Genomic DNA, 57,571 nt, shown 5'->3' on the forward strand with positions numbered 1-57,571 from the left:
TTTACATTGAACAAAGTAAATGCATTTAACAATTGAATTAATAATTAGCACTCATAAAAAAGTACAGTTTTCACCTTGTTACATTACACAAACAATACACTTCTCCTTCTCCCACATGCTTTGAAAATAAATTGTGCAATGTCAAAAACTCCCTTTCTGAAAAGAAAACAAACTTCACTTTCTATTTCGCAGAGGATCACAGAATACACAAACATGTTCCTCTTCAGGGATTCTGTTGAATCCACCTGTCTGTAGTCACAGGGAGGGGGGCAGATCTTAGCTGGACACAAAGTAACTTTTGAGCTTTTGTTACATTCAGATTTACATATAGTTCAGGGCTTTACTTCTCTTTGAGAAGAGTACACATTCTAAGTTGAGGATTAAACCAAATATCAGTTGGCAATTTTTCCTTGTGGATCAGAAAAAGCTTGTACCTGATTTGGTTAACACCACATGGTAATTTGTGGCGCAGCAGACTTAGGCACTGCATCTCAGTGCTAGAGGCGTCGTTATAGACACCCTGGTTCGAATCCAGGCTCTATCACAACCGGCTGTGATTGGGAGTCCAATAGGGCGGCGCACAATTGGCCCAGTGTCGTCCAGGTTTGGCTGGTGTAGACCGTCATTGTAAATAAGAATGTGTTCTTAACTGACTTGCCTAGTTAAATAAAGGTTTAAAAAAAAAATATGCTGCAAATCAGTTTCACAAAAACAGATTCTCTAGCCCACGGATAGTTATGAGTAAGGTCCCAGTCAAGCACTTTTTTGTGATTCTGTGTTCTGGTATATTTATCAGTCTATTCCATAGATGCACCTTGTGACACTTTTGCCTAACCACACACGGTTCCCAACCCATATCTCCACAGATAGCTAGGTTCAGAGTCAGTTTATGCACACCAAGAAAGCAGCTGATTGCTGTGATTTGAACATTGTTACAATTAGTACGTACTTTGGATCCCCATACCCCAGCAGCATAGTCCATCACTGGACACACACAGGATTTATACAGCTGAGAATAAGCACACTAACCAAGGTCATTACATACTTTAATGTTCTTTAACACTGACCCCAAGACTCTACCTGTAGAATCTTCTAGTGATCTAATGCCACCTTCAAAAGTCATGTGTTTATCCAGAGTGAAGCCAACGTATTTATAAAGCCCAGTGTAAAATAATAGGGTTGTACCAAAATAAAAGTTGTGTGTACTTTTCTACACACTCTTCTTTCTGAAATGAACAACCTGGGTCTTATCCTGATCTAATCCCCATTTAGTACACCATAAATAACAATATTTAAATTAACATACACTGAGTGTACAAAACAACTTTCCATGACATAGATTGACCAGGTGAATCACGGTGAAAGCTTTGATCCCTTATTGATGTTACCTGTTAAATCCACTTCAGTCTATGTAGATGAAAGGGAGGAGATAGGTTAAAGAAGGATTTTTAAACCTTGAGACAAGTGAGACATGGATTGTGTATGTGTGCCATTCTGAAGGTGAACGGGCAAGACAAAAGTTTTAAGTAAGCTTCAACAGGGTATGGTAGTAGGTGCCAGGAGCAGTTTGAGCGTGTTAAGAACTGCAACACTGCTGGGTTTTTTCATGCTCAACAGTTTTCCATGTGTATCAAGAATGGTCCACCACCCAAAGGACATCCAGCCAACTTGACACAACTGTGGGAACAATTGGAGTAAACATAAGCCAGCATCCCTGTAGAATGCTTTTGAAACCTTGTAGTTAATGCCCCGGATAATTGAGTGTGTTCTGAGGGCTAAAGGGGATGCAATTCAATATTAGGAAGGTGTTCCAAATGTTTTGTTCACTCAGTGTGTTTTGTAGGTCATCATATGTCTCAGCAAGGAGAACTATGTCATCAGATGCCCAACAAAATGCCAAGGAATATATCCTCAACTTCAACACCAAGTTTAGCATGTTTGATTTGTAGGGCTATATATGATTAACATATAGTGTAAATAAAGTGGGTGAGAGTATGCTCCCCTGCTTTACATAGTAAGGGGTTGGAAACCAGCCAGTCCTGAGGTCATTGACCTGAACACAGGTAACTGGAGCCCAATAAATAGCTTGATAGCATCATAGAATTTACCATCAATTCCCATTTGAATTAGTCTAAAAGCAAGGAGGTCTGTATTCACCCAATCGAAAGCCTTTTGAAAATCAATAAAATGGGCAAAAGTTGATTATCCCTCTTGAATTCTAGGCAGAACCACTGTAAAGACAGTATAGATGGGATATAACGCTATGGCTTTGCCTAATTCATCTGTACTATAAACAAATAATTTATACATGAAAAAGAGAATCACTCTTAAATGACCATATTTTCTGCATTTCAGAATGGGTTGCAATGTGAGGTCATCTACAAAATGGTATTTGTGACAATACCATATAATAAGTGGCTTCTAAACAGCTTCTACCCCCAAGCCATAAGACTCCTGAACAGCTAGTCAAATGGCTACCCAGACTATTTGCACCCCCCCCCCCCATCTATGCATAGCCACTTTAACAACCCTACCTGCATGTACATAATTATCTCAATTACCTCGACTCTGGTACCCCAGCACATTGATGACACATTGACTCTGTACCGGTCCCCCATGTATAAAGCCCTGCTATTGTTATTTACTCCTGCTCTTTAATTATTTGTTTTTCTTAACTCTTACTTTTTAAAAACTTTTTATTTTCTTAAAACTGCGTTGTTGCTTAAGGGCGTTTAAGTAAGTATTTCACCTGTTGTATTCGGCGCATGTGACAAATTTGATTCGCTTTGATTTGAATAACAATGCAATGCAAAAGTATTCATCAATAATCTCACAAGAATCATATCTGCTTTGACTCTGAAGAAATTGATGGAGTGCATATTCTGAGAACTGATAGCAGCAAGTTTCTTAACTAACTCTCGAACTGGAAATCGCTGAAATTGAAACTAACTCACTCAACCCTGTTCCAACGAAATCCTGCCTTTCCAGGACTTACTAAACACGTACAGAGATATTATTGCCATCTAGAGGACTTGAAGGTAAATTGTGTAGAAATATCTGAAACAAGGCCAATAGAAAGGGGTTACGCGTTGACTATATAATCAAGGTGATTGTATAAATGTGATCTTGGTTACTAACTACAGGATAAATCCCCCCAACACACACACACGCAGGCATGCACACACACACACACTTTCTGCTATCATTGGGCCTGACCTACAGCCTCTGGTGTGCTTTAACATACCACCAAGGGGCGTCTCTTCAATGGGCTATTTTAGCCATACCAGTTAGGATTTAATTCCCAAGCACTAAATCCATTTCACAGATCTTTAACAATGGGGCTTAACAAGAACTGGGACTGGGAGGTTTTCTAATCATTTTCATCTGGTTTCTTTCCGTATGCTTTCTGCGAGTGTGTGTATGTATGTGTACATGTGTCCAGGTGTTTATGCGTGTGGTGTATTTTTTTTTTTTTTTTACATTTGATTATGATCCCAATTAGCTGTTGCAAAAGCAGCAGCTACTCTTTCTGGGGTCCAACACAAAACATGAAACATAATACAGAATGACATACAGAATATCATTAGACAAGAACAGCTCAAAGACAGAACTACATACAAAATAAATGTATAGGAACACGTAGCCTACATATCATTGCAGACGCACAAACTATCTAGGTCAAATAGGGGAGAGGCGTTGTGCCACGAGGTGTTGCTTTATCTTTTTTTTGAAACCAGGTTTGCTGTTAATTTGAGCAATATGAGATGGAAGGAAGTTCCATGCAATTAGGGCTCTATATAATACTGTATGCTAGCCTGAATTTGTTATGGATTTGGGGATTGTGAAAAGACCCCTGGTGGCATGTCTGGTTGGATAAGAAGTGTGTCAGAGCTGTGTGTAAGTTGACTATGCAAACAATTTGGGATTTGTTTCTTATAAAAAGAAGAAGTGATGCTTTCACGATCGTCATAGTGAGGAAACCAAGGCGCAGCGTGATATGAATACATGTTCTGTATTTAATGAAGAAACAACACTGAAACAAACTTACAAAACGTGACACTATATAATCTAAATGTGCATACACATGCAACTAGACATAGACAATAACCCACAAAATACCCAAAGAAGATGGCTGCCTAAATATGGTTCCCAATCAGAGACAACAATAAACAGCTGCCTCTAATTGAGAACCAATCTAGGCAACCATAGACATACATAAACACCTAGATGGTAAACAACCCCAAAAACCTACAAAACCCCTAGACAGTACAAAACACATACATCACCCATGTCACACCCTGATCTAACCAAAATATATAAAGAAAACAAAGAATACTCGGGTCAGGGCGTGACAGATGCAGTCAGTCTCGCCGCAACTCTTAGACAAGAGAAACCGGCATGCATAGTATTTACATCAACCCTCTGATTACAATTAAGAGCTACATGTGCTGCTCTGTTCTGGGCCAGCTACAGCTTAACTATGTATTTCCTTGCATCCCTGGACCACAAGACTGGACAATAATCAAGATTAGACAAAACTAGAGCCTGCAGAACTCTCTTTTTGCAGTGTGGTGTCAAAAAAAGCAGAGCATCTCTTTATTATGGCCAGACCTCTCCCCATCTTTACAACCATTGAATCTATATGTTTTGACCATGACAGTTTACAATCTAAAGTAACGGCAAGTAATTTAATCTCCTCAAGTTGTTCAACAGCCACATCATTCATTACCAGATTCAGCTGAGGTCTAGAACTTAAGGAATGATTTGTACTAAATGCAATGCTCTTAGTTTTAGAGATGTTCAGGACCAGTTTATTACTGGCCACCTGTCACGCCTTGGTCATTGTATCTTGTGTTTTTGTTATATGTTTGGGTAGGCCAGGGTGTGACATGGGTTTATATGTTGTATTTCGTATTTGGGTTTGTATTAATTGGGAGTGTGTATTAGTAGGGGTGTGTCTAGTTAGGCTTGGCTGCCTGAGGCGATTCCTAATTGGAGTCAGCTGATTCTAGTTGTCTCGGATTGGGAACCGTATTTAGGTAGCTTGAGTGCGCGTTGTATTTCGTGGGCGATTGTACCTGTCTTAGTGTTAGTCACCAGATAGGCTGTATTTGTTTCACTCGTTTGTTGTTTTCGTATTTTCAGTTCTCATGTACCGCATTATTCTTCATTAAAAGTCATGAGTAACCTACACTCTGCATTTCGGTCTGACTCTCTACAAACAGCAGATGAACTTCAATACAGAATCACCCACCACCATTCACAGACCGAGCAGCGTGTGAACTGGCAGGAGCTAAAGGAGAACGATATGGACGGCAGAAGCAGGGATTATACGACGTGGGAAGAAATCGACAGGTGGGCGGCCGACCCAGAGCGAGTGCAGGAGCCCGCCTGGGATTCCCTACAACAATGCGAAGAGGGCTATACACGTATGGAATCAAGAAGGAAAGCATTGCTATACAGAGCGAAAACTGAAGGTAACAGGGGAAAGCGCAGAGAGAGAGTGGCTGAGTCAGGAACAGACCTGAGCCTACTCTCCCTGTTAATCGTGAAGAGCAGTTGCAATGGGAGAGAATGCATCATTTGGAGATTTGGACATGGGAGGAGGAATTAGACGGTCAAGGACCCTGGGAGCAGCCGGGAGAATATCGCCGTCCCAAGGAGGAAATAGAGGCAGCTAAAGCGGAGAGGCGCATGTATGAGGAGGCAGCACGGCGACGCGGTTGGAAACCGGAAAGTCACCCCCCAAAAAATATTGGGGGGGCTAAAAGGGAGAATAGTTATGCCAGGTAGGAAACCTGCGCATACTCCCTGTGCTCACCGTTGGGCTAGAGAGACCGGGCAGGCACCGTGTTATGCTATGGAGCGCACGGTGTTTCCAGTGCGGGTGCAGAGCCAGCTGCGACACATACCAGCCCTTCCTATTGGCCGGGCTAGAGTGGGCATCGAGCCAGGTAAGCTTGGGCAGGCTCGGTGCTCAAGAGCTCCAGTGCGCCTGCACGGTCCGGTCTATCCAGAGCCACCTCTACACACCAGTCCTCCGGTAGCAGCTCCCCGCACCAGGCTTCCTGTGCGTGTCCTCGCGCCAGTACCACCAGTTCCAGCACCACGCACCAGGCCTCCAGTGCGCCTCGCCTGTTCAGCACAGCCAGAACCTTTCTCCTCTCCTGCGCTGCCGGAGTCTCCTGTCTGCCCAGCTCCGCCAGTGCTCCCAGTCGGCCCAGTGCGTCCAGTGCGCCTCGCCTGTTCAGCGCAGCCAGAGCTTTTCTCCTCTCCTGCACTGTTGGAGTCTCCCGCCTGTTCAGCGCAGCCAGAGCCTTTCTCCTCTCCTGCGCTGTTGGAGTCTCCCGCCTGTTTAGCGCAGCCAGAGCCTTTCTCCTCTCCTGCACTGTTGGAGTCTCCCGCCTGTTCAGCGCAGCCAGAACCTTTCTCCTCTCCTGCGCTGCCGGAGTCTCCTGTCTGCCCAGCTCCGCCAGTGCTCCCAGTCGGCCCAGTGCGTCCAGTGCGCCTCGCCTGTTCAGCGCAGCCAGAGCTTTTCTCCTCTCCTGCACTGTTGGAGTCTCCCGCCTGTTCAGCGCAGCCAGAGCCTTTCTCCTCTCCTGCGCTGCCGGAGTCTCCTGTCTGCCCAGCGCCGCCAGTCGGCCCAGCGTCACCAGTCTGCCAGGATCCACCAGAAGTGCCAGTCTGCCAGGATCCGCCAGAAGTGCCAGTCTGCCAAGATCTTCTAGATCGGCCAGACAACCTTAATCATCCAGGTCCACCAGCCAGCCAGGATTTACCGGAGCCTACTACCTGCCTGAGCTTCCTCTCAGTACTGAGCTTCCTCTCAGTACTAGGCTCCCTCTCAGTACTGGGCTCCCTCTCAGTACCGGGCTTCCCCTCAGTACCGGGCTGCTTCGGTCCCGGGCTGCCCCTCTGTCCCGGGCTGCCCCTCTGTCCCGGGCTGCCCCTCTATCCCGGGCTGCCCCTCTATCCCGAGTTGCCCCTCTATCCCGAGTTGCCCCTCTGTCCCGAGCTGCCCCTCTATCCCGAGCTGCCCCTCTGTCCCGAGATGCCCCTCTGTCCCGAGCTGCCCCTCTGTCCCGAGCTGCTCCTCTGTCCCGAGCTGCTCCTCTGTCCCGAGCTGCCCCTCTGTCCCGAGCTGCCCCTCTGTCCCGAGCTGCCCCTCTGTCCCGAGCTGCCCCTCTGTCCCGAGCTGCCCCTCTGTCCCGAGCTGCCCCTCAGTTATGTGGGGATCAGGGTGAGGACTATTAGGCCATGGTCGGCGGGGAAGGTGGATTATCCTAGGACGCGAAGGGGAGGAACTAGGACATTTATGGAGTGGGGTCCACGTCCCGAGCCAGAACCGCCACCATGGACAGACGCCCACCCGGACCCTCCCTATGCTCTTGAGGTGTAGTCTGCACCTTAGGGGGGGTTCTGTCACGCCTTGGTCATTGTATCTTGTGTTTTTGTTATATGTTTGGGTAGGCCAGGGTGTGACATGGGTTTATATGTTGTATTTCGTATTTGGGTTTGTATTAATTGGGAGTGTGTATTAGTAGGGGTGTGTCTAGTTAGGCTTGGCTGCCTGAGGCGATTCCTAATTGGAGTCAGCTGATTCTAGTTGTCTCGGATTGGGAACCGTATTTAGGTAGCTTGAGTGCGCGTTGTATTTCGTGGCCGATTGTACCTGTCTTAGTGTTAGTCACCAGATAGGCTGTATTTGTTTCACTCGTTTGTTGTTTTCGTATTTTCAGTTCTCATGTACCGCATTATTCTTCATTAAAAGTCATGAGTAACCTACACGCTGCATTTCGGTCTGACTCTCTACAAACAACAGACGAAGTTCATTACACCACCCATTCCAAAACAGACTGCAACTCTTTGTTAAGGGTTTCAGTGACTTCCTTAGCTATGATTGTTGATGCGTATATGGTTGAATCATCAGCATACATGGACACACACACATGCTTTGTTTAGTGCCAGTGGCAGGTCATTGGTAAAAATAGAAAATAGTAGAGGGCCTAGAGAGCTGCCCTGCAGTTCACCACACTTTACATGTTTGATATTAGAGAAGCTTCCATTAAATAAAACCCTTTGACTTCTATTAGATAGATAGCTCTGAATCAACGATATGGCAGTGGTTGAAAAGCCAAAACACATACGTTTTTTCAATAACAGGTTATGGTCAATAATGTCCAAGACTGCACTGAAATCTAACAGTACAGCTCCCACAATCTTATTATTATCAATTTCTTTCAACCAATCATCAGTCATTTGTGTCAGTGCAGTACATGTCAAGTGCCCTTCTCTATAAGCATGCTGAAAGCCTGTTGTTAATTTGTTTACAGAGAAATAGCATTGTATTTGGTAAACACAACTGTCAGTGTGTGTATGTGTGTCTTAGTATGCTATCACAACAACTAAATGCAAACATTCTAAGCTAACCAAACTAGCTGTTAACCTTGTGCAGTATATTTCTTAACATCTCCTGTCCAAACATGTTACTATCTTTATTGTTTAAACTTATGTAATAATATTAAGCATCGAGGAATACTTGACACATGTCCTTGATCAGGCATTATTCAACATCATATGTACAATACAACCACGGAATGCCTTAGGAAAGCATAATGGCAATTCAAACATTATACTTTTTTTAAAATCTAATTTTTGCTGTCTATACCATTGTTATGTCGAGACTTTTCTTGTAACAATATCTTCATTATGTAGGCTACTCTGATTTCTTACCGAGAAATATGTTTCACATGTAAGACCCCATTGTTAATAACACTGTATCTTTCTCAGCCTTGTTACAACTCGTGTCTTCAAGTTTCCTATGTTTACACTTTCCATCACACTCTCTCCCACAAGTGTTTCTTAGTTATGAAGAACAGTATAATCTAACTAAGTGGTGTTTTAGTAGAGGCTCTTTGTATAGTATTTCAACATCAGCCTGCTCTGCTCATTGTGAAAGATCCATTCTGCTTATTATGTGATCAACCAATAATGGTTGGCGGTATTATACATACTTTAAATTGTGTGTATGTATGATCATACAAAACAGAAATGAGAAACCACGGTATTAGAGCGCAACTAACAATTACTGTGGGAAAAGGCTCTACTGTACATCCTGTATAGTCAATGTGAAGCCCAAGCCTGGGAATGTATTTTTTTTCAATATGTTGGGGCCGGGGGTTTGGTTCTCTCACACGAGTTATCCTTGTCACAAAGTTATTTCTCACGCCTCAAAAGAAAACATGCAAAGACCAAAATGGCACATCCCTATGATTTTCAACAACAATGCCATCAGCTTCACTAAAACCATAGAAAGGTACATTAATCTAATGATTAGTTTGGAAGTACTAATTAAAGATGCATTAATGTAATTATTTGATTATACTGTAAATTTTCTGGAAAATGTAAGACATTTTCAACGGTTAAATAACTCATGTGCTAATTCAATAAAAAAATGTTTTAAATGGTTAAGAGATGATTTCTAAAACTATTTTGTTTTATTGTGTTTTTACATCTAAAGGATGCCGTGCCAGCTAGTGTAATGAGGCAGTTGTACAGCCGGACTGTAAAAATAGAGAGACTCAAACCCCTATGATTGTGTAATGAAACCATGAAAGTAGTGCAGCTAATCTGAAAGCTGGTGTTTGGATGATGTTTGAATGTAAACCCAATGTAAGTGTTTTGGTACACAGAATGTGTTTAAAAACAGAATAGAAGTACTCTGAAACACCCAAAGTGGTACTTCAATCTGAATATTGGTGTTTAAAAAAAAAAATGTGATAACACTTTTTGGGGTTTCAGTGCATGTAAACGGCAGCATCAAAACACACACACAACATTTCTTTTTTGCAGACTGTCTCTCATACAATCAAATACCCATATTGTACAAATATATTCTGTGGTGAATTCAAATGGACAAAAAAAGAAAAATAACATATACTAAATTTAAATATTTGACTTTCACTGAGGTCATTTCAATGATTTGTTAATTTCATTTTACCAAACATTTAAGAATAAATCCAACTTAATATGTTACTCAAAAGTAAGTATACATGATTAGGATAACAAAAGAGAGAAAATTGAGTGACTTAACTTTTTAGAAGATTGTGGGTAATTCAACCTTTTTGACTTTATGATTCTTATACACAATGTTGTTTGCATGTTTGAAGAAAGAAAAGTAGTCTTCTATATTAGTATTAATCAGCTCGTTGTACCATGAGATGTAATGGGATCATGATGAACGGATATCAACACCGTCAGACAAAATTACGGTCAATGTTGAGAGGAAGCATTCCCACATCTAAACATGAGAAAGAAATACAGTATTCTACAATACTTACTGTAAAACATCTAATTATTGCTGGTGGATTGAGAGCTGTACTCAACATAGCCTGCCAAAATGGGTTAAACTGGCAAATTATTAGACAGATCAATGTTAAACATTAAAGTACTTCATAAGGGATCTAATTCCGCACTAGACAGAATTTTAAACACCAAAGTGTTGAACCATTTCCGGTAGTGTGCCCAGTCCCTGGCAAGGTTTTGCACAACACTTAAGTTTAGTTACAACACCATGTATTCTTTCAAAAACATCTCAGGATGATGTGTTTCAATACTCCAGCAAAGTTAAGGTTTCATCTCCTTCGCGTTGGTGGCACATCAGTTGCCACTAGTTTTGGTGTTACAAAGCACTTAATTTTAAGTGCAGAGTAGGGATCATTAACTACATTCAGCCGCGGGCCTTTTTTTCTTGAGTGGATGGTCGGGGGGCTGGAACGTAATTACATATTATTTGTAGACTGCAAATTGATCACAAGAAACCCAAACAGATACAGTGCCTTGCGAAAGTATTCGGCCCCCTTGAACTTTGCGACCTTTTGCCACATTTCAGGCTTCAAACATAAAGATATAAAACTGCATTTTTTTGTGAAGAATCAACAACAAGTGGGACACAATCATGAAGTGGAACGACATTAAGTTAATACTTTGTAGCGCCACCTTTTACAGCGCTTACAGCTGTAAGTCTGCGAGCGCCGGAGTGGGGGAGCGACACTAAAAAGTATGACTTGCTTTTACAAATGTAATCTCTTCTATCTTCCCACTGTAATCTCCCGTGTTTGATTATTCTTTACGTAAAAGGGGGTAAATAAATCCCTACATGCTTTTCCATTTCAGAAACATCACACAAAAGATGTCCAAGCTTCCCAAAACTGTCACACACTTGTTCACACTCTTGTCTCTGTAACTGAGTTAATAAGATGGTATCGTAAGCTCACTCCACAGCAAGCTTGAAATGTTGGGGATGGAGCTATCAAATCAAATTACATTAGATATAACTGTTGGAATGTTGTCAAGGATGGTAGTTACGTGTGTTGCTAAGCAGAGGATCACTGGTTTTAGCCCAGTATGGGGCAGTTGGACAGTGGAGGAAGCAGAAGTAGTAAGTGCACACTGACCCCATGTTGTCAGTGTATTCACAATTTGTTCATCACTTTAATTGAACATTTACAGTGCCTTCAGAAAGTATTCAGACCCATTGACTTTTTCCACATTTTGTTATGTTACAGCCTTATTCTAAAATGTATTAAGGCACACGCCTTTCCAAATATATAAGGTCCCACAGTTGACAGTGCATGTCAGAGGACTGAATGCTGGCCTGAATGCCAAGCTTCACGTCTGGAGGAAACCTGGCACCATCCTTACGGTGAAGCAATGGTGGTGCAAAAGTACAGAGAGCAAAGTACAGAGAGATCATTGATGAAAACCCACTCCAGAGTGCTCAGGACCTCAGACTGGGATGAAGGTTCACCTTCCAACAGGACAATGAACCGAAGCACACAGCCAAGACAACGCAGGAGTGGCTTCGGGGCAAGTCTCTGAATGTCCTTGAGTGGCCCAAAAAGAAATGAAAGAACTTATTCAAGAAAGATCCAGTGTAATATATTATAAAAATAAAGTGAACTGGATGGAATATGCACCAAATTATTTTTCAATCTTCAACATAGAAATGCTACCAAAAAAATGTATTGAAACTTGTTACAAATTATGGAGTCATGCATGATTCACCAAATTTTATTTTGAAAGAGGAAGTAAAGAACTTGTTTTCATTACAGTCCATCTCCACTAACCGAAGCTAATTGTATGGATTTTTTTCCAATTAATGATGTAAAATTAACATCTATACAGAAAGACTCATGTGCAGGCCAAATTACAGAGGAGGAACTTCTTGATGCAATTAAAGCCTTTAATGCCAGGAAGTATTCCAAGCTTTTTTTTTATAAACTCATAGGACCATTATTAGCATGTTTTAACCACTCCTATATAAATGGTAGATTATCGGACACGCAACAAGAAGGTCTGATTTCAATATTACTGAAACAGGATCCAAGTGGTATGTATAAAGATCCAGTCCATTAAAAAAATTGGAGGCCTCTTACACTACAGTGTTGTGATGCATCTAAATGCTTGGCGCATAGAATTAAAAAGGTATTGTTATTATTGATTCTAATCAGACAGGTTTTTTACATGGATGATACATTGGATGATACATTGGAGATAATATAAGACAAGTACTAGAAACAAGAGAATACTATGAAATATCAGGGACACCAGGCCTTGCTGATTCTGAAAAGTATTTTGATAAAGTATGACTGGAGTTTATTTATAAATGCCTAGAATATTTCGAGAATCTCTTATAAAATGGGTTAAATATATGTATAGTAACCCTAGGTGTAAAATAGTAAATAATGGCAACACCTCAGAAAGAATTAAACTGTCAAGAGGAGTAAAACAAGGTTGTCCACTATCGGCATATCTATTTATTATTGCCATCAAAATGTTAGCTGTTAAAATTAGATTAGGGATTAGAAATGCGTGGTTTTAAAATAAAGGTGTCATTGTACACTGATGATTCATGTTTTATTTTAAAATCACAATTAGAATCCCCCCACATCCTCATAGAGGATCTAGATACTTTTGCTGACCACTCTGGATTAAAACCAAATTATGACAAGTGTACTATATTTCGTATTGGATCACTAAAAAATTCAACTTTTACGTTACTTTTACATTACATTACATTACTGTGTAGTACCAATAAAATGATCTGACGGGGTACCATTCTCGGGATACAAATCCTGAAAGAAAGAAATTATCTCACTCCAATAGATTTTTATAGAAAGTTGGCAAAAATAGATCTTGCTACCATGGAAAGGAAAATAGCTGCCTATTTGTGGAAAAAATCTACTTCTTTGGGATCGATGTCCCTTCCACGGGACAGTTGAGCTAACATAGGGTAATGCGATTAGCATGAGTTGTAAATAACAGGAACATTTCCCAGCACATAGACATATCTGATATTGTCAGAAAGCTTAAATTCTTGTTAATCTAACTGCACTATACAATTTACAGTAGCTATTACAGTGAAAGAATAACATGCTATTGTTTGAACAGAAATGGAATGGTTCATTGGATCAGTCTAAATCTTTGCACATACACTGCTGCCATCTAGTGGTCCAAATCTAAATTGCACCTCGGCTGGAATAATACATTATGTCATGTATCTTGTAAAACAAAGATGATGGTACAAAAAAAGACAAAAGAACGGTTGTATTTTTCTTTGTATTATCTTTCACCAGATCTATTTTGTTATACTCTCCAACATTCCTTTCACATTTCCACAAACTTCAAAGTGTTTCCTTTCAAATGGTACCAAGAATATACATGTCCTTGCTTCAGGGCCTGAGCTACAAGCAGTTAGATTTGGGTATGTGATTTTAGGCAAAGATTTGGGTATGTGATTTTCGGTGAAAATTGAAAAAAGGGGCGGATCCTTATTAACTCTTTAGTCATATCACAGTTGACCTATTTGCTCATGGTTTCCCCTACACCTAGTTTAATATTATATGAACAAGACATATTACATTTTATTTGGATTGGTAAGCCAGATAAAATTAAAAGGGCCTATTTATATAACGAACATGAATTCGGAGGGCAGAAATGATTAAATTAAAGCATTAGACCTCTCACTAAAGGCATCAGTCATACAAAAGTTATACTTAAATCCGAAAAGGTTCTCTAGTAAATAGGTAGGAATGTCTCACCTCATGTTCAAGAACTGCTCACTTTCGGGTGTTTGAAAATGAAATCATCTCCAAAATATTGTTATTTAAAAAAAACCTGCCCTAGAAAGATGGGTTGCAATTTCAGTTTAATCCACCTGAAAAGATTGAACAAATAATACAAAAAATATTGTGGTTAAACTTAAATATACTAATTGATAAAAAAAAAAAAATCAATAATAAAAAAAAAAAAGTATAATTTTTGTAAATTATATCATAAATAGGACTGGTGGAGTTATGTCACACATGCAGCTAACACAGACATATGGAAATGTCTGCTCTACCCAAAATTACAACCAACTAGTTGCAGCATTACCACAAAAATGGAAGAGGCAAGTAGAAGGGGGAAAAAGAAAGGAACTTGTCTGTCGGCCCTGCATTAAAGAATGGTTAAAGAAAATTGTGATAAATAAAAACATATACCAATTTCATTTAAGGACCAAAAAATTGACAGCTGTGGCAGATTTTCGATGTACACAAAACTTCAAATGTTTTAATTTAAATTATTATACAAAATTCTTGCAACCAATGGAATGTTATATATATGGGGGATACAATCTTCCCAGGTCTGCAGATTTTGCTGTGACGAGGCAGAGTCAATCGATCATTTATTTTGGTACTGTCCAATATGTAGCTCGTTTTTGGTCACAGGTCCAGGAATGGCTGAAGAATTGCAACATTTGCCTAGAACTAACGCTGCAGACAGCAATACTGGGTGATTTGAAAGGTCATAGTCAATCAATCAATAATATAATAAGTATTTTAGCAAAACTGTTTTTCTTTCATTTACAATCTGTAGAAGCTATGAGAATAGAAAGGTTCAGTACTTTTGTGAAGCATCACAGCACAATTGAAAAATACATGGCAAATAGAAATCCAAAATAAATGGTGTTAAGAGATAGATGGGAGGGGTTGAATTGAGCTGATGGGTGGGACTAATAACAAGATAACCAATGTAAAACATACGGGGTCTGTAAAATGTATTTAGGTTCAGACATTCCGTGAAATAGCACAGTTACAAATACAAATCAAACTGGATGGACATCAGAAATAGAGGAAGGACTAAAAACAAACTAAATATAATTATTGTAAAATAGATTGTGTCCGTAAATGTGTATAATATGTATAAACTGAAGGTAGAAGCCTAAGTGTTATTGTTTATTAGTTTACTCCAATTGGGGGAGGGGTGGTTGGGTTTGCGGGGAATAATAAAGGTATATTCTAAAAAAAGTATGTATGTATGTATATATGTGTATATGTATGAATGTTTATGTATACATATAAAAGTACAGAGAGATCATTGATGAAAACCCACTCCAGAGCGCTCAGGACCTCAGACAGGGATGAAGGATCACCCTCCAACCGGGCAATGACCCTAAGCACACAGCCAAGACAACACAAGAGTGGCTTCGGGAAAAGTCTCTGAATGTCCTTGAGTGACCCAGGCAGAGCCCGGACTTGAACCTAATCAAACATCTTTGGAGAGACCTGAAATAATTGTGCAGCAATGCTCCCCATTCAATCTGACAGAGCTTGAGAGGTTCTGTAGAGAAGAATGGGAGAAACTCCCCAAATACAGGTGTGCCAAGCTTGTAGCATCATACCCAAGAAGACTTGAGGCTGTTATCTCTGTCTATGGTGCTTCAAAAAAGTACTAAGTAAATGGTCTGAATAGTTATGTAAATGTGATATTTCCATACATTTTTATAAATTAGCAAAAATGTATAACCAGTTTTTGCTTTGTTATTTTTAATTTACCTTTATTTAACTAGGCAAGTCAGTTAAGAACAAATTCTTATTTTCAATGACGGCCTAGGAACAGTGGGTTAACTGCCTTATTCAGGGGCAGAACGGCAGATTTTTACCTTGTCAGCTCGGGGATTCGATCTTGAACCTTTCGGTTGCAAGTCCAACGCTCTATTATGGGGTATTGTATGGAAATTGAGAGAGAGAAAAAAGGCTCTAACCTAACAAAATGTGGGAAAAGTTAGGGGTCTGAATACTTTACAAAGGCAATGTACTGTATGTGCAGTATCAATAGAAACATTACACGGCTATCAGGACTTCAGTTAGAGAATCATCAGCTATGTCTTCCTGGCACAAAAAGTTCCATCCGAGGGGCAAGCGGACCACATAAATGCTGACTAAAAGGTTTAGATCACATGCACTTCAACTACCACAGCTTTAACACTACAGAGTACCAAATAATTAGTGATGTTTAAAGGGAAGCCATCAGCAGTTTTGAGGGCAATGTTGCAATTCAAACCTGGGCAAATTCTGCTGACTGACATGGATGGGCCTGCAGATTTCCGATGTGAATTTCACAGAAAATGTGATTAATAGTTAATTGGAGGTTGACCTAAACCCTAGACTTTTAAAGTGATCGCATAGTGCTGATGTGCAGAGACACTACACTGAGTATACCAAACATTAGGAACACCTTCCTAATATTGCCCTCAGAAAAGACTCAATACATTGGGGCATGGACTCTACAAGGTGTCGAAAGCGTTCCACAGGGATGCTGGCCAATGCTTCGTACAGTTGTGTCAAGTTGGCTGGATGTCCTTTGTGTGGTGGACCATTCTTGATACACACGGGAAAATGTTGAATGAGAAAAACCCAGCAACATTGTATTTCTTGACACAAACCGGTGCGCCTGGCACCTTCTACCATATCCCATTCAAAGGCACTTAAATATTTTGCCTTGCCCATTTAACCATCAGAATGGCACATACACAATCCATGTCTCAAGGCTTAAAATCCTTCGTTAACCTCCAAAAGTCTAAGCCATACTATAGCCCATAGAAACACATTGAATAACACATTCATAAATGGCAAAAAAGACATTCAAATTATAAATAAGGAATAAGGCTTTGAAGTGTCTGTCCTATATCTAGGAGATATAGGACATATTTGAGTTGATTTGGACACATATTCAACATGTTATCTTTATTAGAAAAAAACTACCTCTATACTTCAATTCACATACTAAAATAAAAATCTCTTAATAGAAAATGACTCAAGTAAAAGTGAAAGTCACCCAGTAAAATACTACTTGAGTAAAAGTCTAAAAGTATTTGGTTTAAAATATACTTAACTATCATAAGTAAAGATAATTGCTCAAATAAATAAAAAAAAACAATATTTTTTATCCTTATATTTATCAAACCAGAGGGCACTATTTTCTTATTCTGTATTTATTTATGGATAGTCAGGGCACACTCCAACACTCAGACATAATTTACAAACAAGCATGTGTTTACTGTCCACCAGATCAGAGGCAGTAGGGATGACCAGGAATGTTCTCTTGATAACTATGTGAATTGGACAATGTTCCTGTCCTGCTAAGCAGTCAAAATGTAACGGGCACTTTTGGGTGTCAGGGAAAATGTATGGATTCAAAAGTACATTCTTTTCTTTAGGAATGTAGTGAAGTAAAGGTAGAAGTTGTCAAAAATAGAAATAGTAAAGTACAGACAGATACCTATAAAAACGACTTAAGTAGTACTTTAAATTATTTTTACTGAAGTACTTTACACCACTGTAGACACGTTCATTTTGATTAATTAACTCCAGGAGTATAGCCTAGCCTGTAAAATAAAAGTTTTTTTTTTGTTGTTGTAGAAAGCAACATGCATTGAAATTGGTTGATTTTGCTGCACTATTCATAAACACATGCGCATACACTGGAAGATGGGCCATGATATTTACTTTCTGCATCCCATGATTTGTAGTGCTCATGAGAGCAACGTCACTAAAAACGATGTAGAACATGATTTGAAACTCTGATTTGATTATCAAACAATTAAGTAAGAGGCCTAATTTAGATGATACACAACGCCTTGAAGAAAATGGTCTAGTTATCTGAACAAGGTGTGCCTTTTGCTAAAGGAGCTGCAATTAATGTTTCCTGTAAACAGGCTATTAAGCTTTGCCTCTGGCGGCTACGGTCTTATGATTAGAACTGAACGTGCGTGCGCATGAGCCGTTAGGCTACTCTCCACCCATTGCCGAACAAATATAAACCAACAAGCAATTTAACATATAACAACATTGGCAGCGCCACTTGATATAGACCTCTCCTCCGATGACTGTTTAGCCTACAAGTGGACAAGTGACAGGATACTGCAGATGCTTGCTTTCTAGACACACAGTCTTTTCAATATCAACTACTTATTGTAACAGGAACAGTGGCGCGCCAGCCTTCGGAGAGACACTTTTTTAACGACATTATTGGTGAGTTTTAAGCAACTTGTTCCTCTTATGGTTTTCAGAATTGGACAATTAAAAGGCTACTACTCTATGATGGTTTTATGTTCCACTTGTTTTAATTTCATAACTGGTTTTAGTATAAAGCACACGTGAAGCAGCCTAACCAGTCAGTTATTCATTGCAGGTTATGCAAGATACAGAACTTTCTGGTTGCCTAGTCGGCCTATTGCATAAGACCACTTTTACTGTGTTAGTCTATACTAACTTTATGTAGCATTCATGGATAAGGCCTCACTAAATCAAATAACACTGCTCTTGAAGTGCTTGAAATCTACTTTTGTGCTCATTTATTATATTATTATTATATGTATTATTATATATTATGTTACTTTTATGTTAGTGTATGATCAAAGACTACTTTTATACTGTATTCTTTCAGCGATTTAAATTAATTTTGAGCCATCATACATGATTTCTGAAGTACCATCTCTCAAATTACAGTACAAAACATAGACTCCTTCGGGTAATGATTCACACCATGGTTAACCCACCAATTCTTGGATGTGCTCTTAGTTCACAAATGAAAGGCTACTGTAAAAGAAGCCCAGACAGTTCACTAATGTTAAAGTCAATAGGTCAGCTTGACAGAGACTGCGCCAGTGAGCATGGTGGAGAGAATGGATTACTATCAAATGTCAAAAATGACAAAACAGTAGTTTTGTCTGCTTTTATTCCCACATATACAATGGTCATTAATTTGACCCCACCCAAGTTGTATCCATATTGACTTTGATCTGTCAGCAGACATGCTGTAACATTGTTGATCCATAGTGACTGTTTTGGTCCTGTCTGTTAACTCCTGGTCTAATAAGTTTATGTCACTTCGAGTATGTAATTAGTGTTCAATGCTGAAATGAAACAATGCTTTATATCTTCTGATTCAGTGTGGTGGATTAATCTTTTTGGTCGTTTTTTTGCAGAACATTGTATATCATCAACCACCTGCTGAGGCTACCACACAATGGATGTCCTTTGCATATCATCACAGTGTCTAAGAAAACTCTCACACCAGCTTTGTGTACTTAGATAACAAATATTGTTTTACCCTTCCCATCAGCCGCTTATTGAACAGAGCTCGGAAAGGTGTAAGAAAATAGCTATATTCTTTGATTTGAGGCTGGATACCTGAAACATTTATTTATTGAATCTCAAAGAAGCAATATACCTCGTTATTTATTAATCATATCGGAAAGCATTGTTAAGTAATTTTGAAACTATCCTAATATTTAGAATTTAGTTTTGAGATTCAAACACACACGTTTTTTGCAATGGAGTCTTCCACTAGAGCATCTCTCGCAGCAGCCACCACTTTAGCTACCGCGGCCTATTCAAGCGATATGTCAGGCTACCTGTGGCTACTGATCCTGGGCTTTGTCATTGCCTTCATCCTGGCCTTCTCTGTGGGGGCCAATGATGTGGCCAACTCATTTGGCACGGCGGTGGGCTCTGGCGTGGTCACCTTACGGCAGGCCTGCATCCTGGCCACTATCTTTGAGACCGTGGGCTCCATGCTGCTAGGGGCCAAAGTCAGCGAGACCATCCGCAAGGGCATCATCGATGTGAACATGTACAATGGCTCCGAACACGTCCTGATGGCAGGCTCCATCAGTGCCATGTTTGGTGAGTGCTTATATGATGGTCACTGTTAGGAGTGCGTGCTATGTTGATTTGAAAGGTCTCAATGGCATTTGTTGATATCCTTTTGAAAAGGGCAACAAATTAGGATTTTGTTCATCCTTGTGTTCTACAGGTTCTGCTGTGTGGCAACTGACCGCTTCATTTTTGAAGCTCCCTATATCTGGAACCCACTGTATTGTGGGTGCGACACTTGGTTTCTCCATGGTAGCCAAAGGTCATCACGGGGTCAAATGGATGGAGCTACTACGCATTGGTATTTAAATGACTGTGGAGATATTCTGCAATAGGGACTTGCTCAGAAATTATATTTGTGAGATGACAAGACTATTAAAAGGGTGCTTATGACAAGTCTTACAATGTGTTATATCTGTATCATAATGCATTATATATGTCTGTGTTAAGGAAAGTGTTGACGAATAGTGTTGATCAGAGACTCGTTGAAATATGCATTGAAAGGATTTTCTTTTAAAATACCCCTATTTTTTCTCTGTAGTGGCATCTTGGTTCCTCTCACCTCTGCTGTCAGGCATCATGTCAGCAATTCTCTTCTATTTTGTTCGTAAATTCATCCTGAATAAGGTAAGATAAACCTGTAATTCACTATTGTTTATAGTGTTTCAACTTTCCCTTGGGGAGTGAATGTAGAAGGAGGAAATTACTTTTTCAACACAACATGGGGAGTGTCTGAGGAATATATGAAATAACAATGATGTTTAAGAAGAGATCCTTAGCTATGTTCTCCAAGCCAGACCTTACCCATCCTGTCTTCCTCAGGAGGACCCTGTTCCCAACGGCCTGAGAGCTCTCCCTGTCTTCTATGCTATCACCATGGCCATCAACCTGTTCTCCATCATGTTCACTGGAGCCCCCTGTGAGTACAATACATACTATGTCACAATGCACACATACACACCACCTACTTCATCCTCCCAAAACGCTCTCTCACAGCACTAATGCAGGGACCATTGACACCCCTGGAGCACGCTTGATGCCTTATTAAAGTGTCACTGGAGGCACCAAGAAGTCTGCTTTGATGACATCTGTAAATATTTCACTCCTATGTTTTGTCATTCAGCATATTTAACTACCTGAATCTTAGAAAAACGAGCATGCCGCTGTCAGAACCTCTGCAATTACATTTCTTATACTGTGTTTTGGAAACAATTGTATTTTCAAGTTGAATGAGCCACTGAGAGAAATGTGGATATTAAATGGGACATTTCCACTCCTTTGTGTTTCACTTGCAGGGCTGAACTTTTCAAGAAGTCAACTGGCCTGGGCCCTTCACTGAAGGCTGCAGGCCGGTGTATGTCAAGGATTAATATACACCATAACCCCTGCACACAGCACACATTCAGCACACATAGACAGCAATATATAGGCTATTTTGTATGGTATTGCTCATTTAACAGGATAAACATTTTAATGCTTGCCCACATACTCTTTTCACATACACTTGCCCACTTTTTCTGTTTCTCAGACACTCACAGTATCACAGCTGATGCTGATAATCTCACTCACTCCAACAGACACGTAATCAGAACCACACAATTGCATGTAGTATCATTGAGAGCAGGGCTTTCCTACCCTGTTCCTGGAGAGCTACCGTCCTGTAGGCTTTCACTCCTACCTTAATCTAGCGCACCTTATAATTAGCTGGTTGATAAGCTGAATCGGGTTAGTTACAGCTGGGGTTGGAGGAAAACCTACAGGAGCGTAGCTCTCCAGGAACAGGGTTGGAGAACCCTGATTGAGAAGATAAGAAATGTTCTCTTGGGAGCCTCTTGCTGTATCTATGGCAGTAGGAGATTCAATGTCACTACATTACAGCATTTTCCATCCTGTATATTTTTATTGTTCATCTCTTCCTCCTGCTGTAAATGGTGTTTGGCTCCCTCTCTCTTACTTCTGTCAAGTCTTCATTAAAATAGGCAGAGCTAGACATTTTCTTTTGCTTCATATACCACTATGAGACACTTTGAAAGAGCATCTCTTAATTACATTTACTAGTTCGCTATACATTAGTCTGTTACATTTCATTCACTACTGGATTAAACAGGTAAGTATTTGATGAAAATGGTGTTACTAACCATATAGTATAAACATATGTTAATACGTAGGAAACAAAAGCGTAAAAACAATTACTAGTGATTGGTACATAGTAATGCACTGGCCTATTTTAGAGTGACTCTAAATCACATAATCACTATGCCACAGCGCCTGTCTTGACTCCCATTATCTGTTGTGCAGAGCATGTCCTCTGTCTGATACTGCTAATCTCTGAGGTCATACACAAACAGCTTAGCTGGAAGTGAAAAATTTCTCAAGAAATTCTACCACGTGTCTCCCATCTCATGTGATCATGAAATAAGCAGGGGCATAGAAACTACCAAGAAAGGACAGCAAGAGGGGTCATTTGGTTTGTGCCATCCTAGTGATTATCTAAATGGACTTTGAAGGCACAAGCAATAGTATACTCAATAGTGTACTGGACACTGGCATAACTTAAATGAAATGGTCACTTTCTACTTTATTCAAATGACTGAATTATGTACAATTTCAAATTTTAGAAAAGGCATCTAACCCAACTACGAATGTAAACTGAGATATATTCGATGTTTTGTGCAGAATTTTGTTGCTATGACTGTGATACAATACAGTGGGAAACGTTGACAATCCCATGGCAGGTGCTGTGTATGATGACCTTGGATTATGTGGAGGGTACATGCTTTAGTGAAAGTGTCCTCTGAGCATTCTGGTCTTTGTTCCCTTGTCCTGTACATAGTGCTGGGGTTCAACAAAATGCCATGGTGGGTAACACTGCTCATATCGCTAGGCTGCGCCCTCGTCACAGGTCTGGTCGTGTGGTTCTTCGTCTGTCCACAGCTCAAGAAGAAGATCAGGCGTAAGTGGCATTGCTGTACTTTTTCTTTAATTTGCAAAAAATAAATACTGGACTTCAAACTTGTGTTGTTTTAAAGGGAATTGACTGATATGAAAATAATCCTGAGTGCTCCCTTTCTGCCTGTTTGTCAACCAGGTAAAGTTGCCTCCAGCCCCTGTATGACTCCACTGATGGAGAAGACCCCTTCCAAACCTGCCCTACAGGAGCATCCCTCCACAATTCAACCTTGTGACTCTGTTCCCCAGACACCACCAGCCTATGAGAAAAGGGCGGCCTTTAAGATTGGAGGTTCGGAGGAGGCTGATCTGGACAGCAACATGGACACCAAAGACTTAGGTGCTAGCAGCGGTGAGATCCCCTTACTTTGTTGCAAGTGGCTAGTAACCATTTTAGTTTTAGGGCACAATACATTATTTGTAAACGTATACATTTTATATAGATAAAGTATTATAATATTATTACATTACTAAAGTAAGTGTTATAGTATTTGTACACTCATCTGTATTGTTTGAACTGAATGTATTGTTGCTGGTTATCCTTAGGTATTAATGGCATGGGCCCCATGACCATCACGGACCCACACAGTGGTCAGGCTCACACTGTACACAAGGATTCAGGGCTCTACAAAGACCTGCTGCACAAGCTTCACCTAGCCAAGGTGGGTGACTGCATTGGTGACGACGATGGGAGGCCCATACGGCGGAACAACAGCTACACCTCTTACACCCTGGCCATCTATGGCATCCACGGGGACCCCAGATACAAGGAGGGAGAGCTAGCAGATCAGCGGAGGAGATTGCGGCTGGACAGCTACAATAGCTACTGCTCGGCAGTAGCAGATGGTGGCACAGTGGCTAAGGAGGAGGCAGGGGCTGTGGGACTGACACTGGAGGCTGGCCAGGACATACTCCAAGAGGAGGATGAGCTGGAGGTGGACCGGCCAGAGGTCACACATCTCTTCCGGTTCCTTCAGATCCTCACTGCTTGTTTTGGCTCTTTCGCCCATGGAGGAAATGATGTCAGGTATGCTAGGATAGAGAATATGGAGAAATAATTACTGTCTGTGAATTATCATAGGCTGATTATAGGCTGTTATTCTCTCTCAGTAATGCGATTGGTCCTCTGGTGGCTCTGTGGCTGGTGTTTGAGAGTGGCTCTGTGGTGTCCAATGCTCCCACACCTATCTGGCTGCTGTTGTATGGAGGAGTGGGCATCACTGCTGGGCTCTGGGTGTGGGGACGCAGAGTGATCCAGACCATGGGCAAGGACCTCACCCCAATCACCCCCTCCAGGTATGCCATGCACTCAAACTAAATATCTGTGTTTTACATGAGTCTGTGGGCCAATACAACAACATATCACATTGTTCAAACTCCCAATGTTTATTCAGTATGAATGTCATTCATTGTACTCTTGCATCATATTACACAGTATAGTGTATAATGTGGATCTTATTTGCTTCCTCCAGTGGATTTAGCATTGAACTGTCCTCAGCACTCACAGTGGTAGTGGCCTCCAATATTGGTCTCCCTGTCAGCACAACTCACTGCAAGGTAATTCAACTTTAAATGTATAGATGAGTCTATCCAATTTCTTAGCCGAACAACAAGAAACTCTATGGTGCTAAATCACTGTTAAGAAATATTTTGGAAAACCAGTGTTTTATAACAACATAATGGAGGAGTCGCATGACATGTTAATAAGTCATTCATTCATTGACCAGTGTGAGCCGGTAGAAACAAGTGTGAACCTGTGCATAGTATTGAGTAAAGTTGTTTCTATTATGCTCACTCAGGTGGGCTCTGTGGTTGCTGTTGGATGGCTGCGGTCCAGGAAGGCTGTTGACTGGCGTTTGTTCAGGAACATCTTCATCGCCTGGTTTGTAACCGTCCCCATCTCTGGGCTCATCAGTGCTGCCATCATGGCTCTCTTCACCTATGTTATCCTGTGAGGTTCAAATGGACCTGGGTTGACCTTGACTTCACCCCTGACGAGGGTCTACTACACTGCAGCCGGGGATACTGTTGTTTTCTCACTGACCATAGTTTAAAACTGTGTTGAAAAATGTGTGTTTCAGCATGTTTATGTTATCTGTACATATCAAGTCCTGACACTGTTTCTTTGTTTCTTTATACACATGTGTTTACTGCACAGTATTCAGCATCATTGAAGTTGATTACTATGTAATGTTGATCATCAATCTATCATGTAATGAATTGTTTGAAAAATTGTAAAATGTCTAGTTTACAGAAGAACTAGGAGGTGTCGCTCCAATGGTGTTTCTAATTACATTTTTGATTCAAAATAAAATGACATTACTAACCCATTTGTTGTTGGGGTTATGATGTCAGTACACTTACCAACAAGAAAATACAATGCAGTAAAAACATAGACCATTCACTCTAGATTACAAACATTTATGCTATGTGCGGCACTTGGGTGATAAACATCTAGAGGATCATAATGAAGTAGTGGATCACACTGGACAGTATTTAAATCTATATGTAGGCTAGTGTGTGTGTGTCCAGATAATTTGACCCTGGGTGGGACTGAGGTGTAAGTCGCTCTGGATAAGAGCGTCTGCTAAATGACTTAAATGTAATGTAAATGTGATCTGTCACACAGTGTAAGTATTTAGTGATAGATAAGATCCAGGAGATGATGCACACACTAGCCTACATATACATTTACATTTACATTTACATTTAAGTCATTTAGCAGACGCTCTTATCCAGAGCGACTTACAAATTGGTGCATTCACCTTATGACATCCAGTAGAACAGTCACTTTACAATAGTGCATCTAAATCTTAAAGGGGGGGGGTGAGAAGGATTACTTATCCTATCCTAGGTATTCCTTAAAGAGGTGGGGTTTCAGGTGTCTCCGAAAGGTGGTGATTGACTCCGCTGTCCTGGCGTCGTGAGGGAGTTTGTTCCACCATTGGGGGGCAATACCATTGGGGGGCAATACATCATTTTGTTGACTATGAAATAGGCTGTGCAATAGAGATTAGACTATACTACAACTATATTATTATATTGCAGTATGTACAATCACAAAGCGAATTGAGCAACTGCAGGCAATTTCATGACCATTTTTTAAAGAATGACTCAGCAGCCCAATTATTAGCTATGCCTTTGCTGGGCAGTATTCACAAACCTATATGACCTCTTGCAATTATATAATTGCCACCAAAGCCCAGTCTGGCTAATAATACTGTCAGTGCTGGTTGAGCATGAACAGTCTGGGGTTTGGACCAGGGACACTGTGTTGAGTGAGTTCCTGGGGTGAGTGCATTACCGCATGGGCAATAAAATAAATAATTTCTTAGCGGATGCAGCACTAATATATGGGGAGGCTAAACCCACTTATTAACAGAGTTGAGATTCTAGAAAACCAAATCATTGCAATAATAAAGTTGGCCGGAGCGGTGACGCTTCAAATAGTCGATAGAGGGCATTGTAGGAAAAATGTAACGTCGAATTTGACTTATAACACGGACGGAAGCGGAAGTAATGACTCTTGTTGTTACATCGTGTTTTTCGGGACGTATGGCCAACGCTTTTATTTACAAAAAGTACATCACGTATCGCTAAGTGTAAATATAGATATATCTATAGATACAGAGGATTTCTGCTTATCTGTATTTATTGATCTAAAGCACACCAACATTGACTGTGGAGCTAGCCAACCTTAGCGGGCTGCTCCGCAATCTAGCCATCGTTTTTCCAGTGTTGAACAACAAAAGTGCGATTACGTTCATTCAACAATGGCAGATGTTACTGCGCGTAGCTTGCAGTATGAATACAAAGCGGTGAGTATGAAATTGAACTAAGTTAGCTAACGTTAACTACTTGGAAATATGTTCACTCAGGCTATTGTTTTGTTGCGCCTATGTAGCTAGTTCGCAGTATATAACATTAGTTAACGTAGCTGGATACAGGCTTTTAACTTTAACAACCAAAACTGACTAAAGTTACGGGTTACTAACCAGCCGCGCTTGTACGACCAGTTACCAGCTAGCTAGCGAGACAAGTTAGTCTGCTAACTAGACAGTTGATTGTCCAATGTTGGGAAACACGAATTCCTCAAAATAAGTTGTTTTTGTGCCTCAGTAACTGTATAACCAGCCAACATAATAACTTGGTGTAGGGAAGTTTACATTGCATTACAGTTCCTCCTTTTATATTTCGTCTCTTGTCCAATAATAGAACTCTAACTTGGTCTTACAAGCGGACCGTTCGCTCATTGACCGCACAAGGCGCGATGAGCCCACGGGAGAGGTGCTGTCCCTGGTGGGAAAGTTGGTGGGAACCAAGATGGGTGACAAGTCCCAGAGGACCAAACCTTCAATGCAAGGAGAGAAACGGGCAAAGTAACTACAAGTGCCTCTTCATGTCTATTTCCTGGTGCATGTCTGAATCACTTCTTGACTAACTAACCCACATATGACTCTTCCTTCCACTTTTGTCTTTTAAACTGTGCAGGAGGAGGAAGAGAGATGAGGACGGGCACGACATGAATAAGATGAAGGGCTTCACCCTCCTGTCAGAAGGCATTGATGAGATGGTGGGCATTGTGTACAAGCCTAAGACCAAGGAGACTAGGGAGACCTACGAGGTCCTTCTCAGCTTCATCCAAGCTGCCCTGGGAGATCAGGTCAGAGAAACAAACAATAAGGCACTTGTGCAATTATGTCTGTCTCAAGAGTCACTGATTTGAAAAGATTGCGGCTGGACAGTCTGTTGCGTACCAAGAGACTGTTGCGTAACCTCTCTAGGGGCTGTGGGACGCTATCGTCCCACCTGGCCAACATCCGGTGAATTTGCAGAGTGCCAAATTCAAAAACAGAAATACTCATAATAAAAATTCATAAAACATACAAGTGTTACACATCGGCTTAAAGATTAACTTCTTGTTAATCCAACCACGGTGTCAGATTTCAAAAAGGCTTTATGGCGAAAGCATACCATGCGATTATCTGAGGACAGCGCCCAGCTCACAAAACATTACATACAGTTACCGGTCAAGTAGATTAGTCACAAATGTCAGAAATAGCAATAAAATGAATCTCTTACATTTGATGGTCTTCGTATGGTTGCACTCACAAGACTCCCAGTTACACAATAAATGTTTGTTTTGTTCGATAAAGTCCCTCTTTATATCCAAAAACCTCTTGTTTTGTTGGCGCGTTTTGTTCAGTAATCAAATGGCTCAAAGGCAGTCACAACAGGCAGACGAAAAATCCAAATACTATCAGTAAAGTTCGTGGAAACATGTCAAACGATGTTTATAACCAATCCTCAGGTTGTTTTTAGTCATAATAATTAATAATATTTCAACCGGACTATAGCTTCGTCAATATAAAAGAAAAACAAGAGAGGTGCACTCTCGGTCGTGCGCAGCAAACAGCTCTGGGGACTTCTCACTATCCACTGACTCAAAGTGGTCTTACTCCCTCATTTTTCAGAATTACAAGCCTGAAACAATTTCAAAAGACTGTTGACATCTAGTGGAAACTATAATCTAGGTCCTAACCATTGACATACTGTATAGGCAGGCAAGAGAAAAGCACCCACATCAAAAATATCCCACTTCCTTGATGGATTTTACTCAGGTTTTTGCCTGCCATATCAGTTCTGTTATACTCACAGACATTATTTGAACAGTTTTGGAAACTTTAGTGTGTTCTATCCAAATCTACTATTATATGCATATCCTAGCTTCTGGGTCTGAGTAACAGGCAGTTTACTTTGGGCACACTTTTCATCCGGAGGTGAAAATAGTGCCCCCTACCCTAGTGAGGTTAACAACATTCTATTCAAATCAATGATGACTTAAATATGCCTGCGATGTGTGTCTGTGTCTCCACAGCCAAGAGACATCCTGTGTGGAGCAGCTGACGAGGTGCTGGCTGTGCTGAAGAATGACAAGATGAGGGACAAGGAGAGACGGCGTGAGGTGGAGCAGCTACTAGGGCCTGCAGATGACACACGCTACCACGTGTTGGTCAACCTGGGCAAGAAGATCAGTGACTACGGGGGTGACAAGGAGCTCCAGAACATGGGTAAGGAAATGAACACAATGATGAAGGAATGTTTACATTATGTTCACTCAACTGGAACATGCCTTTATTTTTGGCTAGTATTATGCACTCAAATGAATCAATGTTTCAACACACAGATGACAACATTGACGAAACATACGGGGTGAACGTCCAGTTTGAATCTGATGAGGAGGAGGGTGATGAGGACCAGTTTGGGGAGGTGCGAGATGATGGCTCAGATGAAGAGAGTGAAGGAGAGGAAGCAGACTTGGGCTGCACCCTGACGGCCAACGTAAGAACCATCGTTTACATGACAGCACACACATCTGTGTTCATACTAAACCACAATGTCTTTTTTAACCATTGCACTAATGAAACATGCATCTCCATGTTCCTCTGTAGCTTGGTGTGACAGGTGATGTGATGACAGCCAAGAAGAAGGAGCTGCACCCTCGTGACATTGATGCCTTCTGGCTCCAGCGTCAGCTCAGCCGTTTCTATGACGATGCCATAATCTCTCAGAAGAAAGCAGATGAGGTTCTGGAGATCCTCAAGGTGTGTGTTTTATTTGTTTCAGTGTGTCTGTATGGTTGCCTTGGTCTCTGACTGACTCCCTGTCTCTGTATTCCACAGACGGCCAGTGATGACAGAGAATGTGAGAACCAGCTGGTCTTATTGTTGGGATTCAACACTTTCGACTTCATCAAAATCCTTCGGCAGCATCGGCGGATGAGTGAGTACCTGTCATTTCCACAATGGAGAACATCACAGCCTGCGTTGCCAAATTTGAAAGGTCACTCATAATCAATTTACCTTCACAGTCCAGTACTGTACCATGTTGGCAAGTGCTCAGAGTGAAGCAGAGAAGGAGAAGATTATAGGAAAGATGGAGGCAGATCCAGACTTATCCAAAGTTCTTTACCAGCTGCAGGAGACTGAGAAGGAGGATATTATTAGGGTAAGACGCCATCTTCATTGTTGCATTAATCACTGGATAAATCATTGTTTCTATACTGTGTAATATAAACATATCGGAACAGACTGAAATAAATAAACAAATGATCACCTTAACATTTCATGTTGGTTCCCTTGGTCTTAAACAATGGCTGGTGTTCCATGTCTTTAGGAGGAGCGATCTCGCAGGGAGAGAGTGAGGAAGTCTCGTGTGGACAATGACTTGGAGTCTATGGACATCGACCACGGAGAGGTGAGGAGGAGAACCATGAATAATGCACACACTAATATAGCCCGTCTACCCACTGTGTAGCACACAGACAATTTGCACATACAATGCAAACATGACACACATGTTGCAATTCCACATGTATTTAATATGAATACATTGATGCTAAATACTAACTTGAATCATTTACCCCCCTCTCAGTCCATGGCCCCTAAACAACTGCTGGACCTGGAGGACCTGTCCTTCACCCAGGGAAGCCACTTCATGGCCAACAAGAGGTGCCAGCTACCAGACGGCTCCTTCCGCAAGCAGCGCAAGGGCTACGAGGAGGTGCACGTTCCTGCCCTCAAGCCCAAGCCCTTCGCTGACGATGAGGTGTGTGTTTGTGTGCGCCTGTGCATGTTTTATTTTTTGCTGTAGTCAGTACTGAGGCTTCTAGCAAGTGGATGGTCTTGTTAATTTATTTATTATCTGTGTTATTAGGTGCTGGTGGCCATTGAGAAGCTTCCCAAGTATGCCCAGGCAGGTTTCGAAGGATTCAAAACACTGAACCGCATCCAGAGCAAGCTGTTCAAGACTGCTATGGAGACCGATGAGAACCTGCTTGTGTGCGCTCCTACGGTTAGTAAATAAACCACGGTCAATTATAATATTTCTCCCCACAATACACTGCTCAGCACGCTGTCATGTTGCATATGTTTCGAAAGTGCCACTGTCGAACTCTTATGTTTTCTAACTTATCACTATGTATGGTTTCCCTCTGTCTTTTCCCCTGGATGCCTCCAGGGGGCAGGAAAGACCAACGTGGCCCTGATGGCAATGCTGAGGGAGATCGGCAAGCACATCAACCTGGACGGAACCATCAACTTGGACGACTTCAAGATCATCTACGTTGCTCCTATGCGCTCGCTCGTACAGGAGATGGTGGGAAACTTTAGTAAGGTGAGACTTGTTGTCCTTTCTATGGGGTCAGAACTCAGTGTTCAATGCTGTCAAGGGCTTGATTTGCCAAGGAAGCTGTGTTTGTATAATTAATCATAAGGCATAATGTCCTGTTTGCTCAGTTTTCCTTGTCTCCCTCCATCCCAGCGTCTGGCCAGTTACGGCATCACAGTGTCTGAGCTGACTGGAGACCACCAGCTGTGTAAAGAGGAGATCAATGCCACCCAGGTCATCGTCTGCACCCCAGAGAAATGGGACATCATCACGCGCAAAGGAGGCGAGCGCACCTATACCCAGCTAGTGCGCCTCATCATCATTGTAAGTACAGACACTCAAACGGTCCTCTTGTGGACCTCCTGCATGATCCTTCGAGTGTTTAGTCAAACATCCCATTATTACATTTCCCAAGCATTTACATTCTTTTACATTGTTTTTAAAACTAGTTCTAAACTCATTGGGTGTAAGTACTGTATATAACGGAGTGTGTCTTATGGTCAGGATGAGATCCATCTGCTGCATGACGACCGCGGGCCAGTCCTAGAGTCTCTGGTGGCCAGGACCATCCGCAACGTGGAGCTGACCCAGGAGGACGTGCGTCTGCTGGGTCTCAGTGCCACCCTGCCAAACTACGAGGACGTGGCCACCTGCCTGCGTGTGGACCCCGCTAAGGGACTCTTCTACTTCGACAACAGGTCAGCCAGGGCTCAGGAAGGAGGGACAATCTCTTCTACACTCATAATCCCACTTCAGTTTAAAGGTTTTATCGTGTGAGTGGTTGCATTGTCAGCATAAGACTAACAGTCTTTTCTGTCCGGTAGTTTCCGCCCAGTGCCTCTGGAGCAGACGTATGTGGGCATCACTGAGAAGAAGGCCATCAAGCGCTTCCAGATCATGAATGAGATCGTCTACGAGAAGATCATGGAGCATGCTGGGAAGAACCAGGTGAGGCCAGCTCAGTCTAGTAGTGTTCTATTTTATTACATAAAAAAAAAAAATGTTTTACCCCCTTTTCTCCCCAATTTCTAACTTGTCTTATTGCTGCAACTCTCCAACGGGCTCGGGAGGCAAAGGTTGAGTCATGTGATCTCCAAAACAACATGACCTGCCAAACCACACTTCTTACAGGGATACAAACTCGTTACCTTTCTGCAAAATTTGTCTTTTGAATCCAAAATTGGTGACCTATGTGATTCGTGTAGATCCGATGAGACATGTTTGGGGGGGGGGGGGCTTTGGATGACCACTGGCTGCATGTGAACTAGTGATGCGTGTTTGGAGCAATACTGGTGGTATCCAAGGCTCAGCCACTCGTTCACATAACAGAATGCACCACGCGACTGAAGAGATTGGCTAGTTACAGCATCAGCGCACGTTCTGGAAAGACAGCAGGAGAGTTGAAAGGCATTTTACCAGTTAACTTACAGCAGCGCGTCCCCTGAACGATAACTAAGGTAGGTGAGAAGCCTGACCACGGAGACGAGGGTGAGAAGGGTACTGCATGAGCTGTAACCGAAAAACAACTGGCATTTGGAACGTTTGAGGTGAGGGAGAAAGTGTGGTAGAACAAGTATTGTTAGCATTGTTAAGTATTTTGCTAGCTGGATCGAATTATCCGTTTGCTAGCCAGAGAAATGTTGAGCAACATTAGCCAACTTTACTGATCAAATAATTGAGTTCATGGTGTGAAAATTAGCAGACTAATAAAGTTAGACCGCTAACGTTAGCTCACTAACATTACATCAGATGAGCTAACGTTAGTAACCTAACCAATTCGCTATAATATTAACTGGTAACGGTATACGACTCCTTGCCATTCCTCAAGTTATAATGTGTTAGTTGCTTACTGGACCCTGGCAATCTGTGTGACATGTTGACTAGCTAACGAACTAATGTTTTCCCTTTACAGTATGTGGTTAATTTTCAGAATGAGAGAATTTGATGAAAAATGAGATGTTGCTTGTTAAACAAGTATAGCTGGGCCTGGCTTAAACTGGATGCCACTAGGTGAAAGGAACTCCACACACTTTCTCACTTGTTCAATACGGTGGTGTACTCAGTGGTGTACTCTCTGCCTGAAAGAGATCAATTATGCCAACAAAGGGTATCAAGCTGTGCTGGCACATTGTAGAACAGATGTCCACAGGCAAAGTGTAAAGTGCAGTGTAGCCCAAAGATATTGCTTTTGTTGTGTTGAACTTGACTAACACGTGTGTGAGTGAGGGGGGATTATTACATTTTTTTTACTCAGTGAACTTTATTTTTGCACACATGTAGCCTTAGAGCAAAAATAGAATACCTGTTTGTTTCATTCTATTTCTACTTAAGATGTTTTTTTCCCAAGTTTAATATTTAGAAGTGTGTGGTCACAAGCATTCTATTATCAAGGTTAGCATGGCTAACTGCAATATTAATGTATTGTTTTTTCTCAAGGCTTGAGTGTCATTTGCAGTGAAGTCTAGGCAACAAATAACATTGGATTGCTTTCTTTACATTTGTTTAGCTGTGAGTTAGTTTCACATCAACTACTTTTTATTTTACACACAGAGACTGATGATTTAGATCATATTCTTTGTTTAATTCGTTAACCTGCATTTCCCCAGGAGGGATTTGTTTTACATGTTTCAGTGCAAAAAACGTGTCACCTTTTTGGGCCCTCACCAGTTTGCATCCCTGTTCTTAACACCCGCCTGCTTAACACAGAAGCCAGCCGTGTTGGAGGAAACATTGTTCAACTGACAACCAAGGTCAGCCTGCAGGCGCACAGCCCACCACAAGGAGTCACTAGAGCGCGATGAGCCAAGTGAAACCCCCTTAGGCCAAACCCTCCCCTAACCCGGACAACGCTGGGCCAATTGAGTCGTGTTCTGTAATCATCATCATCTGACTCCACATTGCTCTAGAAAATCCCAATGTCTGTTTATCAGAGGAAGAGCAACAGAGTGTTCCACAATCTAGTATCCCTGTGCTAACTTGTGTTTGTTAGGTGCTGGTGTTTGTCCACTCCAGGAAGGAGACTGGGAAGACGGCCCGGGCCATCAGGGACATGTGTCTGGAGAAGGACACTCTGGGGCTGTTCCTGAGGGAGGGCTCAGCCTCCACCGAGGTCCTCAGGACTGAGGCAGAGCAGTGTAAGGTGAGCTCATCTGACCTGGAGACTGATTTTAGCTGTCAATCTATGCACTTCATTGAAAACCAAATCATACCATCTGATTATAAAATAAAAATTCTCTAAACAGTACATACATTTTTTCATCCACCAGAACCTTGAGCTTAAGGACTTGCTGCCTTACGGTTTTGCCATCCATCATGCTGGTATGACCAGAGTGGACCGTACCTTGGTAGAAGATCTCTTTGCTGATCGCCACATCCAGGTTAGTCTCTTCTAAATCTCTACTAATCTCTTTCCCGTGGTCCTATACAGTCAGAGTTATTGTTACAATGTCACTAGACCTGTCCCACTGAAAAGGCCAATTTGTAAGTCGCTCTGGATAAGAGCGTCTGCTAAATGACTTAAATGACTTAAATGTAAATGTAAATGTAAAAGGCTTTGTCCGTCTGTTTCAGGTGCTGGTGTCCACAGCCACATTGGCCTGGGGTGTGAATCTGCCTGCTCATACTGTCATCATCAAAGGCACCCAGGTGTACAGCCCAGAGAAAGGCCGATGGACAGAGCTGGGAGCCCTGGACATTCTACAGGTTTGTCTGCATTGGCTGGATTAGATGACTGAGATACATACACAGGGCTAGACTTCATTGTAGCACAGTGCAATTTGTTAGCTAAATAATCCTCAAACTCTGGCCATGTTTGTGAGTTTGAATGACACCTCCCTGTGTTCTGTGTTCAGATGCTTGGTCGAGCTGGGCGTCCTCAGTACGACACCAAGGGAGAGGGCATCCTGATCACATCCCACGGAGAGCTGCAGTACTACCTGTCTCTGCTCAACCAGCAGCTGCCCATCGAGAGCCAGATGGTGTCCAAGCTGCCAGATATGCTCAACGCTGAGATAGTACTGGGCAATGTGCAGAATGCTAAGGTGAGTGTATAACTGGAGTTCACCCCCCCCCCCCACAACCAGAGCTGTGTCGGTCACGAAGTTTCGTCAGCCGGTAATTGTCAAGCAAATAACTGTCGGTCTCACGGTAATTGGCTGCAAATTAACAAACACATTTAGCATCACCTGGCTTCCACACAAGGTCTACAAACCACTGATGAATCCATGTAATATAGCCTACACCTTCACAATAAATCAATGATTTATTTTAGACAAGTCTAAAGAAGCATGATATGAAGAAAATGTCATCCATTTCAGAAGAACAGAATAGCATAGAGTTGTCCTTTATGGTCCTGATCATGCTATGCCAAATGGATGTGGGCTACACTAGTTCATTTAGCAGACAAGATTTGCTTAGAATTCCGTGGCATTATTTTATCTTATCAGGAATACAATTGAACAAAACTGAATAAAATAAAAAATGATGGAGTGTGCACATGCGGTTATTCTGTGTCGAGCGGTTAATAACAAAGAAATAGGTGTCTCCTATATGCTTAGTTATTCATGTAACTTTAGTTGTTCTAGAAACGTTGGGCTGTATGTTTTGATTTTTAATACATTGCAGGGCTGCATGATGCGACTCTAAATGATGATTTGAAAAAAGTTGCTTGAAAGGCATGAGCTCTGCTTGTTTTTTTTGCGCAGACTGTACACACTCCAATAGTCTCTCATTCACAATTTGACAAGCACTTGATAATGCCTATAATTTCACAGCGGCATCCCATAATGCACCCTAAAAGAAATCCATGCCTTTTGCGGCCAGTGACCGTTGTGCCCTTCTCCCTGAGTGCTGTGCCGTGCCCTTCTCCCTGAGTGCTGTGCCGTGCCCTTCTCCCTGAGTGCTGTGCCGTGCCCTTCTCCCTGAGTGCTGTGCCGTGCCCTTCTCCCTGAGTGCTGTGCCGTGCCCTTGTCCCTGAGTGCTGTGCCGTGCCCTTGTCCCTGAGTGCTGTGCCGTGCCCTTGTCCCTGAGTGCTGTGCCGTGCCCTTGTCCCTGAGTGCTGTGCCGTGCCCTTGTCCCTGAGTGCTGTGCCGTGCCCTTGTCCCTGAGTGCTGTGCCGTGCCCTTGTCCCTGAGTGCTGTGCCGTGTCCCCTTGTCCCTTGTCCCTGAGTGCTGTGCCGTGCCCTTGTCCCTGAGTGCTGTGCTGCCCTTGTCCCTGAGTGCTGTGCCGTGCCCTTGTCCCTGAGTGCTGTGCCGTGCCGTCTCCCTGAGTGCTGTGCCGTGCCCTTCTCCCTGAGTGCTGTGCCGTGCCCTTCTCCCTGAGTGCTGTGCCGTGCCCTTCTCCCTGAGTGCTGTGCCGTGCCCTTCTCCCTGAGTGCTGTGCCGTGCCCTTCTCCCTGAGTGCTGTGCCGTGCCCTTCTCCCTGAGTGCTGTGCCGTGCTCCATCACGTGATTGGGTCTTTCTCACAGGCTACAAATGAAGACGGACACAACGGGGACGCCTCTGTCGCGTCCTTATCCAATTCTGTCCGAGGTGCATATTGAAGATATTGGAAGATACTTTTCTATGCCAACAAGAGGTCTAACGAACAGCAAAAGCACCAATCTTATGTCATTCTACTATCCTCCATAGTACAACAGTCAACCTATTCTGTGCGAGAAATAAATATTCCAAACCGTCTGGGACAGTTGTGGGATGCGATAGATCCCAAATGAATACAACCACTAGCATTAAAACAACTTTTTTTTATGCATTGTGGCTGTTGCAACAGATCAGAACATTTAGCTTAAAATGTTGATAAATTATTAGGCTTTTTCACATTCTAAGCTCAGCAATGCGCACATGGCAGTAGGCTATAAGCGCAGATATTCTATTAGCGGAAAATAGCATTTATCAAAAGTGACCGCCAATGCAATTATTATTACAATTTATTTTAAAGGTGTATTTCTATGGTGAAAATGATCTTCCCCAAACTTGAAACTCACCTGCTTCTTAAGTATGCCAGTTAGGCTCTACACCCCTTGTAAAGCAGATCAATGTCCTTCATTTTAAAAGTTATTTGGCCACTTTAGTTGTGATACTAACCTTATTAAAACATATAGGCCTATGGGCTAGGCTACATGAGGTGTGCAACTATAATTTGAAAAAGTTGCCAGAAAAAGGGCATTATGTCTTATGCAGGGCATAAATATATTTGACGTGATATTGTCAACCATTAGACTATTCTTGATTTAATCTTGTATTCACATATATTATTTAGTATATGTGTGAAATTAGTTTTGATTCAGAATGGACCATTATCATGCACCTGTATCAAATCAGGGGCAGCGGGAAAAAATGCACGTCATCTCTGCATTTATGTAGCGAATGGAAGATGCTTTTCCTATGGTTTATTTTCATGCCAGCCAGGTAGGCTATACTCTTGTTGTAAAGATAAACAATGTGCTTAATATTTGGGGAGTTGAGAAATAAATATAGTAGGCCTAGTCTATAGAAAGCTGATGGCATTCTCCTCTTTTTAATAGAGGCCGTCACTCTGTTAACTCGCGCAGTTTCATAGCCTATAGAAATGTAGCGCAACATGAGCTCATGGGCTCTCATGAAGTGTTTGATTAGATTTTCAAATACATTTTCATTGATGTCAGAGTGATTAGAGGGACAATAGAGTGCTGAGTACCAGGCAGTTAGCAAGTTTGGTAGGCTACTAATGACCATCAGCAGCATCAGAGCTTGGAGAAGCCTAATTACCATGACTGAACGGTCACGTGGAATTTGACTGCCTTCATGACTCGTGACCTCCGGTGTGGAGGTAACAACTCACCACAAATAACCATACAGACATGCTGTGGTGTGCTCTTGAGACTACACTTTACCTGTACAGAAACTGGTCGGCTAGAATCATTAGTGCTCACTCCCCTCTCGTTGTCTCCTCATCAGGATGCAGTGAACTGGCTGGGCTACACCTATCTGTACGTGCGTATGCTCCGTAACCCCACCCTGTACGGGGTCTCCCATGACGACCGCAGCTCTGACCCCTTGCTAGAGCGCCGCAGGATGGACCTGATCCACACTGCAGCCAACGTGCTGGACAAGAACAGCCTGGTTAAGTACGACAAGAGGACCGGCGCCTTCCAGGTACACACATGTTATTACACATGTTATTTTTGTTCAGGCGGATCAATGACCAATTGCGAACTCTCTTCAAGATTTTAAGATGGTGAAAGCAAGGATTATGCTATTGACATGAATGAGACAAATTGATGTACATAATAGATTATATTTTGGCCAACTTCTTTGCATCCCTCCCTGAAGGTTACTGACCTGGGTCGCATCGCCAGTCACTTCTACATAACCCACAACTCCATCCAGACGTACAACCAGCTGCTGAAGCCCACCCTTAGTGAGATCGAGCTGTTCCGCGTGTTCTCTCTCTCCTCAGAGTTCAGGAACATCACTGTCAGAGAGGTATGCACCACTCTGGGATACTATATCAATTACTAAAGCCTACACATTTTTTTCTGGTTACTAGTTACTAGTAAAATGCTACAGATACATAAAATCTCACATGTGGGGATTTGTTTCAGGAAGAGAAGCTGGAGCTGCAGAAGCTTCTGGAGAGAGTTCCCATTCCAGTGAAGGAGAGCATTGAGGAACCCAGTGCTAAGGTATACTACATGTGTCAAATGTTGTCACTGATCAGACTTGGGTTGAAATACTATTTAAGGTATTTCAATTACTTTCAAAGAAATTACATTTTTTTGTTGTTGTTGAAAAGACAAGCATTTGAATATTGGAATGTATTTGGAAATACTCAAATACACTCCTGTGCATTTAACCCAGGTATTTGAACTAAGTATTTTAAGATCATTTCAAATAGTAGGCTATTTATAGGAAATCCAATAGAAGTAGTTGATTCGGGCCACATTATTTGAAAATACTAAAATACACAGAAAATAAGTATTTAATTAACAAATACACATATATTTGTGCCCAGGTCTAACACTGATCAATGATATGGTACACCACTGCAGTATGTATTACTAGAGCCCTGTTGGTATGAACCAGTTCTGAGGTGTGTGTTCTTATTACAGATCAACGTGCTGCTCCAGGCTTACATCTCTCAGCTCAAACTGGAGGGCTTTGCTCTGATGGCTGACATGGTCTATGTGACACAGGTAAGCCCATGTCTGTTTGCTTGATTTGAGAGTTGTTTTAAGTATGTTACCAGTCTCTGACTGTTAAATCTGGAATCCTTAGTTGCTACATCCATTTTTTGTATAATTATATTTTGTATAAATGTTTTACAGTTGAAGTTGGAAGTTTACATACACCTTAGCCAAATACATTCAAACTTTTTCACAATTCCTTTCACAAATCCCGTGTTTTAGGTCAGTTAGGATCACCACTTTATTCTAAGTATGTGAAACATCAGAATAATAGAAAGAGTGATTTATTTCAGCTTTTATTTCTTTCATCACATTCTCAGTGGGTCAGAAGTTTACCTACACTCAATTAGTATTTGGTAGCATTGCCTTTAGATTGTTTAACTTGGGTCAAACGTTTCGGGAAGCCTTCCACAAGCTTCCCACAATAAGTTTGGTGAATTTTGACCCATTCCTCCTGACAGAGCTGGTGTAACTGAGTCAGGTTTGTAGGACTCCTTGCTCGCACACGCTTTTTCAGTTCTGCCCACAAATGTTCAATGGTATTGAGGTCAGGGCTTTGTGATGGCCACTCCAATACCTTGACTTTGTTGTCCTTAAGCCATTTTGCCACAACTTTGGAAGTATGCTTGGGGTCATTGTCCATTTGGAAGACCCATTTGCTACCAAGCTTTAATGTCTTGAGATGTTGCTTCAATATATCCACATAATTTTCCTCCCTCATGATGCCATTTATTTTGTGAAGTGCACCAGTCCCTCCTGCAGCAAAGCACCCCCACAACATGATGCTGCCACCCCTGTGCTTCACAGTTGAGATGGTGTTCTTTGGCTTGCAAGCCTCCCCTTTTCCTCCAAACATAACGATGGTCATTACGGCTAAACAGTTCAATTTTTGTTTCATCAGACCAGACGACATTTCTCCAAAAGTACGATCTTTGTCCCCATGTGCAGTTGCAAACCGTAGTCTGGCTTTCTTATGGCGGTTTTGGAGCAGTGGTTTCTTCCTTGCTGTGCGGCCTTTCAGGTTATATCGATATAGGACTCGTTTTACTGTAAATATAGATACTTTTGTACCTGTTTCCTCCAGCATCTTCACAATGTCCTTTGCTGCTGTTCTGGGATTGATTTGCACTTTTCGCACCAAAGTACGTTCATCTCTAGGAGACAGAATGCGTCTCCTTCCTGAGCAGTATGACGGCTGCGTGGTCCCATGGTGTCTATACTTGCGTACTATTGTTTGTACAGATGGACGTGGTACCTTCAGGCATTTGGACATTTCTCCCAAGGATGAACCAGACTTGTGGAGGTCTACAATTTATTTTCTGAGGTCTTGTTCATTTTGATTTTCCCATGATGTCAAGCAAAGAGGCACTGAGCTTGAAGGTAGGCCTTGAAATACATCCACAGGTACACCTCCAATTGACTCAGAAGCTTCTAAAGCCATGACATCATATTCTGCAATTTTCCAAGCTGTCTTAAGGCACAGTCAACTTAGTGTATGTAAACTTCTGACCCACTGGAATTGTGCTACAGTGAATTATAAGTGAAATAATCTGTCTGTAAACAATTGTTGGAAAAATTACTTGTCGTGCATAAAGTAGATGTCCTAACCGACTTGCCAAAACTATAGTTTGTTAACAAGAAATTTGTGGAGTGGTTGAAAAACACATTTTAATGACTCCAACCTAAGTGTATGTAAACTTCCGACTTCAACTATATATACCCATTAATTCTTGAAGAATTTAACTTAGAAATGCCTCATGGGCTTAGTTCAACTGTTGTACCCCATCAGTACACAAAATATAAGCATGTTTTACTCCAATGATTGTAAACAAACACTGTATATCCTCAACATGGTTAACTATGATTTTGAAATCATGGATGGTCAGTCCTTGCATCCATAGCTCTTGTCTATGAATTTGAGAAAGGTGGCATTTCTCAAGGTGGCTGGGTGAACGCTTTGACTCACCTTCTGATTCTAGCTTTAACTGTGTTCTTCCTCAGAGTGCTGGAAGACTGATGCGAGCAATCTTTGAGATTGTCCTGAGCAGGGGATGGGCCCAGCTCACAGACAAGACCATGAACCTCTGCAAGATGATTGACAAGAGGATGTAAGTTAACCATTGCTGTTTATTCCTAGTTTTCACTGATTTAAGACCTTAGTCTACAGTCCTAGTGAATTACACGATGAGGCTAGAATGAAATGTGATGTTCTTCCCTGTGTGGATGTGTCCCTCCTACACAGGTGGCAGTCCATGTCTCCTCTGCGTCAGTTCAGGAAGCTCCCAGAGGAAGTCATCAAGAAGATTGAGAAGAAGAACTTCCCCTTCGAGCGCCTCTATGACCTCAATCACAATGAGATTGGTGAGTCTGCTCTGCAGTCTGCTCCACATGCTCCACCTCAGACCTGCACAAACTAACACTACATTCTCATTGATTCATCCCCGGTTGTTAAAGTCCTTTTGTCCCTCAGGTGAGTTGATCCGCATGCCCAAGATGGGGAAGACCATCCACAAGTACGTGCATCAGTTCCCCAAACTGGACCTGGCTGTCCACCTGCAGCCCATCACCCGTTCCACACTGAAGGTGGAACTCACCATCACACCAGACTTCCAGTGGGATGACAAGGTCAGTGGTTTCTAAATGTGGATCTGTTTTAGTACCGTCAAGCTATAGTAGTTTAACAGGATTCACTTACTGTAACACACACACAAACCGTTAACACTGCTCTCTGTGGCCCATACAGGTGCATGGCTCATCGGAGGCCTTCTGGATACTGGTGGAGGATGTGGACAGTGAGGTCATCCTACACCACGAGTACTTCCTGCTCAAGGCCAAGTACGCCCAGGACGAGCACCTGGTCACCTTTTTTGTGCCCGTGTTTGAGCCCCTGCCCCCGCAGTACTTCATCCGTGTGTCCTCGGACCGTTGGCTATGTGAGTGACATTCCTCTGGCTAGATATTATATATATATATATATATATATGTTTTTTTTTTGTGGTTAAGAGCATTGGGCCAGTAACCAAAAGATCGCTGGTTCAAATCCCCAAGCTGACTAGGTAAAAAAAAAAAAAAGTGTGTGCCCTTGAGCAAGGCACTTAAACCTAATTGCTCCTATAAGCTGCTCTGGATAAGGGCTTCTGCTAAATATGTCAAATGTAGTTAATTAAACTGTATGAGAAAATCTAGACTTTAGAGGATGTCCATTGAAAATGTATCTCTCTCTCTCCTTCTCTCAGCCTGTGAGACGCAGCTGCCGGTGTCTTTCCGACACCTGATCCTGCCAGAGAAGTACCCCCCTCCCACTGAGCTGCTGGACCTACAGCCCCTGCCTGTGACAGCTCTGCGTAATGCCGCCTTCGAGACCCTCTACCAGAACAAGTTCCCCTTCTTCAACCCCATCCAAACACAGGGTAAGATTGCACCATGTTGGCTAACAGTTTCTCACTGCACCCATCTGACCTCTTAAGACCAATGTGGCCCATTCAATGACTTCGATCAGGCACATGCCTCTATACCTTTTGGTGCTTACACTGGGAGTAAGCTGTGTGGTATTGTCCGTCTTCCTCCAGTGTTCAACGCTTTGTACAACAGTGATGACAACGTGTTTGTGGGAGCCCCGACCGGCAGTGGGAAGACCATCTGTGCTGAGTTTGCCATCCTGAGGATGCTGCTGCACAACGCAGAGGGCCGCTGTGTCTACATCACACCCATGGAGGCCCTGGCTGAACAGGTACAGTTGTTTACCAACGTTGGATTAAAGCCAGTTTATATTTTGGGTTCTGATGGGGCAGGACAGTAAAACTACGCTCGTGAAGCATTTAGAAATTATATTCCTCAAGAATCAATGGGTACATATCATTAATTTAGATGTAGGAACTGTACATTGCCCCCCTTTTTAACATAATGTTGTTTTCATCTGACTTCAAATTGTTTGCCCATTTACACCTCTGTTTAATATCTTCCTGTGTGTGTCCAGGTGTTTGTTGACTGGCACCAGAAGTTCCAGGATGCTCTGAATAAGAAGGTGGTGTTGTTGACGGGAGAGACCAGCACTGACCTGAAGCTGCTGGGCAAGGGTGACATCATCGTCAGCACCCCGGACAAATGGGACATCCTGTCACGCCGCTGGAAGCAGAGGAAGAACGTCCAGAACGTCAGCCTCTTCATCGTGGACGAGACTCACCTCATTGGAGGAGAGAATGGAGTAAGTCCATGAATCCTAACTGATAAAACCTATATATCCACCTGCCTAGTGCTTTGATTAGATGTAAACTATACAATACTTGTTTGGCATGTGAAGTAAAATACATTGATATTCACACTCATTGTCTTGCTTGTAGCCTGTGTTGGAGGTGATCTGCTCCAGGATGAGGTACATCTCGTCTCAGATTGAGCGTCCCATCCGCATCGTGGCCCTCAGCTCCTCCCTGTCCAACGCCAAAGACGTGGCCCACTGGCTGGGCTGCAGTACCACCGCAACCTTTAACTTCCACCCCAACGTCAGGCCTGTCCCTCTGGAGCTGCACATCCAGGTCTGGACCATGACTGTAATGTCTTAACATGTTATCATCGTCAACCTGCCACCAATAAGGATTTGGCCGTAAAATCTGTTATCGTTTGGCTGGGTAATATCATCTGCTCAATTGAACCTCATTATAATGCCTGTCTCTCCTCAGGGGTTCAATGTGAGTCACACCCAGACTCGCCTGCTGTCCATGGCCAAGCCAGTGTACCACGCCATCATGAAGCACTCCCCCTCCAAACCGGCCGTGGTGTTTGTCCCATCCCGCCGACAAACCCGCCTCACCGCCATTGACATCCTCACCTTCTGTGCTGCTGACGTGGTCCCTCAGAGGTCAGACCCATAACCTCACCCTTTAATCTCTGGGGGGTTAAAACTTTGAATAGGTATCCAGTAATGATAGGTGTAACCTGAGGTCTCAGAGCAGTAACATGTCTCCCTGTAGGTTCCTGCACTGCACTGAGAAGGACCTGGCTCCCTTCCTGGAGAAGGTGACAGACGGCACCCTGAAGGAGACGTTGGCCAATGGGGTGGGCTACCTGCACGAGGGCCTGTCCACCACAGAGCGCAGGATCGTGGAGCAGCTCTTCAACTCAGGTACAACTGGCCATTCCATTAGACCTGCTGATGCCTAGTTAGAGGAATTATGGGCCATGGTTGTTAAATGACATGCTGTGTCTGGTCCTCGGTCTGTAGGTGCAGTCCAGGTTGTGGTGGCTTCACGCTCCCTCTGCTGGGGCACCAACATCTCTGCTCACTTGGTTGTTATCATGGACACCCAGTATTACAACGGCAAAATCCATGCGTAAGTAGCTACGACACTGGTTTTGGTGATGACTACATTTCCTAATCTATACCCGTCAGAACCTCCTACTGCCTCAGGTTGAGTGTGTGTTAGTGACCATGTCCTCTCTGTCCCCAGCTACGTGGACTACCCTATTTACGATGTGCTCCAGATGGTGGGCAAGGCCAACCGGCCCCTGCAGGACGATGAGGGACGCTGTGTCATCATGTGTCAGGGTTCCAAAAAGGTACGTTGGCAATATCCTTATTTACTCGCCCTCTCCATTTTCACTCAGTCCCTCTCCGTCTCTCGTGCTCCATCATTCTGTCGTTTATAACCTACTCTCTTTTTCTCAAATGTAGGATTTCTTCAAGAAGTTCCTGTATGAGCCCCTGCCGGTGGAATCTCACCTGGACCACTGTATGCACGACCACTTCAACGCTGAGATCGTCACCAAGACGGTGGAGAACAAACAGGATGCAGTGGACTACCTGACCTGGACCTTCCTGTACCGCCGCATGACCCAGAACCCCAACTACTACAACCTGCAGGGTGAGACAGACACTCATAGCACTGCGACTGCTCTCTACTGTTGACATTCTTACAGATGGGCGATACAGGTTTTTGGACTGTATGCCTTTTAGTTGAAGTGGATTTATTTTCCAGACATACAGGTAACTGCCAAAATAAAGGAAACAACTAAATAAAGTCTCTTAATTGGGTCACCACAAGCCACAACAGCCTCAATGCACCTTGACATAGATTCTACAAGTGTCTGAAACTATTGAAGGGATGCAACACCATTCTTCAATGAGAAATTCCATAATTTGGTGTTTTGTTGATGGTGGTGGTAAAAGCTAGCTCAGTTGCTGCTCCAGAATCTCCCATAAGTGTTCAGTTGGGTTGAGATCTGGTGACTGAAACGGCCATTTAGTTTACAGTCGTGGCCAAAAGTTTTGCGAATGACACAAATATTAATTTTCACAAAGTCTGCTGCCTCAGTTTGTATGATGGCAATTTGCATATACTCCAGAATGTTATGAAGAGTGATCAGATGAAGTGCAATTAATTGCAAAGTCCCTCTTTGTCATGCAAAAAACATTTCCACTGCATTTCAGCACTTGCTACAAAAGGACCAGCTGACATCATGTCAGTGATTATCTCGTTAACACAGGTGTGAGTGTTGATGAGGACAAGGCTGGAGATCACTCTGTCGTGCTGATTGAGTTCGATTAACAGACTGGAAGCTTCAAAAGGAGGGTGATGCTTGGAATCATTGTTCTTCTTCTGTCAACCATGGTTACACGTGCCGTCATCATTGCTTTGCACAAAAAGGGCTTCACAGGCAAGGATATTGCTGCCAGTAAGATTGCACCTAAATCAACAATTTATCGGATCATCAAGAACTTCAAGGAGAGCGGTTCAATTGTTGTGAAGAAGGCTTCAGGGCACCCAAGAAAGTCCAGCAAGTGCCAGGACCGTCTCCTAAAGTTAATTCAGCTGGGGGATCGGGGAACCACCAGTACAGAGCTTGCTCAGGAATGGCAGCAGGCAGGTGAGTGCATCTGCACGCACAGTGATGCAAAGACTTTTAGAAGATGGCCTGGTGACAAGAAGGGCAGCAAAGAAGCCACATCTCTCCAGGAAAAACATCAGGGACAGACTGATATTCTGCAAAAGGTACAGGGATTAGACTGCTGAGGACTGGGGTAAAGTCATTTTCTTTGAAGAATCCCCTTTCTGATTTTTTGGGGGGCCTTCAGGAAAAAAAGATTGTCCGGAGAAGACAAGGTGAGCGCTACCATCAGTCCTGTGTCATGCCAACAGTAAAGCATCCTGAGAACACAGCCATGAATAAATAATGGTACCAACACATCCTCCGAGAGCATCCAACCAGGAATAGCTTGGTGATGAACAATGCCTTTTCCAGCATGATAGAGCACCTTGCTACAAGGCAAAAGTGATAACTAAGTGGCTCGGGGAACAAAACATTGATAATTGGGGTCCATGGCAAACTCCAAGCATTGATTATGCAAGAATTGGCTGCTATCAGTCAGGATGTGGCCCAGAAGTTAATTGACAGCATACCAGAGCGGATTGCAGAGGTCTTGAAAAAGAAGGGTCAACACTGCAAATATTGACTCTTTGCATCAACTTCATGTAATTGTCAATAAAAGCCTTTGACACTTATGAAATGCTTGTAATTATACTTCAGTATTCCATAGTAACATCTGACAAAAATATCTAAAGACACTGAAGCAGAAAACTTTGGAAATTAATATTTGTGTCATTCTCAAAAATGTTGGCCACGACTGTACATCGTTTTCATGCGCATCAAACCGTTTTGACCACTTGTGCCCTGTGGATCAGGGTATTGTCATCCTGCCCAGCATTTGTACACAAGCATGATGGGATGTTAATGGCTTAATTAACTCAGGAACCACCTGCATTCACGATACTTTGTATCCTTCATTTACACAAGTGTTTGTTTTATTTTGGAAGTTACCAGTATATGTGTAGTCTTCTGTTAAACTGCTGCTCTCCATCTCCCCTGCAGGCATGTCTCACCGTCACCTGTCAGACCACCTGTCCGAGCTGGTGGAGAACACCCTGCATGATCTAGAGCAGTCCAAGTGCATCAGCATCGAGGATGAGATGGACGTGGCACCTCTTAACTTGGGCATGATCGCTGCCTACTACTATATCAACTACACCACCATCGGTGAGAACTACCACAACCAACAACCCACTCACGAAATATGGCTGTATCAGTCACATCACCTATACTGTGAACCATCGCAAATACTAAACAACTGTTGAAATAGAATACATTCATCATTGAGTATATAACGTGTTGCTATCTACAACAGTTCTGGAGTTACTGACATATTTCATTTGTGTTTGTATCAGAGTTGTTCAGTATGTCCCTGAACGCCAAGACCAAGATTCGTGGATTGATTGAGATCATCTCCAATGCTGCGGAGTACAAGAACATTCCCATCAGACACCATGAGGACAACCTGCTCAGACAGGTAAACATACTAATACACATCAATAATCATAATATGCATTTTGAGCAGACTCATAACCCACTCAAATACCCATGTAGAAGTGAAAAAAATGGAAATCGCTCACGAATACTAATCTGGAAATACTTGTCATTAATCAAATTGTATATGTGGTGTTTTCAGCTGGCCCAGAAGGTGCCACACAAACTGAACAACCCCAAGTTCAACGACCCACACGTGAAGACCAATCTGCTGCTGCAGGCTCACTTGTCCAGGATGCAGTTGAGCGCTGAGCTGCAGTCAGACACAGAGGAGATCCTCAGCAAGGTGGGGATGAATGGCTGAGACATTGATAGATACTTTGGTGGAATCTTAGCTGTGGTAAATGGACTCTGTAGAGCAGTAAAGGCATCACATATATTATGATAACATTTTGGACACGGGCAAGGGTTTTTCCGGCTACTTCAGGCACAACTTTTTTTCTAGAGGCAAGCCGAAGTCGGAAGCCGAGGACTACGCCCCCTCGTTTGTCGATTTGGTCAACAGTAGGGATTCTTCAATTCGTAATTTCTCTCAGACGACTCATCCTCATGCACATCTTTTTAGAAATACCGCACCAAACATCCTAGTCGGAAGCAAAATTGTGTGACTAAGATCTTGCCTGCAAAAATGTGTACATTAATTACAGATTTCTTGAGTTCTTTGAGGAAGTGCATTTTGGCTATGGCAGGGATCATCAACTAGATTCAGCCACTTGCCAAATTTTTTTCTTGAGCAGATGGTTGGGGGGCCAGAATTTAATTACAAATCATTTGTAAACTGCAAGTTGACTGCAAGAAGCCCAAACATACAGTACCAATCATAGGTTTGGAACACCTACTCATTAAGGGTTTTTCTTTTTTAAACTTTTTTCTACATTGTAGAATAATAGTGAAGACATCAAAACTATGAAATAACACATGGAATCATGTAGTAACCAAAAAAGTGTTAAACAAATCCAAATATATTTGAGATTCTTCAAAGTAGCCACCCTTGGCCTTGACAGCTTTGCACCCTCTTAGCATTCGCTCAACCAAAATCACCTGGAATGTTTTTCCAACAGTCTTGAAGAAGTTCCCACATATGCTGAGCACTTGTTGGCTGCTTTTCCTTCTCTGCGGTCCAACTCATCCCAAACCATCTCAATTGGGTTGAGGTCGGGTGATTGTGGAGGCCAGGTCATTCAGCACTCCATCACTCTCCTTCTTGGTGAAATAGCCCTTACACAGCATGGAAGTGTGTTGGGTCATTGTCCTGTTGAAAAACAAATGATAGTCCCACTAAGCGCAAACCAGATGGGATAGCTTATTGCTGCAGAATGCTGTGGTACAGTAGTCATGCTGGTTAATTGTGCCTTGAAGTCTAAATAAATCACTGACAGTGTCACCAGCAAAGCACCCTCACACCACCTTCATGCTTCACGGTGGGATCCACACTTGCGGAGATCATCTGTTCACCTACTCTGCATCTCACTAAGACATGGTTGTTGGAACCAACAATCTCAAATTTTGGACTCATCAGACCAAAGGGCAGATTTCCACCGGTCCAATGGCCCAAGCAAGTTTCTTCTTATTATTGGTGTCATTTAGTAGTGTTTTCTTTGCAGCAACCATGAAGGCCTGATTCACACAGTCTCCTCTGAACAGTTGATATTGAGATGCCTGTTACCTGAACTTTGAAGTGTTTATTTGGGCTGCAATTTCTGAGGCTGGTAACTCTAATGAACTTATCCTCTGCAGCAGAGGTAACTCTGGGTCTTCCTTTCCTGTGGGAGCAGATTTCCCAAATGTAAAATCATTTGAAGCTGATTTCCTGATGTTTTTACAGTTTTTATACATATGTCTCAAAAAAATACATTATTTGTATAAACATTTTTCAAAACTTGGGGGGCCAAATAGGCCACCAGTTGGGTAACCCTGGGCTATGAGATCTCAAAATGGACAAACAGTACTATTGCTGCTTTTTTTCTTGTTTTTCAATCAAAGGTCCTTTAAGGGAGTACGCAAGCACACTCGTTCAATTCGGCTAGCTGGTATCGGCTAGGCGCCAGCCAAACTGAAGCATGCTTACACCTTAATACTGTGGTATGATCTAGTGTAATCTGTATATGGTTCTGTCTTGTCCAGGCTGTGCGTCTGATCCAGGCCTGTGTAGATGTGCTGTCCAGTAACGGCTGGCTGAGCCCTGCGCTGGCTGCTATGGAGCTGGCCCAGATGGTCACCCAGGCCATGTGGTCCAAGGACTCCTACCTCAAACAGCTGCCTTACTTCACCTTGGAGCACATCAAACGCTGCACAGACAAGGTAACACATCCACTACTGCCTGTTACTCTATCCATTTGTAACACTTTAATTTACCAGACAAGCAATGAACATCTTGCACGGTTGTGGATCTTGAAGCTGATCTCTCAATATATTTCTCAGGGTGTGGAGAGTATCTTTGACATCATGGAGATGGAGGATGAGGATCGTAGTGGGCTGCTGCAGCTCTCAGACACACAGATAGCTGACGTGGCTCGCTTCTGTAACCGCTACCCCAACATTGAACTGTCCTACGAGGTGGCAGAGAAGGAGAATATCAAGAGGTGATTTAAATGGGGGCTGTTAGCGGTGTAGGGAAATCTTTGTGGGGAAATAGCTTGACCGAATATAAAGAGATCGGTACCACAGGAAACTGTCAATTTGCTTAGGAGTTTGATCATGTTTTTACTAGTTACTACTACTGCCCAGTGAATCTATAGAACATTGCGAATGAGAGAGAAACTGAGTAGGTGTCTGATCATATCTTTGTGTTCAGTGGAGGTCCAGTTTTGGTTCTGGTCCAGTTGGAGAGAGAAGAGGAGGTGACTGGGCCTGTTATTGCTCCACTCTTCCCCCAGGTACCTATCATCACCACCAGCTTTTCAGAACTCCCATATTGATTTGTTCAAAAAGCACAAACTCAACAATGGCCATTTTTAACATTTGATTGTTGTTATTGTTCCAGAAACGTGAGGAGGGCTGGTGGGTGGTAATTGGAGACCCCAAATCCAACAGCCTGATCTCCATCAAGAGGCTGACACTGCAGCAGAAGGCCAAGGTCGGTTAAATACCACACATCAATCTGATCTTGTGGAGCCAATGAATACCTGCAGGCAACTGCATATGTTTGACAAAATTGTTGCATATGGCTTGTGGGTGTAAAAACAAAGTAGACAAATAATCTTAAAGGTGAATGCCCTCTGTCAGCAGTGCTTGGCCTCACTCTGTGCCCCTTCCTCCCACTGCAGGTGAAGCTGGACTTTGTTGCACCAGTGCTGGGCATTCACAACTACACACTGTACTTCATGAGTGATGCCTACATGGGCTGTGATCAGGAGTATAAGTTCAGTGTGGACGTGAAGGAGGCAGAAAGCGATGGAGACAGTGACTCAGACTAATCGGGGATCTATAGATGGTGAGGAGCCTCCCCAGACTGGGATCAGTAGGGATTGTTGGTTTTGTTTTAGGTGAGGCATACACGGGTTAGCTGAGAACGTCACGAAAACGAGGTGCACGCTTCAATGGGGCAGAGAAGTCGGCATTGTGATTCTGGATAGCTAGCAACAATGACAAGTAGCTGCCATATGGGGAATTTTAGGTGGCTTGTTTCATCTTGTTCTTGATACCATGTCTTGTTTTGAGGTGTTATGGCTATAATTCGCTAGCTAGCTAACCAACAACTAACTATTTGAGACAAGTGCTCATATAGATTACATGTCAACAATCTTAGCCAACCCAGTCTTTTTTGCCCCAAAGTTGTGTGTGCATCAGTTTTGTTGCTAAACAGTCTAGTTGTTTTTTCCCTTGAATCTATTTTTGGACTTCTCATTATATGCTCTTGAGATAATGTTAAACTTTTTCCATGTCTACAGTAGTTTTTGAATTTGGATCAGTCGAATGTATATAGTACCTAATTAGAGATGTCAACCACAAGGTTTGAATTGTACATGAAAAAAGCATACTTACTATTTTAGTGAACAGTCATTGAATATTAAAGATTTGTCTACTATAACTGTTTCAACAACGTGATTAATATTGACCTGTTTTTTTTGTAAAATGCCTGTGCAGTTTTTTTTTACAATAAATCATTCAAATTAACCTGACTGCTTTGACTGTCAATTTAAAGGTAGACTAAGTGTAATGATGTTGCCACAAGTAGCACTGCAGATATTGCGATGAACGAGGTGCAAGACTTCACTCTCGCACAGTGTCTATGCATGTGCATGGGTGCACTTACGTGGTAGCCAAAGGACCGAAATTTACCCACTATGCATTTGACATATAGCTGAGTCTACCTTTTAAAATGAGGACAATAATCCTTACGAACAATGTAATAATATTTTAATGCAAAGGCACTTTCGATCATAGCTTACAATTAAGTGCTTTCTTTCCCTTACAACGTTTCTGGAAACTTTTAGCTAGCACCAGTCCTAGACATCCAAATGTGCCGAACCACTCAACTTTGATTAAATAGCTATAACAATTTTATTTGATTGATATTACAAAATGCGTAAATTGTATTGTTTTTCAAATACATAATTATGACAATACACATTTGGGACCCTTGAAACCACAATTTATGAAGCACAGAACAAGTGCACAGGCAGGAGTCTTATCAGTATCACATGAGACCTAATGTTACAATCAACCACTAATCTAGTTATAACAGGATATTCCAAGAGAAACAAAATACATGACTATTTCAGTGCTGGTAGCAACCTCGATTGTACAAGGTAAATTCAGCAGTGTTAAAACACTGGATGTGGAAGTCCTAACTGGCCCAGCATACTGTACATTTTCTCAGACCTCAGACTGGTAGTTCCAGACGGCTATCTCCCCATTGTCACTGCAGGAGACAAGGAGCCCAGCCTCCTTGGGGTGCCAGGCGATACAGTTGACATCCTGGCTGTGGGCCTTGGGTACATGGGCAGACAGGGAGAAAACGGGCTGGTCTGGGTCAGCCGTCTCATCCTCCTTAAACACACGCACTCCGTCATCACCACATGCAGTCGCCAGGGCACCGGTCAGCGGACACCTGAGCAAAATAAATAAGTACTGAATTGGATCTGTGGCTGCATTTTATCAATATTTTTTATATAAAGAGGATGCTCACCATGCAATATCATACACTGTCCGTCCATGAAACCCTGAAAGGGTGCAAACACATTTCCAAGCCGTGTCTGTGCCTTCAGTAAAAAAACAAATCAGGCGTTAAATGGGCATTTATCATTGCCTTCCTTTTCCCCTTACATCATTCACACATTCATGGAGCATCTTGCTCACCCTGCCCACCTCCAGACTGACATTCTTTCCAGATCTTCACAGTACGGTCATCACTGCACGATGCCAGTCTCTGGCCACTTGGGTCAAAGGTTAAACCCCAGACAGTGGAGGTGTGACCCTCCAAGGTCGCCCTGCACTCCCAGTCATCATCCTCTTCTTTATAGACACACACATTGTTGTCGTAGCTACACGAGGCCAGAAGCTGCGTAGAGAACATTTCACTTCAGTGGGTAAAAACACACTGAATGCAGAATACTGAAACGATTAGTCCAGAGAAGCCTTGCAATAAGTGTTGGGTGTGAAAGGATTATATAATGCTGCTATTTAGCACAAAAAGTGAAACAGTATGAAATAGGCAGTACCTCCTGTGTTGGATGCCAGACAACATGCTTGACATCCTGTGTATGAGAGTTCACCACGCTCACACATTCATACTCATCCTCCTCATCCACTGAGAAAGACAGAAAGAGACATGGTGACAGACTGTTCAAAACTACATACAGATACACAACAGCTGAATGTTTATGTGGAACACAAGTAATGTGATAAAAATACAAGGAATTGTATTCCTTTGTTAATGCAGCACTAACCCTCCCAGATCCAGACACTCTTGTCTCTGCTGCATGTGGCCAGCAAGTTACCGGATGGGGCCCAGGCCACACATTTGACCTCATTCTCATGTCCTTCCAACACTGTCAAACACTGAAAGAAACAGAGACAGTGTGATGCTCTCACAGGCCATATCTTACCATCATCACAAAGCATTTGGTCAATTGTCTGTGGACGACTCACCTCAAAGTCATCGTTCTTCTTCTTCCAGATACAGGTTGTGGCATCAAAGCTGGCTGAGGCCAGGTAGTTTCCACATGGGGACCATGCCACCTTTCTGACAGCTCTCTGGTGTCCATCCTGGAGCACTGTCTTGCATTCCCAAGAGTCACCTACACAGACAAAGGAGTTCATTTTTTTCTGTTTTCCCCACCGGCACGTGCCTCTGATATGGTTGATTTCACACAATGGATTTGGGATATTTACCTTCCCTTCCCCATATCCGAATGGCCCGGTCACCACCACACGAGGCCAGCAATGTGCCCTTGGGGTTCCATGCAACATACCAACAGCGGGAATCTGGATGCGCGTTGAATTTCTGTAGAAGGGCCAAAGTGTCCTTCATTGCTAACAAGCTTGCTATCTTGCAGTTACTGGCAACTGATAAGCACAATGTGCAGCCACCAAACTAGTCGTAGCTATGAATGATACCAACAAAACCGTATCTCCAAGAAGATAATGCAAATATCATAGAGACATAAACAATGACGATAGCTAATATCCACTTAAAATACGATGTTGTTATCCGGTATATGTAAATACATTTACCAACCAAATCCAAAAACGCTCAACCTCAACTTCCTACTTTTTCTTCCTGTTCGTATCTAGTTACTGCTGGCTGCCAATCTAACGTCCATCTGGCTCATTACCGCCCCCATGAGTACAGGGTGAACATTGCGCGTGTTTTCTGGTGTGTAGCTGTACAATAACCCAGTAGATGGCGGTAAATAACCACAAAAATACATTGGTTTGTGATGAATAACAAGGAAGGAAACAATTTTACAGGAAGCTAGCTAGCGAATTGGCTGCCTTTTGTTTTTGTTTTTAGCGTGAGAGCTAGTATAAATCCTGATGTTCGCGTTTTAGATACATTTATTAGCCAGATTGTAAGTATCATATCATAAGATTGCATTTATTATGCCAGTTCACGTTACTGTTTCAATTAGGATTGTATACTTAGCTAGCTAACGTTATACGTCTAAAACGAACTAGATAGCTAACTTCTGCTGCTAACAGGCCTAGGTCGAGATCTTAGCTAGTTAGACTAAAAATTATCGGTCTATTTTTCAGTCATTTATCATATCACACCCAACAGTTGAAACGTATTTATTTGACAAATAATGTAACCAGTTGACCTTCACTATCGGTTTTGGTGAGCTGATTATTTCACAGGCGGAAGGGCGCATTGTCAAAACAAAAGCTGTCCTTCCTTTGAGTGACATAACATAGATATACATCAGGCACTGAGTCCTGGTTGAAGACAAAGCGGGAATTGAATGACAATGTATGCACCACCTGGTGCCACTGTCCCTGGAAGCCGGCGAAGGAGAGGGGGTACCGCACTGCCCAAGCAGCCAGAGCGAAGCCTGGCATCTGCCCTCCCCGGAGCACTCTCCATCACGGCTCTATGTACGGCATTGGCTGAACCAGCTTGGGTCCGAGTTCATGGAGGGACGTGTCCCAGGCAGGAGCTTGGAGTGGCTGATGTCCTGGGATACATTGACCCAAAACTCATGGAGGGTAAGTAATGATATTGTCAACAGTGGCTTGAGTACCGAATGTGAAATCACGTTGGCATGTTTACAAGACCTGTGGTTTGTGTTAACTATTACGAACTTCTCCTAAAGATTACTGCATGAACTCCCAGACCATCTTACTGATAAGGGTCATTGCTGCATTCTGCTTCCTGGGCATCCTGTGCAGCCTGACAGCTTTCCTGTTGGATGTCTTTGGACCCAAGCACCCTGCCCTCAAGATCACCCGCAGATATGCATTTGCACACATTCTCACAGGTATGAATGGTTTTGGGCGGTGGAAGGGGGAGGGAATGAGCTTTTCAGCTAAAGAGTGTGAAAACAATTGCAAGGTAGAAACAAAACAATATTTTCCCGTTTGCTGTTATTTTTTATGGTTTCAGTGCTGCAGTGTGCCACAGTGATCGGGTTCTGCTACTGGGCCTCAGAGCTCATCTTGTCACTACAGCAGCAGCACAAGAAGTACCACGGATCCCTCATCTACGTCACTTTTGCCATCAGCTTTTACCTGGTGGCGGGGGCTGGTGGAGCCTCTATTCTGGCCACAGCTGCCAACCTGCTGCGCCACTACCCCACAGAGGAGGAAGAGCAGGCTCTGGAGCTTCTCTCAGAGATGGAGGAGAGCAGTGAAACATATCCTGCTGATTATGACATTGCCAACCAGTTCCAGCCGCCTCCTGCATACATGCCTTAATGTTGCCAGACGGCCGCTTCTTTCTCTTACATCCAGGCTTCTCTATGAGTACCACTTTTGGCCTCTTAACAAACACGTATACAGATATGTGATCCAATAATTGTACCAAATGGATATTCTCTGCAAATAGCGTATTCTCCTTTCCTTTATCAACACACTTATTTCTTGATTGTGGGTGCTTGAGAGCATGAAAGCTTCCTTTTATGATGGCAGAGATTCAATACTTGAATCTTATTTTCACCACTGAAGCTTTTAGTAATTTGCATGTAAATGGCATTAAGGTCTTGACCCATACATGTAAAGCAAGACAAAGTGGTAATATATGGGGTGTTAATTCACTGTGTGGTTTGGGTCTACGCCTGGTTATTGAATGATCAGATATGGGTTGAGACTCAACTTGGTATATGACAGTGTATGACAGTCATGGCTTGACAAAGGTCAAGTTTTCAACAAAGTTTTGTGGTTCCACAGTGTGGCAGTAGTATTTGGCCCTTGGTTTGAAGCATTAAATACCCACTGAACATCCACAACTTGGTGACTTGCCTGCCATGTGAATATTATTTGACATTTTCTCAGTTAAACCTAATAAAAGGCACCAAGATTACACAGACACTGAATTGTGGACATTTATTTTTCAATTGAAAATTGGTTTGTCATGGAATGTAAAAAAAAAAGTTATTTTACATGATTATGGCTAGTGAGTTAGGCACTCATTGCTGTGAAAGTAATTGATGGAAAACCATGAGAAATGTGAAGTGTCTCATATTGCAATGGATGTTATTCAAGATGTTCCTATGTTGGACAACTAGAGGAACATTATTTTCTAATTTTAACAATGTGGAAAATGGGTAGAACGTCATTGTAGAATCATCAATCCACAATGCATTGGTCATTTCATAAATTAAGTAATTTCACTTAAATATACACAACTGATTGACAACTCTTAATTGTACTTTGTGATTACTTGGCTTGAGTTATGTGACAGTTGTGTGTTGTCTGTGCATGAGTTCTTCCCCCTTGATCCTCAAGATAGTGAGAATCTGATTGTAATTATTTGGGATGGAATCTTACACACACATATCTTAACTTGTGTTCAGATTCAGCCCTGTACTGCTTACTTTTTAATTTTTTTATAAATGTGGTTAATAATATACTTTTTCCATAGGTGATTTGTTTCTCTTGTTTATTATATTTTAGCCTTTCCCCTCATTGTTGCTTTACTTTCATCAGTCTGTAAACATGTATTGTGGACTGTTTATACAAAAGCAGATCATATTCGAAATAAAAATAAATTGTCCAATTTTCTTTTAGATAATTGCTTTCAATGTAAGAACTGTAAATGTAGGCTCGTACCCGGCTCCACAAGGGTACTAAAGGGGGCATGCTTCTGTTCGGTTAGCGCCTAGCCTAGGAGAACCAAACGAGTGTGCTCGCATAGTCCCTTAAAAGGCCTTCGCTTAAAAACAAGAGAAAAGTGGTAATAGTACTGTTTTTCCATTTTGAGATGCCGTAGCCAGTAGTGCACTTCCTCAAAATAGTCAGAATTAATCTAATATTAAAATCCCTTTAAAAAATCATTATTATTAACAACAAAT

General features: G+C 42.4%; 4 protein-coding genes across 5 annotated transcripts; 3 read left to right on the plus strand and 1 right to left on the minus strand.

Moving 5' to 3' along the window:
- Nucleotides 1-18,146: 18,146 nt before the first annotated feature.
- Nucleotides 18,147-25,261, plus strand: slc20a1a (solute carrier family 20 member 1a). The gene is made up of 11 exons (XM_046350583.1): nucleotides 18,147-18,356; nucleotides 19,313-20,012; nucleotides 20,143-20,283; nucleotides 20,524-20,609; nucleotides 20,805-20,901; nucleotides 22,816-22,935; nucleotides 23,071-23,283; nucleotides 23,478-23,958; nucleotides 24,042-24,227; nucleotides 24,404-24,488; nucleotides 24,731-25,261. The coding sequence occupies exons 2-11, from the start codon at nucleotides 19,661-19,663 to the stop codon at nucleotides 24,884-24,886; spliced, it is 1,917 nt and encodes a 638-aa protein (XP_046206539.1). The 5' UTR covers nucleotides 18,147-18,356; nucleotides 19,313-19,660; the 3' UTR covers nucleotides 24,887-25,261.
- A 1,176-nt stretch (nucleotides 25,262-26,437) lies between these two features.
- Nucleotides 26,438-51,739, plus strand: LOC124036260 (U5 small nuclear ribonucleoprotein 200 kDa helicase-like). Its single transcript, XM_046350584.1, has 44 exons — nucleotides 26,438-26,749; nucleotides 27,147-27,310; nucleotides 27,423-27,594; nucleotides 28,810-29,002; nucleotides 29,119-29,273; nucleotides 29,384-29,536; nucleotides 29,615-29,714; nucleotides 29,803-29,939; nucleotides 30,108-30,188; nucleotides 30,366-30,539; nucleotides 30,648-30,785; nucleotides 30,951-31,106; nucleotides 31,254-31,424; nucleotides 31,605-31,798; nucleotides 31,925-32,048; nucleotides 34,090-34,239; nucleotides 34,367-34,477; nucleotides 34,671-34,802; nucleotides 34,952-35,140; nucleotides 38,035-38,232; nucleotides 38,410-38,562; nucleotides 38,682-38,762; nucleotides 39,189-39,272; nucleotides 41,265-41,371; nucleotides 41,506-41,624; nucleotides 41,734-41,888; nucleotides 42,007-42,196; nucleotides 42,500-42,673; nucleotides 42,833-42,993; nucleotides 43,240-43,467; nucleotides 43,604-43,795; nucleotides 43,940-44,118; nucleotides 44,231-44,382; nucleotides 44,482-44,590; nucleotides 44,708-44,816; nucleotides 44,932-45,121; nucleotides 47,127-47,291; nucleotides 47,480-47,601; nucleotides 47,761-47,904; nucleotides 49,743-49,919; nucleotides 50,040-50,200; nucleotides 50,413-50,494; nucleotides 50,602-50,694; nucleotides 50,885-51,739. The coding sequence occupies exons 1-44, from the start codon at nucleotides 26,705-26,707 to the stop codon at nucleotides 51,032-51,034; spliced, it is 6,414 nt and encodes a 2,137-aa protein (XP_046206540.1). The 5' UTR covers nucleotides 26,438-26,704; the 3' UTR covers nucleotides 51,035-51,739.
- Nucleotides 51,740-52,195: 456 nt separating this feature from the next.
- ciao1 (cytosolic iron-sulfur assembly component 1) lies at nucleotides 52,196-54,363 on the minus strand. Of its 2 annotated transcripts, none has more exons than XM_046350586.1 (7): nucleotides 53,955-54,363; nucleotides 53,712-53,860; nucleotides 53,510-53,621; nucleotides 53,282-53,370; nucleotides 52,929-53,121; nucleotides 52,750-52,822; nucleotides 52,196-52,671 (listed from the first exon to the last, which is right to left on the minus strand). In XM_046350586.1, exons 1-7 carry the CDS (start codon nucleotides 54,091-54,093, stop codon nucleotides 52,437-52,439), a joined length of 990 nt encoding a protein of 329 aa, XP_046206542.1. In that variant the 5' UTR covers nucleotides 54,094-54,363; the 3' UTR covers nucleotides 52,196-52,436. The 2 variants fall into 2 exon arrangements, with proteins under 2 accessions (XP_046206542.1, XP_046206541.1); XM_046350585.1 differs by having other exon boundaries at nucleotides 52,920-53,121.
- A 134-nt stretch (nucleotides 54,364-54,497) lies between these two features.
- On the plus strand, nucleotides 54,498-57,276 carry LOC124036262 (transmembrane protein 127-like). Its single transcript, XM_046350587.1, has 3 exons — nucleotides 54,498-55,268; nucleotides 55,376-55,540; nucleotides 55,666-57,276. The coding sequence occupies exons 1-3, from the start codon at nucleotides 55,025-55,027 to the stop codon at nucleotides 55,974-55,976; spliced, it is 720 nt and encodes a 239-aa protein (XP_046206543.1). The 5' UTR covers nucleotides 54,498-55,024; the 3' UTR covers nucleotides 55,977-57,276.
- The last annotated feature ends 295 nt before the right edge of the window (nucleotides 57,277-57,571 follow it).

Source organism: Oncorhynchus gorbuscha, linkage group LG05 (genome assembly GCF_021184085.1).
Source record: "Oncorhynchus gorbuscha isolate QuinsamMale2020 ecotype Even-year linkage group LG05, OgorEven_v1.0, whole genome shotgun sequence".
In the NCBI taxonomy this organism is placed as follows: Eukaryota; Metazoa; Chordata; class Actinopteri; order Salmoniformes; family Salmonidae; genus Oncorhynchus; species Oncorhynchus gorbuscha.

Coding starts and splice junctions, on each gene's coding strand:
- slc20a1a (XM_046350583.1), top strand. CDS start 19,661: ATGGAGTCTTCCACTAGAGCATCTCTCGCAGCAGCCACCACTTTAGCT. Junction 20,284..20,523: donor GATGGAGCTACTACGCATTG/GTATTTAAATGA, acceptor TTTTCTCTGTAG/TGGCATCTTGGTTCCTCTCA. Junction 23,284..23,477: donor AGACTTAGGTGCTAGCAGCG/GTGAGATCCCCT, acceptor GGTTATCCTTAG/GTATTAATGGCATGGGCCCC.
- LOC124036260 (XM_046350584.1), top strand. CDS start 26,705: ATGGCAGATGTTACTGCGCGTAGCTTGCAGTATGAATACAAAGCG. Junction 31,425..31,604: donor TAGTGCGCCTCATCATCATT/GTAAGTACAGAC, acceptor TCTTATGGTCAG/GATGAGATCCATCTGCTGCA. Junction 45,122..47,126: donor CAACTACTACAACCTGCAGG/GTGAGACAGACA, acceptor TCTCCCCTGCAG/GCATGTCTCACCGTCACCTG.
- ciao1 (XM_046350585.1), bottom strand. CDS start 54,093: ATGAAGGACACTTTGGCCCTTCTACAGAAATTCAACGCGCATCCAGAT. Junction 53,371..53,509: donor GAGTGTCTGGATCTGGGAGG/GTTAGTGCTGCA, acceptor TGTCTTTCTCAG/TGGATGAGGAGGATGAGTAT. Junction 52,672..52,749: donor ACAGTGTATGATATTGCATG/GTGAGCATCCTC, acceptor TATTTTGCTCAG/GTGTCCGCTGACCGGTGCCC.
- LOC124036262 (XM_046350587.1), top strand. CDS start 55,025: ATGACAATGTATGCACCACCTGGTGCCACTGTCCCTGGAAGCCGGCGA. Junction 55,269..55,375: donor TGACCCAAAACTCATGGAGG/GTAAGTAATGAT, acceptor CTTCTCCTAAAG/ATTACTGCATGAACTCCCAG. Junction 55,541..55,665: donor ATTTGCACACATTCTCACAG/GTATGAATGGTT, acceptor TTATGGTTTCAG/TGCTGCAGTGTGCCACAGTG.